The sequence below is a fragment of the Apium graveolens genome, chromosome 4, assembly GCF_009905375.1.
Source record: "Apium graveolens cultivar Ventura chromosome 4, ASM990537v1, whole genome shotgun sequence".
Classification (NCBI taxonomy): domain Eukaryota; kingdom Viridiplantae; phylum Streptophyta; class Magnoliopsida; order Apiales; family Apiaceae; genus Apium; species Apium graveolens.
The window spans coordinates 37,509,581-37,581,669 of record NC_133650.1 but is presented as its reverse complement, the minus strand read 5'-3'; the positions used below and the strand labels follow the sequence as shown (position 1 = coordinate 37,581,669).

The window sequence follows — 72,089 nt, the reverse complement described above, 5'->3', positions numbered from 1 at the left end:
TATCAAATTCGAACATAAGCATAATCCAATCAAAGTCATGCAACCAATTTCTTATTAGTAACTAAGATAATTAGCATATATTCTCACAAAAATCCACTTAATTATCTTTTAACCATATGACCCATTCGGGTTTTTCAATAAATCACACATGCAAGGTTCAATTTTGACATGTAAAGTTTTATATCACATTTCCAACTTGTTTTAAACCTTAACTTAGTCATTCAATTCATTTTCATCAAAATTTTCGAAGCACAAAACCAAACATCACCTAATGACTCAAACCTTAATCAAATTATTCAATCAACATGCATGCATTCACTTAATCATCAAATCAATCTCTTCTAAACTAATTTTTCATTAGGCTAAATCATGTTTTACAATCTCAAGGATCAAACAATGATATGCATTACTTGTTCTTCTTTAAAACTAACATGCAATCACTTTCTACACTAATTAAGCTTATTTTACACTAAGATCAAGCCATCAAATCTAATTCCCCTTTTTATTAGTACAATGCCGAACTATAAACCCAACATGCAACCTTCAATTTTGATTTCCTAAGCATCAAATGACTTACACACACATCAAACAATCAAAACAATCCATTTTCAATCACATACTCAAATTTCAAAGGAAATACCAAAAACCCTTTTTGAACTTTCAAGAACCTAAACATGCAAGGCTCAAAATCACATTAACGCATCACTTAAATTCCACCGGCTCTCCTTGGATCATGGCCGGTGGTGGTCGAACTTAAGAGTGCCCGTAACGGGTCTCCTCTTGAGTTTTAAACCACAAAATCTTCTTGAACCTACTCTTATGATCTTGTATCAAGCCATTGATTTCCTTGAACACAAGCATAGAGATGATTACCAAAAACACTTACACAAACACTTACATGCAAATGGAATTTGAGAAGTATACCAAAAATAGAGCCTATAGATGGTAATATCTTTGAGTTTGAGTAAATATTGGGTGTTGCATGCAAGAGAGAGAGTAGAGAGATGGAGAGAGCCGAGAGAGAGAGTGAGAGTGTTCGAGAGAGAGAGAGAGGAAAAGAAAGTGAGGGAGAGGGGAAAGAGTGATCACGGGAAAAGAAAGGAAGAAAGTGGGGGGAGAGAATTTATATTGTATTAGGGCCAAGGGCATTTTCGTAATCTACTAAATCCCTTTTTGAGTTTGATTAACCATTCTTTTTACTCAAATAAAATAAAAATCAAATATAAAATATATCTCTCTCGGAAAGTCGAAAATTATTGCAAATGACAATTTTAATACGTAGATCTCGAAATTAGTTTTCCAATCATTACTCATAATAAACTTTTGAGCGAACGGTTGATTTTATATAATTTTTGCAAGTTCGTGCTAGTAATAGCATTTTATCACATAAAAATCAATTTAAAATGCAACGACCAACAAATAAATCCGTCCCTCATTTTTAAAAAGTCTCTAGGACTATTATGACAATAACAGAACAAATCCCATGCTTTTATCTTACTCAGATAATTTTATAAAAATGCGCGAAGGTTAAATAAACCTTTATTTAAATCAAATAATTCCCTTAAATTCATAAAAATGTCACAGATCACGTAGTCATGCACACAGACAAGCAATCACACACATACGAACATATAATAACTCATGTCTGATCAGAAAATTTGTCCTTCTATAATCTTTATCATTTTCTACGCGTACCGGGTCACGTTCAGCCTGACAGCCCGACACTCAGCGTTTCGATTACGCTTCTTATTAATGACCAACACGTCACTAGGACGCAATACTTTACTTAAACATTTCATTTCACATAATAATACATAGTCCACATTTCATATACTTTAAAACCCCTATTAGGACGGGTTATGTTCTACCTGATGGTCCGACAACACAGCTTAACTCCTAAGCTGACTCTTTAAATTGGAACGCTTTTACTTACGCTCCTAGATTCTAATATACAGTAAAGACAATTAATTAACACTTAATCACATAATTATATTCACATCACATAAAGCATACTTTATTGACTTAATTACGTCGAAAAATTCTCAGTCGTCACAAGTCTATTTAATTTGCAAGCCTAAGAAGTAGCTCATCTCTCCCATCATACTCATTTAATATCCTGATTGCATCAACTTTGAAAACTTATCACACAGTGTTTGATTAGTTGATCCAAAAATGATATCATCCACATAAATTTGAACTAAAATCAAATATTTACCTTTATTTAGATAAAATAAGGTTTTATCTATTGTACCTCTTTTGAATCCACTTTCAAGTAGAAACTGAGCAAGGGTCTCATACCATGCTCTAGGTGCTTGCTTCAGTCCATAGAGTGCTTTGTCAAGTCTATAAATATAGTCAGGATGTTTAGGATCCACGAAACCTGGCGGCTGTTCAACATAGACTTCTTCTTCAAGTTCTCCATTGAGAAATGCACTCTTGACATCCATCTGGAAGACTTTGAATTTCTTGTGTGCAGCATATGCCAACAAGATTCTGATTACTTCCAGCCTAGCAACGGGAGCAAATATCTCATCATAGTCAATGCCTTCCTATTGAGAATAACCTTTAACCACTAACTGAGCCTTGTTTCTGACAATGGTTCCATCAGAATCAGTCTTATTTCTAAAGACCCACTATGTGCCTACAATTAACCGATTTTTAGGTCTAGGCACCAGCTTCCATACTTCATTTATTTCAAACTCGTTCAACTCTTCTTGCATAGCTATGACCTAGTCTGCATCCTTGAGTGCATCTTCTACTTTCTTTGGTTTTTCTTTTGAAAGTAAATTATGATATAGACTTTCATTTTGAGTTGCACTCCTTGTCTGTACACCTTCATAAGGATTTCCAATGATCGGATCAGGAGTGTGATCTTTGGTCCATTTTCTGGCATGAGGAAATATTCTTCTGGAGCTAGATGTTCCCCCTGAATTATGTGCCTCATCAAATGCATTTGAGGCTCCCCCTGAGTCAGTGTTGTTATCTCCTGATGAAGTATTAACACTTGACTCATGCTCTCCTGGTATCGTATCAGCATTGGATTCTGTTTGATCAGATTGAGAAGAACCTTGAGTTGATTCTTCTGTGTTGGTACCATCAGTTGAACCTTGCTGTTGCTCCCCCTCAACATGTGCAGGTTCATCAATAGATTGATCATCTTCAGGATCTGAAGGAGTATCAGGACTTAGATCATCAGTGATTGATGATTTATTGGAGTCTGATACAGAGTCCAGCAATGCATTTTCATTCTCAAAAATTAATCTTTCATGAGAGTCTTCTTCAAATCCAGGAATCTTTCTATCATCAAAAGACACATTGATGGATACGACTATAGTATTTGTTCTCATATTGAAAACTTTATATGCTCTTGATGGTGCATATCCAACAAAGATTCCTTCATCAGCTTTTGATTCAAATTTTCCCAGATGATCAGTGTGAGTCCTTAGAACAAAGCACTTACATCCAGATATGTGGAGATGTTTCAGACTTGGCTTCTTTTCTTTCAGCATCTGATAAGGAGTTACACCATGTCTGTTTATCAGAGTGATGTTCTGAGTGTAACAGGTTGTGTTTACTGCTTTAGCCCAGAAGTAAGTGGGTAATTTGGCTTCTTCTAGCAGAGTTCTGCCAGCTTCAATCAGGGTTTTGTTTTTCCTCTCAACAACACCATTTTGTTGAGGTGTACCAGGAGCTGAGAATTGCTGTTGTATACATTTGTACTTGCAGACTTCCTCTAAGTTTAAATTCTTGAACTCAGTGCCATTATCACTTCTTAGAATTTTCACTTTGAATTTTGTTCCATTTTCAATTTGCTTTACATGATCTAGAAGAATTTCTGGAGTTTCATCCTTCCTGTGTAGAAAATAAACCCAGGCATATCTAGTGAAATCATCAATAATTACAAGTGTGTACCTTTTCTTTTTGATTGACATTATATTCACTGGTCTAAAGAGATCCAACTCTAGCATGTGATATGGTTCGGTGATGGAGAATTATGTTTTGCTTTTAAAGGATACTCTTCTTTGTTTGGACTTTTACAGGTATCACAAAGACCATCAGATGAATATAGCATATTGGGTAGTCCTCTCACTTGCTCCTTCTTGGAAAGTTCATTTATAGAATTGAAGTTGAGATGTGAGAGCTTCTTGTGCCAATTCCAGCTTTCATCTACTGATGCCTTAGAGATAAGGCAAGTAGCTTCCTTCTCAAGACTTTCATGCAGCCTTGCTTCATATATATTGCCATGTCTATATCCTTTCAAGACAACTCTCTTTGTCTTGATGTGAACAACTTCATAGTGAGAGTCATAGAACATCACATGGTAACCTTTGTCAGTGATCTGACTGATGCTCAGTAGATTGTGTTTCAATCCTTCCACCAAAGCCATATTTTCTATTACCACCTTTCCAATTATCAAGTTGCCATATCTCAGAGTGTGTCCAATATTTCCATTCCCTTAAGATACATCCGAGCCAGCCTTCCTCTCAAATTTTGACAGCAGGGTTTTATTTCCAGTCACGTGTCTAGAACATCCACTGTCCAAGACAAGAATGTTCTTCCTGTTACCCTGCAATCAGAGAGATGATTAATTAGAAGAATTTTTAAGGACCCACACTTGTTGGGCCCTTGTGTTGAACAACTTAAGTTTTGTTGATTCGGAATCAATTCTGACAGGTTTTTCTTCGATAGAATTTGATTTATCAGAAGCAGATTTAGTAGAACTTGCAGAATTGAACACATAAGCAGTTTTATTAAATTTAGGCAAAGGTTCATAGAAATTGTGATACAGCTTATGATAAGAACTACAAGTGTAAATTGAATGCCAAATACTACCACAATGAAAACAAGGATTTTTGGTTTATAAAATGCTAATTTACCCCTAACATCAGACTCACGAATAGCTGATTTCTTTTTTATACTCCTCCTGCAATCAATAGCAAGATGATTAGTATTTCCACAGTTAAAACAAGTTTTTCTAGGAGCATTGGGAGCAACCTTGTAGTTAGAATATTTAGACACACCTTGCTTACCATTCCTGTTTCTTTTTGGACTTTTTATCTGAGGTTTATCAGTAACTTCAGATAATTTCTTTTTGAGTTGTCCTTTAGAGAAAAGCCCTATGTTCTTTTCTTTCTTGACAGTCTTAATGGTTTCTTTATTTTCCTCACTTTGATTTTTATCATTTACTTTCTTTTCCTGATATGTAAATGTTGAACCCTTTTCAAAGGTTGATTTGGGTTCATTGTTTTCTGAAGAGATAAACTTAACAGGAGTCATAAGGGTAATTTTATTTTCAGTGTCAACATCTTTATAGCCAAGGCATTCTTTTCAGTTTTTCTTTGAGATCATCTCATGAACCTTTTTGCCTAATCAGACCAAGCTTTAAGGGTTTTTTCTCTCATTTTCTAAATCTTTTTCCAACATATTGTATCTAGCCTCAAGGATCTTTACATTATGTTTAGCTCTTTCACATTCTTTCTTCAACTCAATCTGATTTTTAAGTCAGACTCTAAATGTTCATTCCTAGATTTTAAGATCTCAATTTCAGTTATAAGTCTATCATTTTCTAGAGTCTTATTCTTAAAATTACCATGCAGAGATTTAATAATAGATTTCAATTCAGATAAATCATCAATATCAAGAGAAAAGAAGGATGTTGATCCCTTAGAATCTGGAGAAGCAGGATTATCAAAACTAGCCATCAGTACATAGTTTGTTCCTTCAGCTTTAGAGTCAGTAGAGTCCATCTAGTCCTTGCTTGATGTGATCAAGGCTTTATTCTTCCCTTTGTCATTTCTTGACTTCCTGCATTCAGTAGCAAAGTGGCCAGGTTCATCATAGTTGTAGAACTTGATCTTTGACTTGTCTACTTTTCCAGCTTTCACATCTTTTCCTTCTCTTCTTCCAGAAGGCTTCCTTTCCCCTTCAGTAAACTTCTTCTTGAAGCTTCTATTCTTCTGAGACTTCCTGAATTGCATCCTCTTGAAACCCTTAAGAATCATAGCCGCCATCTGCATGACATCAGAATCTGTCATGTTCCCATCAGTTTCAGAATCAGTATCATCATCAGGATTTGATGATGAGTCATCAGTATCTGATTCTGGCAGGTAGTTCTTCTTCCTTGTAGATTCCATAATCTTATCTTTTGAAGCTTTAGCATTCACCTTTAAGGCAGTTGATTTTGCCTTGATGCTTTTCCTCTGTTTCCTTTGCTCAACTTCCAAGTCACGAGACTTCAACATGCCATAGATTTCATCTAGAGTGACTTTTTTCAGATCATTCTGGTGTCGTATGATTGAGGTCTGTGTCTCCTATTCCTCACCCAGAGCTCTCAGACACTTTGTGTTTGAATCTTTAAGATCATACACCTTTTCCATTAAAGATAGGTCATTGAGCAGAGTAAGAAACCTATCATAGATGTCTACGAGACTCTCATCAGTCTTTGCCTCGAAATATTCATATTCTTGAACTAAGACAGCCCTTATGTTCTTCTTGATGGATATGCTTCCTTGGCATTGAGTCTTAAGGGCGTCCCAGATTTCTTTGGCAGTCTTGTAGGCTATAACCCTGTTTGACATCATAAAATCAAGATTGTTATGCAAAATATTTCTTACCTTTGCATCTTTCCGTACAACGACTTTCTCTTCTAGTGTCCATTCACTCTTCTCCTTCAGCTGGAGATGTTCATCAACAGTAGGAGTTGCAGGTACCAATTTTTTTGGCTTATGAGGTCCATCATTGATTACATCGAGATAATCTGGATCTGTAGCTTCCAAGTGCATGAGCATCTTCATTTTCCATGTAGGATATTTAGCCTTCTTAAGAATGGGGATTTTGATACTTTCATACTTGTTCAGAGACATGTTTAGATCGATTCTGATAGTGAATTATCAGTCCGCTCTAATACCAATTGTTGCGCAGTAAAGATACAATTATTTAAGGGGGTTGGATACAATTGTATAAATATTCCAAACAAGTAAGAAAATATAACAACTGTTTATATTTCTGATAAAAACTGTTACAAAACTCTCTCAAGAAATACTGATGTTCTTGAGAGCTGCTAGGTCGTATATTGCTCAAGTTCAATCACTATGTGATGACCTAAACTGTGTTTATATAATACAGAGCTACAACTAAACAATCTATAATATGCACTATCAAAAGCTAACTGAAACTGATACATATCTTGAACTGAATAGATAAAGTCCTATAACTCAGATGTAAGAGATATTTATTCCAAAATACAAGGAACAGAACAAATCTTCTAAGCTGACTGTCTCCACATACTGATGACATCCAAATATTGATGATGTGTCAAATCCTGACGACACATCAAATACTGATGACACCCGAACAGCCAGATCTCGAGCTTCTTTTGATCATTAAGAATCAGCACGTAACAAGAAAAATGACTTTGAATGAAATATTTAATAAAGTTAGTGAAGGGTTTTTAGCACATAAACGCAACGAAAACGTAAATTTAAATCTTAAAAAAAACTGAAACCCTCCGCAGGATCCATGCGAAAAATAATATTTAATTCGTAGTTCAGTATGTTTACCTTAAGAAGTTTTACATTAATGGAAAGATGGAGGTCTTTAATAGCGATACAAGAACGATGAACGGAAAACCCTAGCAGCTGCTCCTCAAGTGTGAAGCACTCCACCGGTATCCACCAAGAGTACAATGTCATGGAGGAGGAAGAGATTGAGAGAATTAGTTGCCTCCCTCTTGTTCTACTTTAGAATTAGAGTTAATTATTTGGATTGAGGGAAATAGGGTTTATAATAGTATATTTATAGGCAAAATTTTCAGCTGAAATTTTTTCATAAAATATTATTATTATTAACCCTTTAATTGATTATTCTTATTAACCAATTAACTAATAATTAAAACACCTTTTAATCATTAATCCCTTTTCTAAACACTTTAGAAAAATAATTCTCTCACTTGATTTAATTTCCAAAATTAAATTCTTAATTAATAATATTAAGAATTAATTAAATCTCATTTAATCAATTATTAAATCTGCCAATTAATTATTTATTTCATAAATAAATAATTACCAGCCATTATTAATTAATTCATCCACCATTAAATCATTCTCTTTTTTGGTGTGACCCTGTAGGTCCAATATTAAGCCGGTAGTAGAAATAAATAATAATAAAACTATTTTATCATTATTAATATAAATTCTCTAATTCATTAAATATGATTAATTAATAAATTAATCATATTTATTCTATATCGTGAGGGATACTTCTCAGCATATCGCGACTATCCGGATAATATGAATTCACTACTTAGAATACCAAGAACCTATTCAGTGAGTAGTTACCGTACAATCAATTCCTTCTATCCTATAATATCACGATTAAATAAAAGGCATGGAACTTGTGTCAAGCCTATCTTATTTAATCATTTTCTTTCCTATTCACTTTGCTTAGTTCTATTTAATGTAAATTAGAAACTCCTTTATAATTTCATTCACTCTGGCCAGAGATTCCTGAACTAGCATAACTGGATCAGCATTGAACATTCTCTTCCTTCACTGGAAGGGGTAGACCCTTTATTGATCATACACTATCTTCGTGTACAAATTCCTATACCTAGTAGAGCCCTTATAATTGTCCCTAAAGACTAAGAACTAAACCAAAGCATAGTTCAGTGTACACAAGATGACTATGATGACCTGAAGTCTAAGGATACTTGTACAACTATCACTATGTGAACAACTGCTGACACGTGAGTGAACTCCATCAGTTGTTCAGCTGTGTGAGTCATGTTCAGTGAACTTATTCTATAATAAGCACCTAAATACTAGCTATAGTGTCACCACACAAATGTCTATGAGAACAGACATCCTTCTTAATGAAGCAAGCATAGTATGTACCGATCTTTGCGGATTACTAATTACCAGTTAGTAATCCTACGACCAGGAAATATTTAAGTTTAGAGTTATCATCTTTTAGGTCTCATTATTATGATCTCATCATAATCCATAAAAAGCTTTACTCTAAACTATGGTATATCTTATTTAAACACTTAAATAGATAAAGCCCGTAATAAAACCAAAACAAGTCTTTTATTAATATCAATGAAATCAAAATAGATTACATAAAAGTTATTCCTAAATCATCATACATGATTAGACTTAGGACACATCTCTTTCAATCTCCCACTTGTACTAAAGCCAATCACTCTGGTATCTAATACCCATCTTGTCTTTATGACGATCAAAGTGACTTTGAGAAAGTGGCTTTGTGAGTGGGTCTGCTACGTTGTTATGTGTGTCAACTATCTTGACGTCTCCTCTTTCAATACAATACAAGAAATGTTACCGCGCTCCCACTAACCTTTTTGTAGACACATGGTTCATCCATGTTTTTGATAAAACCAAACTCTTTGATTGTCTCATTAAAACGGATGTTCCATCTACGAGAAGCTTGCTTTAAACCATATATGGTTCGCAGCAGCTTACATACTAGGTGTTCATTTCCCTTGGAAAGAAAACCCTCTAGCTGTTCCATATACACTTCCTCTTCAAGTTTCCCATTGAGGAAGGTCGTTTTCACATCCATTTGCTAGATCTCATAGTCGTAGTAAGCAGCAATCGCAAGCAAAATCCAAATTGATTTTAACAGGGCTACAGGCAAAAAATTTCATCAAAGTCAATCCCTTGCCTTTGTCTGAATCCTTTTACCACGAGCCTGGCCTTATAGGTCTCCACCTGCCCATCTGCTCCAATCTTTCTTTTGTATACCCACTTGCACCCAATAGGCTTAAGACCTTCAGGCGCCTCAACCAGAGTCCATACTTGGTTGGTATACATAGATTCCATTTCGGATTTCATGGCACTATGCCATTTCTCTGAGTCAACACTACTTATAGCCTCATTATAGGTCACAGGGTAGTCATCATCAATGATTGACAACTCATTGTCATTCTCAATGACAAGGCCATAATACCTCTCAGGTTGGCAAGACACTCTCCCTGACCTACGAATGGGTTGTTCCATAGAAGGTTGTTCAGTCTGAACAGGTGTTTCCACTTGATCCGTAGTAGTTTGTGCTTCTTGAACTTCATCAAGTTCAATTTTTCTCCCACTGTTTCTTTCAAGGATAAACTGATTTTCCAAGAAGGTAGCATGTCTGGAGACAAACACCCGATGATCGGTGTAAAAGTAATACCCTAATGTCTCTTTAGGATATCCCACAAAATTACATTTTACAGATCGAGATTCCAGCTTATCTGGGTCAACTTTCTTGACATAAGCTAGACATCCCCAAATCTTAACGTGTTTAAGACTCGGTTTCCTTTCTTTCCATATCTCATATGGAGTTTGAGGAACAGATTTGGAAGGCACCTTATTCAGTAAATATGCTGAGGTTTCCAATGCATAACCCCACAGGAATACTGGAAGATTCGCATAGCTTATCATGGACCGAACCATGTCTAACAAAGTTCGATTTCTCCTTTCAAATACCCCATTCAACTGTGGAGTATATGGAGGAGTCCACTGGGATACTATACCATTTTCTTTTTGATAAGCTAGAAACTCTCCATTCAAGTATTCACCACCTCGATCTGATCGAAGAGTTATAATACTATGTTTGGTTTGTTTCTCCACTTCATACTTATATTCTTTGAACTTTTCAAAGGCTTCAGACTTGTGTTTCATCAAATACACATATCTGAATCTAGATCGATCATCTACGAAAGCAATGAAGTATGAAAATCCACCCATGGGTTGCGTAGACATTGGTCCACATACATCTGTGTGTACCAATCCTAGCGAATCTGCAGCCCTCTCTCCATGTCCATTAAATGGAGATTTGGTCATTTTACCCAATAGACAAGACTCGCATGTAGGATATGATTCAAAATCAAAGGGGTCAAGTAACCCTTCCTTATGCAATGTCCGTAGTCTATTTTCACTAATATGACCAAGTCCGCAGTGCCACAAGAAAGTGAGATTTTTATCATCCCTTTTTCTTTTATTAGTATGTTCAATTTATAGTAAATTATGCTCTACGTCACATACATACAGACCATTGTTTAAAATACCACTTCCATAAAGAACGTTATCTCTAAGAATTGAACATTTATTATTCGAAATAACAAACAAAAATCCAGCCAAGTCTAAAATGGAATAGAAATAATATTCCTCACAATCGAGGGAACAAAATAACAATTATTTAGAACAATAGTCTTGTCCGTAGGCATATGTAAATGAAATGATCCTACAGCTTCAGCAACAACTCTTGCTCCATTTCCCATCCGTAGAATCACCTCCTCTTCTTCAAGAGTCCTACTTATCCTTAGTCCCTGCAATGAATTGCAAATATGAGAACCACAGGCGGTATCTAATACCCAAGTATAAATTTGACTTAGTGACATATTAACTTCGATCATGAACATACCTGAATCAGAAGCGGTAGTCTCACTACCCTTCTTCTTCTTCAATTCTGCAAGGTAAACCTTGCAGTTCCTCTTCCAGTGCCCCACCTTGTTACAGTGAAAGCAAACAGCTTTGCTCTTGGGGTCTTCAGCTTTTGGTGGAACCGGCTTTTTATCACCTACTTTCTTCTTCTTGGAAGGGTTCTTCTTCCTTTTCTTAGGATTGGAACCTTCACCAATTAGAAGAACAGAACTCTTCTTAGGGGGAAAATTCGATTCCGCAGTCTTCAACATGTTGTGGAGTTCAGGCAGGCTGACATCCAGCTTATTCATGTGAAAGTTCACAACAAACTGCGAGAACGAACTCAGAAGTGATTGCAAGACCAAGTCTTGGCTCAGCTTCCCATCCATGGAAAAACCAAGTTGTCCAAGAAGTTAAATCAAATTGATCATCTTAAGTACATGGTCATTCACAGATGTTCCCTCAGACATCCTACAACCGAACAGTTCCTTCGATATCTCATATCGAGCTGTCCTCCCTGCCACGTCATACAACTCTTGTAGATGCATAAGAATAGTGTGAGCATCCATATGCTCATGTTGCTTCTGTAGCTCAATGTTCATGGAAGCTAGCATGATGCATTGAGCAACATTTGCATCATCTATCCACTTACGATACAAAACATGTTCATCATTATGTGCATCGCTAGCAGGTTCAGTAGGCTTAGGTGAGTCAAACACATATTCCAGCTTCTCAACCCTGAGAACAATTCTCAAGTTTCGAAGCCAGTCAGCAAAATTAGGACCAGTCAACTTGTGAGCATCTAGTATACTCCGGAGTGATAGTGCAGAAGACATAACAAATATAGTAAATCTGTAAATGATGAACACATAACAACACTTAGCAAATATTCAATTTTATTTTAAAACACTATATGAATCGGGTCTTTATTCATAAGTGGCTCCCACTAGTTTATCTAATTTATACAAGCCCTAAGTGAAAATTAAGCATTCATAATGCTAGTGGGAATAGGGATCCTACATTCCATTACACAACCTCGGCTGTAGCACGAAACGTCATGTGATGTTCAATAGGCAGACAACTCTTGTCAATTACATCTTATGTTATTCCCTAATAAAACTTTAGCCTCTTGAATAATTGAGTCACGACTGTAGCATGACAAACTCAATATTGTAAGTCAAGTCTAACCCAACATTTCATACAATTGAATCAGTCTCCAATGGCCCACGACTGTAGAACGTAACGACCTTTAGATTCTAATTCAATGTACACATCTTTATGTAATAGACAAATATTCTTATTTCAAAATCAAAGCCCTCGGATGTAGCACGAAACGACAATGATTTAAAAATAAGAACTACTTTCCACCATGTTGGAAGGCTTTGACCGACACAAACCCATTGTGTCATTGGCCAATTACTACTTGATATTATTTAATTTTAGAGGGATTATATTATGTTACAATCATAATCATATTATAAAGAGATTCTTCCTTTTAAATTAAATATTTCAAATCAATAATCGATAATCAGATGTTTCCCTGATCGGGGGGAGCATTGTCAAGAGGCGTCACTTAATACCCCTTTCTTACAGATAGAAATCTGCTTTTGACGAATCATCCTTTCTCTCAATATTGAAAATTCATATTTAATTACGTGTTTCATAAACACAAGAATCTCATGATTGTATTCATAATATTATTGTTAAGGAAAGAAACGATTCCTATTCTAGATTTTCTAGAGCACGCCTTATATTGATTTAAGTTCACCTAAATCTATCATCGCATGGTAAACATAGGCATATATCTCATATATATAATTAAATAAACAAGTATGTAATAACCCCAATTTTTGGAGATTTTGAAACCCTTATGAATAATGTTTTTGCTGAATGAGAAAACTTTTCATGCCACACTATGTAGGGGTTCTGTTATTGATCTTCTGGGATATTATTAGTACTCTATATGGTATATAAGTGTATGTAAAGATCGTCAGAATCCAATTCCGAACACTTTGATTTTTCCCGGAAATCCACTAGATACGGAAAGAATTGAGAAAAAGGTAACAGGATAAAAAGGATTTAAATTAAAGGATTATAGGAGAGGATCATAAAAGGAATATAATATATTGAGAAAGGTTAAGGGAACCTAAGTAATAAGATCCCGGGTATGATCCCTCAAACGATAAACGAGAACGAAAGATAAGTGAACCGTAAAACAAATAAGTGACCAAGAGACAAGCTTGTACAAGAAGCCAGGGATTGTGACATCATCAAACCACAAGGTGTGGACAAGTGGGAGCATTATGACATGTGCAAGGTGACATAGGCACGACAAAAAAGGATGGAGGTGCGGTGGCTTTGTAACCACACAAATTCAAGGGCAACAAGGTAATTAACTAAATCAAACACAAAAACAAGCCAACCAAGCCAAGCAAAATCATTTTTCATCAAAATCAAAAAGCAACCAAGGCATGGTTCATCTTTGCTCTCGGCTTTTTACTATTCAAAAGAGCAAGAAATTCAAAATCAAAGATCCAAGCTTCCTAAATTGGTGAGTTAATTCCCTAATCATCTTCATGCTTAGTTAGGGCTATATCATGAGTTTAAGCCATCAATTCCTTCTCCATCTTCTTCATTTAATCAAAGAAGAAGACTATGAATAGTGTTTTCAAGTTTTTAACTTGAAGTTTTTCTTGTTTTCCTTGAAGATCCAAGCATTCTTAAGACTTCTCAAAGCTTCTTAAGGCTTCCTAGCTCCTCCCACCACTTCAAGGAAGGTATACCATCTCCAAACCCTAGATTCCTATATATTATAAGATGATTTTGATTAGTAGGGTGCTATTATAGCTTGTTGTTGTGATTTAGAGTTTGGGATTTGAAATGGTAGTGAAATGGAATGGTGAATGTTGTGGTTTTGATTAAAAGGACTTAAGTATGATTAAAGTTAAGCTTAGGCATAAGTATGAATGGTTAAATTGAATTGGTTGGGGTTGTTATGATGTGATAAGGATGGATGTTGGTTGTATGTTGGATTTGAGGTTGATTTGGGATGGTTTTGAATGGTTTAAAATATTGGAAATCGCGTAAACATAGCCGTCGTAACGTCCGATTTTCTTTAGACTGTTTTTGTGCATAACATTAGGACCCGAGAACCCCCTTCTAAATTATGACAATCGCCATGTCTAGATATCTCATGTTACGAGCTTCGTTTTGATATCTAGTTCGTTCGATTCCGATGCATGGTTTAGGAGAAACGACCGTTTCAAGTAACGGCATTTCGCGAACGAAACTTTTCCCCTCGCCTTACTTTGAAACATAGGTTAAAGACCAAAAAGGGTTAATTAATGTATAAAACATTTATGGTAAGTGTGTTAGGCAGTTGGTAAGACACTCGCGAAGGAATCGCTTTAAAACTCGTAAAGGTTAAATTATTAAAAATGGTGGAGCCGAGGGTACCCGAGTGACTTAAGCGAATCAGTGAGCGCAAAACAAGCGTTAGAGTCTAAGTTAGTTAAAGTATAGATTTACAAGTGATTTTGGTTTAATTCCAACTTACTTTTTGTTTATAGGTTACCAGACTCGTCCCGAGCCTTTTATCACCCGAAGTCGCTCAAGCAAGTTTTCTACCCGTTATACTGTTGTTGTGATGAATATGTGTATATGCATGATCTTGCGATAAATGCATATTGGTTATTAGCAAATTCTTGCGTTATATTGTAGCATGTGATATGGTATATATGCATGCCTGTTTCGTATTCTTGCCATATATATCTATTGGTTCATTTGATAATACCTATGCTAGAGAATAGCAGTAATTTGCATATACCCTTAGTATAAGGACCCAAAGGTGAAAATATTTTCTAAAACCGGGAGTCGAGGATCCCGAGTAGATTTTGTATATATGGATATGGATATATATACATATATATTTATATATATATATGGTTATAGTTTTCCAAACTATTAATCGAATAAGGTTTATTCGATAACTTTAACTTTATTTTATTATTGAATATTATTTCGAATATTATTTGAAGGCGTATGACTCCTTTTATTTATTTATTTGAATATTATTTGAATATTCATTCGAGGGCTTATGACTCTTTTATATTATTTATTGAATATTATTTGAATATTCATTCGAGGGCTTATGACTCTTTTATATTATTTATTGAATATTATTTGAATATTCATTCGAGGGCTTATGACTCTTTTATATTATTTATTGAATATTATTTGAATATTCATTTGAGGGCTTATGACTCTTTTATATTATTTATTGAATATTATTTGAATATTCATTCGAGGCTTATGACCCAGTTTATATTATTTAATGAATATTATTTGAATATTCATTTGAGTATCTATGACTCCGATTATTTGCTGAGATATATTCTTTATTTTATTAAAGAATAAGGTGTCAATAATTAAACTTATTTTCGATTATTCAAATAAAGATAATAATTTCATATACGTATATCTTTGGTTATTTAATACTCGTTTCAAGTATAAGTTTTAATACTTCTACTTCAATTATTTTTATAAAGATAATTCTTTGTGGGAATATTATTTAAATAATAATATTCAGATATTTTCTAATATATCGGGACTGATTTATTTCATTAAATCAGTTTTACTCCAAACACTCTTTAAAGTGTTTACGAGTCTTCAAAATGATTTTTAAAAGTTAGAGCGGATCCCAAAACTCATTTTTATATTTAAGATCTTCCTTTTAAGGGGATTTAAATACTCGCTCAAAACCTGAGGGATCCGGCTCTATGGAGTATTTTATATTCGCAACAAGGTTGCTGTTTTGATAAATGAATTGATTACTTGCCCAATGTTCGGGAAGTAAGCCCATCTAATTGAGTCGGCATAAGCGACAGGCCGGGGTACGGTCTATCAAAGTGTAAGTGGCTGGGTGGCAGTCCATCAACGCGTAAGAGGCCGGGTGGCGGTCCAGCACAAGGTCCTTATGTGGCCAGGGTGATGACCGGTGGGGGATTCATCCATCTACTAGTAGAAAAGGTTACTTATTGGTATCTTTGCCTGATCAGCAAGATATCTGGTTTATGCCAAAATTCTTTTCCTTTCCAAAATTCATTGGATGTTTCAAACTCTGTTCATACTTTACATAACAGAGGTTCCAGGAAATGTTTAAGAGATATATATATGTGGATATATATATATATATATCGGGACTAAATAAAGTATCTCGTAACTTTATTTCATTCAATAATATTTCAAAGATTGAATCTATTCAAATCTTGTCTTGTAGTCTCATCTATGTGATGAACTTTTGAAACTGATTATAACTTGAACGGTGGTAGTTCAAGTAGTATTGGGAAAGATATAAGTATATTGGGGTATTTGGTAACCTCATCTTTTAAACTTATATCTAATTAATAATTATCTTATGAATGACAAAGATTTTCAGAAAAACGTTGAGACAAGGTTAGATATATGAGATCACCTTGCAACGATATTTTTTATACAGTTATACACTGGGACTTTGTGTATATTATGCATGGAAGAGGACTTCCCATATTTTGAAAAGTATATATGTATATATATATATACTGAATATTTTGCGACTTCATCGCATTAAGATATCAACTTGGTTCATTTCTTTTGACCAAGACTTTCATGAGTGCTATGAGAAGGCTCATATATTGTTAATCTTTATACATATTATTTTGGTGGGCTTGCTGCTCACCCTTGCTTTATTTCTTCATCACACAACAACAGTTAGGAAAGATGGCCAGACTCCAGCAGACCCAGCGCAAGCGCGTGGGAAGCGTCCCGCGTCTTCCCGTTGATGTTGTAGCTGCTATAGCTGCAGAGGTAGATCTATTGTAGATCAGACCATCTACTTTTGAGAATCAATTATGTATAATTATAACTTGTGGCAGATAATGGCAATTAACTGTAAATTTATCAAGAAATCATTTTGGGTTGTAATAACTTTTAAATTGTGGATTCAAAGACTTGTACTTATTTAAATTTCATCTCTGAGACTATAACGGGTTGTGGTGTGTGTTAGTGTGGGGTCACAGCATAAGGTTATTATTATTAATTAAGTGAAGTGATATTGTGGAAAGAAAGACCGTGACGACCCGGATCCCCGACCCCGGATCTGGGGGTGTTACAGAAATGGTATCAGAGCTAAGCGTTATAAACCTCAGAGATGATGGGACGTTAAGATAATAAGTTCACAAAGATAATAAGAACTCTTGCCAAGTTCATAGTCGGGCTACCTAACGTAGTACTGACAGTTAAAACCCTTATGGGAACCCTTATAAATATCATAATAGGAGCGTAGTTTGTTATCGTATATGGTAGCGGGACTCCGAACCCTGAGGTTAAGGAGCAACAGCGCGATGATATTTTATTACTAATTGGAGATCGGATTGTGGATCCGATAGAGTGTCCTAATGCAGGACCGGATGATGTTGATATTGAGGATGTAGCGGTTGAGGATGTTGTCCTAGAAGGGATAGTTATTGAGGAGGATCCTATGGAGGATCCTGACAAGATTGGATAAAGGACCACTGATGAATTGATGACCATGGTTAGGTCGACTACCAGAGGTAGGATTGGCCGGTCACTACAGGAGGTTCGTTCAAGTTGTAAAGATAGTAGCCCCTTTAACGCGGCTTACTCGTAAGACTGAGAAGTTCGAATGGACAGAGAAATGCGAGAACAGCTTTCAAGAACTGAAGCAGAGGTTGGTGATGGCCCCTATGCTGGCGTTGCCGGATGGAAAAGGAGATTTTGTGAAGTGTAGTAACGCTTCGCACAAGGGCTTAGGGTGCGTGCTTATGCAGCACGGTAAGGTAATCGCGTACATGTCAAGATAATTAAGGTAATATGAAATTCGATATCCCCGCTCATGAGCTTAGGCTCGTGGCAATAGTTTTACCCTAAGGATTGGAGGCACTACTTGTATGGAGAGAAGTGCGAGAATTACCTAAGCCATAAGTGCTCTAGTACATTTTCACGTAGAAAGAGCTCAACATATACCAGAGGAGGCAGTTAGAGCTAATCAAGAATAATGATTGGGAGATTCTTTATCATTCGGGGAAAGCCAATATGGTGGCTGATGCCCTTAGTAAAAAGGAGAGACTCAAGATGATAATGTCTTTTGGAGAGTTTATAAGAGATTTTGAGAAAATGGAAATAGAAGCGAAGGTAACCGGAGCCGGTACCGAAAAGCTGTTTGAGATTGCAATACAGCCCGAATTATTGGAAAAGATCATATTGTGCCAGAAAAAGTTATGAATGAAGGCAGGGAGCCAACAATTAGATAAAAGATTAATATCGAGAAAGATGATAAGGGAATAATGAGGTATTCCTATAGAATTTCGGTTCCGAAAGTTCAAGAGCGTAAGGATGAGAACTTAGATGAGAGCCATAGTTTGAGGAATAAGATTTAGAGTAAACCCTGAACGTGATAGTCAGGGAGGTCGCCATCAAGATAGAAGGAACCCATGACATAATGGAGTGGAAAATAAGGATTTTAAATTAAAAGATGACCCCAATTATGGGGAGTAGGATGAAACATTTCATACTAAAGAAACAGAAAGTCGAGTAAGGAAAGGAGACCCGAGACGGTACTCCTATACGGCAATTCATGGACCTGTCTAAAAAGAACTTAGACTATTATCCCCAACCACCACCCTGAGGAGACAGTGCGGTGAGAAATTCTTTCAGGACCTTTAAGTCGCTAAGCTCTCAGAGTTCCATGGAACAAGCTGACCCAGCCGAGGCAAGAGCCTGGCTAAAGGAAATATAGGAATTATTTGAGATTCTAAATGATTGACGAATCACAAAAGACTATTTTTGTCACTTACCCTCCTAAGAGAGAGACCACCCGCTGGTGAAAGACCAAGAAAGGCACGGAGCCAGAGGTTATGATAAACTGATTAAAGTTCAGCCAATTGTTTTCGGGAAAGTAATTCCCAAGGTTATGGAGAGAGTGTAAAAGCTTTAGAGCCAGAATAAAGGCAGACGAGTATGATGAATTGTGAATTTAAGTTGTAAAAGTGGTCAAGATTCGTTCTAAGGGAACGAATCCAGAATGACGGGATGTTGAAATCAATGCTTATGTTGTGTTGGTTCATGAAATAATGATAAGAGAAAGGAAAAAAAAAAAGAAATTGAAGTGGAAAGGAATATAACGGCAATAGAGTTTGAGGTATGATAAGGGAGTTGGGTATAAGGAAACCCTAACGACTCGTAGCAATAGAAATAGAAAAGTATGCATTCGTCAGGATGAGGGTGATTCACCATAAGTTAAAATTGATGGTTGAGGGCATAAGAGATACATATAGTTATCCCCTGTAAGTTGGGAGGATTCGAGGAAACCTTGAGATAATTCGAAGGATAAATAATGAGACGCGGATAGACTAAGGGGATAAGGAAGTAAGAAATTAGGAAAAATTGGATGAAGGAAGTGACCTTCAAGAAGGTGAAATGTAAGACCGGTGGCTTGATACCCAGAAAGGGAGACGCCAGGTATGAAAGATATCCCAACATTGAGGTGACTGTTGAGATAAACAACAAAAGTAAATAAGGAATTATTAAGAAGAAGTTCACGTTGAACACGACCAATATCTTCCAGAACATCCTTGTTATCGTTACCAAATTAGGCAAGACAAGCGGATAACCGTTGTTATCTTTTGGAGGCCATATGGATTGACCTCAATTTGAATAAGGATGCTATTATGAAGTTAGGTATAGACTATCAAGGTGGGAATGATGAATATGATAATTTATCAAGGATATATGACTTGATTTATTCGTGGAAGGATGCAGGTACCTTTTTAAGGTGGAATTAAGGATAGAACATTGGTAACTTAAAATGAATCCTAGGGGACTGCATAAAGGTTGGCATGTCACCCTTAATAGGGACAGTATGAGTTTTGACAGTATGATTGGGAAAGGGTTAAGGTAACAACAACCTTTAAGAATCAGTGGAGAAATTTTGCCGAAGTATATAGACAATGGTTCTACTATTAGTAAATGGTATTGTGATATGCCCTGTATCTAGGGAATACAGGAGGAACGATTGAAGGATAACCTTAGAGGTTTTATAAGAAAAAAGGTAATATTCAAAATTCTCAAGAATAGAAATGTGGATAAAGGAAATATGACGTAATTATAATGATGCCAAGTGGGGCACGTGTTAAACCACGAGAAAGTATGGATCGAACCAGTAATGGTCGAAATTGTTCAGGGCAATTAGGACTTAAGATAAAAAAAATGTTCTAAGTATGATTGAGAGTCAGTCTTGACAGTGATTAGCCTCTAAAGAATGAGGCAATAACTTATGGAAAAATGGTGATATTTTTTTCCCATCTGATTTTAAGGAAAACATCTTCACTCAAGCAGTGATCGGAAATAAGGTAGAAAATTTATTTGGAGGTGGTTAAAATGACATTGACTGTAAGGAAATTTTACTATCAGGAAAGGCCAAAGAGGTGGCCGACACTTTAATGGTAAGTGGATAATTATAGGCGCGTGTGCCAAAAGAATTCAGTGATGATGGTTAAAAATGTGAAAGTTGAATTATGGTTTGGAAGATTGACATTCCTTCTGATGATTGTGCAATACCCAACCGTAATAGTAGTTGGTAAAGGTTTAATTCGTGTAATCGCCATGAACGGGCTATCTATCTTAGAAGGTCCTATCTTGAGATAAGCCAGGACCATGTTTCAAAAAGGACTAGATGAACCCTTGAGTTAATTCTTCTATTTAGGGCGTATGATTAAGAATGGTATTAACCTACTATCGTTGCTTTGATTGAAACTCTTCTGCACTTTTATCTGCTTCATGTCATGTATGTATGTCAGGATCAGGAGTGTTCTTCATGAATCAGGAATGGTGATTATGTTACCTCCTTAGAAGGATTTGATACGAGATGTATGGACTCTATATGGTTAGCTATTAAGACTTCAGGGAAAATGAATGACGACAGTAGGTCAGTGGTGGACCATAGTAAGGCAGCAATGATTCTGCGAGTATTGAGCTGATTACAACCGTGAGAGTTGTATTGGAATAGGTGTTGAGATTGAGTACCACTAATCGGGTCGTGGTAGTGTATAAGTTATCATTGATAGACTAATTAAGTAGAGTATCTACCTAGTGAATAATTATTCTTTCTTATCAATAGAGAGTCGTATTATTATACGAGGAAGGTTGCGGTGCGAGCATAGAATTCTAGTAACGATGATGTATAGAATGAGATCCCAGATTCGATTTTCGATGTCGAGGGAGTTTCAAAGGTGATTGTGTATAAGCTCGAGGAAGAGTGTGGGTCCATAGAATGATGGACGGAATAGAAATATTTAGGCATGGGAAATGCGATGCTATAATACTTGATGTTGATATAAATACATATATGTTTTGTTCTTCTATGACAAACCTCTATAGTTCAGAGGTAGGTTCCAAGCCAGATATTTTGTGGCAGTATATTTTTTTCATATATACAATTCTCTTCAGTTCGTTCTTTTCTCTTCTTTTCATTTCATGTAAGCTGAGAAGAACAACCCTTCCAAAAGGGGAGGTATTGCCGAATGACTATCTATCTGTGTGATAGAAGCCGAGTAGGATACCAACTATTGTTTAATTGCTTGTCAAGTACTAAAGGCTGGCCACCTTCTGTACTAACTATGCGATATAACAAGTGTTCATGATCATAGTGATCTCTCAACAAATTCCTTTACTTCTATTTGATTGATCAAATTTTGGAAAATAGAAACAACTGAAAAAGGAGTAATAAAGTGGTGGTAGTATGCGGAATGGGAACACATTCGTGATACTAAGGTTGACGTGGTTATTAAAAGGTTATAGAACGCTAACGAGCAAAAGGATAACCAGTATAATATTAGGAACGGAAGGTAGTAGCGATTACGAACTGGAAAAGAATGGGTATTGAGAAGCAGAAGCTCTAATGCTAAAAGCAATAATGAGAGTCTGTGCAATAGACTTGAAAGAATTTGGAATGATCACTTAATTCGGATTGAGTTATCTTACGACAATAGATCATATGTCATTATCGAGATGTCGCCTTATGAGATCCTTGAGGGAAGACAATGTCGATCTCCCTTATGTTAGGATGAAGTTGTAGAGCGCAAGATGCTCGGACCCGCAGTAGTCCAAAGGACCAAGGATATAATAGATCTAATCAGAGGACGACTGGTAGTAGCCAGGAAGGACATAAGAAGTATGTCGATTTGACCCGAAAGGACAAAGAATAGGAAGGAGGCTTGTTAAAAGTATTCCCTTGAAAAGAATTAATGAGATTCGGAAAGAAAGGAAAGCTAAGTCCACCAATTGTTGGACCCTTTGATATATTAAGGAGTATTGGGAAGTTAGCATATGAGCTAGCCTTACCCCAGAACATGTAGCGAGTCATAACGCGTTTCACGTATCAATGTTAAGAAAGGGTAATTCGGATGCCAGATAAATAGGGGCATAGGAGCGCATAGACATGCAACCAGACGTAACCTATATGGAGCAACCAGGAAGGGTTATAGATTGAAAAAGGAATAAGTGCTTAGGTGAAGGATTATCAAACTAGGCAGAGTTGGTGGTAGGACCACAATATGGAAAATTGACTAGAGAGTTAGAAGGCACAATGCTAGAAAAGAATCCCCAGCTGTTTTCTATCTGATTCCGGGACGGAATCCTTTTAAGGAGGGGAGACTGTAATAACCCCAATTTTTGGAGATTTTGAAACCCTTATGAATAGTGTTTTTGCTGAATGAGAAAACTTTTCATGCCACACTATGTAGGGGTTCTGTTATTGATCTTCTGGGATATTATTAGTACTCTATATGGTATATAAGTGTATGTAAAGATCGTCAGAATCCAATTCCGAACACTTTGATTTTTCCCGGAAATCCACTAGATACAGAAAGAATTGAGAAAAAGGTAACAGGATAAAAAGGATTTAAATTAAAGGATTATAGGAGAGGATCATAAAAGGAATATAATATATTGAGAAAGGTTAAGGGAACCTAAGTAATAAGATCCCGGGTATGATCCCTCAAACGATAAACGAGAACGAAAGATAAGCGAACCGTAAAATAAATAAGTGACCAAGAGACAAGCTTGTACAAGAAGCCAGGGATTGTGACATCATCAAACCACAAGGTGTGGACAAGTGGGAGCATTATGACATGTGCAAGGTGACATAGGCATGACAAAAAAGGAAGGAGGTGTGGTGGCTTTGTAACCACACAAATTCAAGGGCAACAAGGTAATTAACTAAATCAAACACAAAAACAAGCCAACCAAGCCAAGCAAAATCATTTTTCATCAAAATCAAAAAGCAACCAAGGCATGGTTCATCTTTGCTCTCGGCTTTTTACTATTCCAAAGAGCAAGAAATTCAAAATCAAAGATCCAAGCTTCCTAAATTGGTGAGTTAATTCCCTAATCATCTTCATGCTTAGTTAGGGCTATATCATGAGTTTAAGCCATCAATTCCTTCTCCATCTTCTTCATTTAATCAAAGAAGAAGACTATGAATAGTGTTTTCAAGTTTTTAACTTGAAGTTTTTCTTGTTTTCCTTGAAGATCCAAGCATTCCTAAGACTTCTCAAAGCTTCTTAAGGCTTCCTAGCTCCTCCCACCACTTCAAGGAAGGTATACCATCTCCAAACCCTAGATTCCTATATATTATAAGATGATTTTGATTAGTAGGGTGCTATTGTAGCTTGTTGTTGTGATTTAGAGTTTGGGATTTGAAATGGTAGTGAAATGGAATGGTGAATGTTGTGGTTTTGATTAAAAGGACTTAAGTATGATTAAAGTTAAGCTTAGGCATAAGTATGAATGGTTAAATTGAATTGGTTGGGGTTGTTATGATGTGATAAGGATGGATGTTGGTTGTATGTTGGATTTGAGGTTGATTTGGGATGGTTTTGAATGGTTTAAAATATTGGAAATCGCGTAAACATAGCCGTCGTAACGTCCGATTTTCTTTAGACTGTTTTTGTGCATAACATTAGGACCCGAGAACCCCCTGCTAAATTATGACAATTGCTATGTCTAGATAGCTCATGTTACGAGCTTCGTTTTGATATGTAGTTCGTTCGATTCCGATGCACGGTTTAGGAGAAACGACCGTTTCAAGTAATGGCGTTTCGCGAACAAAACTTTTCCCCTCGCCTTACTTTGAAACATAGGTTAAAGACCAAAAAGGGTTAATTAATGTATGAAACATTTATGGTAAGTGTGTTAGGCAGTTGGTAAGACACTCGCGAAGGAATCGCTTTAAAACTCGTAAAGGTTAAATTATTAAAAATGGTGGAGCCGAGGGTACCCGAGTGACTTAAGCGAATCAGTGAGCGCAAAACAAGCGTTAGAGTCTAAGTTAGTTAAAGTATAGATTTACAAGTGATTTTGGTTTAATTCCAACTTACTTGTTGTTTATAGGTTACCAGACTCGTCTCGAGCCTTTTATCACCCCAAGTCGCTCAGGCAAGTTTTCTACCGTTATACTGTTGTTGTGATGAATATGTGTATATGCATGATCTTGCGATAAATGCATATTGGTTATTAGCAAATTCTTGCGTTATATTGTAGCATGTGATATGGTATATATGCATGCCTGTTTCGTATTCTTGCCATATATATCCGTTGGTTCATTTGATAATACCTATGCTAGAGAATAGCAGTAATTTGCATATACCCTTAGTATAAGGACCCAAAGGTGAAAATATTTTCTAAAACCGGGAGTCGAGGATCCCGAGTAGATTTTGTATATATGGATATGGATATATATACATATATATTTATATATATATATGGTTATAGTTTTCCAAACTATTAATCGAATAAGGTTTATTCGATAACTTTAACTTTATTTTATTATTGAATATTATTTCGAATATTATTCGAAGGCGTATGACTCCTTTTATTTATTTATTTGAATATTATTTGAATATTCATTCGAGGGCTTATGACTCTTTTATATTATTTATTGAATATTATTTGAATATTCATTCGAGGGCTTATAACTCTTTTATATTATTTATTGAATATTATTTGAATATTCATTCGAGGGCTTATGACTCTTTTATATTATTTATTGAATATTATTTGAATATTCATTCGAGGGCTTATGACTCTTTTATATTATTTATTGAATATTATTTGAATATTCATTCGAGGGCTTATGACTCTTTTATATTATTTATTGAATATTATTTGAATATTCATTCGAGGGCTTATGACTCTTTTATATTATTTATTGAATATTATTTGAATATTCATTCGAGGGCTTATGACTCAGTTTATATTATTTAATGAATATTATTTGAATATTCATTTGAGTATCTATGACTCCGATTATTTGCTGAGATATATTCTTTATTTTATTAAAGAATAAGGTGTCAATAATCAAACTTATTTTCGATTATTCAAATAAAGATAATACTTTCATATACGTATATCTTTGGTTATTTAATACTCGTTTCAAGTATAAGTTTTAATACTTCTACTTCAATTATTTTTATAAAGATAATTCTTTGTGTGAATATTATTTAAATAATAATATTCAGATATTTTCTAATATATCGGGACTGATTTATTTCATTAAATCAGTTTTACTCCAAACACTCTTTAAAGTGTTTACGAGTCTTCAAAATGATTTTTAAAAGTTAGAGCGGATCCCAAAACTCATTTTTATAGTTAAGATCTTCCTTTTAAGGGGATTTAAATACTCGCTCAAAACCTGAGGGATCCGGCTCTATGGAGTATTTTATATTCGCAACAAGGTTGCTGTTTTGATAAATGAATTGATTACTTGCCCAATGTTCGGGAAGTAAGCCCATCTAATTGAGTCGGCATAAGCGACAGGCCGGGGTACGGTCTATCAAAGTGTAAGTGGCTGGGTGGCAGTCCATCAACGCGTAAGAGGCCGGGTGGCGGTCCAGCACAAGGTCCTTATGTGGCCAGGGTGATGACCGGTGGGGGATTCATCCATCTACTAGTAGAAAAGGTTACTTATTGGTATCTTTGCCTGATCAGCAAGATATCTGGTTTATGCCAAAATTCTTTTCCTTTCCAAAATTCATTGGATGTTTCAAACTCTGTTCATACTTTACATAACAGAGGTTCCAGGAAATGTTTAAGAGATATATATATGTGGATATATATATATATATCGGGACTAAATAAAGTATCTCGTAACTTTATTTCATTCAATAATATTTCAAAGATTGAATCTATTCAAATCTTGTCTTGTAGTCTCATCTATGTGATGAACTTTTGAAACTGATTATAACTTGAACGGTGGTAGTTCAAGTAGTATTGGGAAAGATATAAGTATATTGGGGTATTTGGTAACCTCATCTTTTAAACTTATATCTAATTAATAATTATCTTATGAATGACAAAGATTTTCAGAAAAACGTTGAGACAAGGTTAGATATATGAGATCACCTTGCAACGATATTTTTTATACAGTTATACACTGGGACTTTGTGTATATTATGCATGGAAGAGGACTTCCCATATTTTGAAAAGTATATATGTATATATATATATACTGAATATTTTGCGACTTCATCGCATTAAGATATCAACTTGGTTCATTTCTTTTGACCAAGACTTTCATGAGTGCTGTGAGAAGGCTCATATATTGTTAATCTTTATACATATTATTTTGGTGGGCTTGCTGCTCACCCTTGCTTTATTTCTTCATCACACAACAACAGTTAGGAAAGATGGCCAGACTCCAGCAGACCCAGCGCAAGCGCGTGGGAAGCGTCCCGCGTCTTCCCGTTGATGTTGTAGCTGCTATAGCTGCAGAGGTAGATCTATTGTAGATCAGACCATCTACTTTTGAGAATCAATTATGTATAATTATAACTTGTGGCAGATAATGGCAATTAACTGTAAATTTATCAAGAAATCATTTTGGGTTGTAATAACTTTTAAATTGTGGATTCAAAGACTTGTACTTATTTAAATTTCATCTCTGAGACTATAACGGGTTGTGGTGTGTGTTAGTGTGGGGTCACAGCATAAGGTTATTATTATTAATTAAGTGAAGTGATATTGTGGAAAGAAAGACCGTGACGACCCGGATCCCCGACCCCGGATCTGGGGGTGTTACAGAAATGGTATCAGAGCTAAGCGTTATAAACCTCAGAGATGATGGGACGTTAAGATAATAAGTTCACAAAGATAATAAGAACTCTTGCCAAGTTCATAGTCGGGCTACCTAACGTAGTACTGACAGTTAAAACCCTTATGGGAACCCTTATAAATATCATAATAGGAGCGTAGTTTGTTATCGTATATGGTAGCGGGACTCCGAACCCTGAGGTTAAGGAGCAACAGCGCGATGATATTTTATTACTAATTGGAGATCGGATTGTGGATCCGATAGAGTGTCCTAATGCAGGACCGGATGATGTTGATATTGAGGATGTAGCGGTTGAGGATGTTGTCCTAGAAGGGATAGTTGTTGAGGAGGATCCTATGGAGGATCCTGACAAGATTGGATAAAGGACCACTGATGAATTGATGACCATGGTTAGGTCGACTACCAGAGGTAGGATTGGCCGGTCACTACAGGAGGTTCGTTCAAGTTGTAAAGATAGTAGCCCCTTTAACGCGGCTTACTCGTAAGACTGAGAAGTTCGAAAACCATTACACTAAGGTCGAAAGGCCATAACATTCCACCATGCTCATACATGACACATAAAGCATGTTAAAACACATAATCTGATCTTAACATATCATATTATCCATCATCTAATCAAAAAAAATATGAAAAAAATCAGAAAAATCAGAATCAAATCAGAAAAACAAGAATCACTATTTACGGGTAGTAAACGACGTCAAACGCCTTACAGACGAGTCGTTGATAGCTTTAACTATCAGTTTTGTTCAGACGCTCGTTTACCTATGGAATAGGGTATTCGTTTGCGTAAATCGGACACCAGACCCAGATTTCAGCAAATCTGCAGTAGCCAATTAAGAATCCGTATCTAATTTGATTCTCATAATTAGAACAAACATAAATCATGTATATATCAGTATATATACAGATTACATAATCATCTTATGATTATACAACTCACATGAATATCATATATATTCAAAAGCATACATATATAAGCATATTATTTTAACATCAAATCATGGCGAATCACGTACATGCTCATATATCGAAAACAGTTAAACACATAAGCGAATTAAAAACTTTTCACAAGTAGCTCTGATGCCATTGAAGGGTTTTTAGCACATAAACGCAACAAAAACGTAAATTTAAATCTTAAAAAAAAACTGAAACCCTCCGCAAGATCCATGGGAAAAATAATATTTAATTCGTAGTTCAGTATGTTTACCTTAAGAAACTTTACGTTAATGGAAAGATGGAGGTCTTTAATATCGATCCACGAATGATGAACGGAAATCCCTAGCAGCTGCTCCTTAAGTGTGAAGCACTCCACCGCTATCCACCAAGAGTACAATGTGATGGAGGAGGAAGAGGTTGAGAGAATTAGTTGCCTCCCTCTTGTTCTACTTTAGAATTAGGGTTAATTATTTGGGTTGAGGCAAATAGGGTTTATAATAGTATATTTATAGGCAAAATTTTCAGCTGAAAATGTTCCATAAAATATTGTTATTATTAACCCTTAATTGATTATTCTTATTAACCAATTAAATAATAATTAAAATACCTTTTAATCATTAATCCCTTTTCTAAACACTTTAGAAAAATAATTCTCTCACTTGATTTAATTTCCAAAATTAAATTCTTAATTAATAATATTAAAAATTAATTAAATCTCATTTAATCAATTATTAAATCTTCAAATTAATTATTTATTTCACAAATAAATAATTACCAGCCATTATTATTTAATTCATCCACCATTAAATCATTCTCTTTTATGGTGTGACCCTGTAGGTTCAATATTAAGCCGGTAGTAGAAATAAATAATAATAAAACTATTTTATCATTATTTATATAAATTCTCTAATTCATTAAATATGATTAATTGATAAATTAATCATATTTATTCTACATCGTGAGGGATACTTCTCAGCATATCGCGACTATCCGGATAATAAGAATTCACTGTTTAGAATACCAAGAACCTATTCAGTGAGTAGTTACCGTACAATCAATTCCTTCTATCCTGCAATGTCACGATTAAATACAAGGAATGAAACTTGTGTCAAGCCTATCTTATTTAATCATTTTCTTTCCCATTCACTATGCTTAGTTCTATTTAATGTAAATTAGAAACTCCTTTCTAATTTCATTCACTCTGGCCAGAGATTCCTGAACTAGCATAAGTGGATCAGCATTGAACATTCTCTTCCTTCACTGGAAGGGGTAGATCCTTTATTGATCATACACTATCTTCGTGTACAAATTCCTATACCCAGTAGAGCCCTTATAATTGTCCCTAGAGACTAAGAACTAAACCAAAGCATAGTTCAGTGTACACAAGATGACTATGATGACCTGAAGTCTAATGATACTTGTACAACTATCACTATGTGAACAACTGCTGACACGTGAGTGAACTCCATCAGTTGTTCAGCTGTGTGAGTCATGTTCAGTGAACTTATTCTATAATAAGCACCTACATACTAGCTATAGTGTCACCACACAAATGTCTATGAGAACAGACATCCTTCATAATGAAGCAAGCATAGTATGTACCTATCTTTGCAGATTACTAATTACCAGTTAGTAATCCTACGACCAGGAAATATTTAAGTTTAGAGTTATCATCTTTTAGGTGTCATTATTATGATCTCATCATAATCCATAAAAAGCTTTACTCTAAACTATGGTATATCTTATTTAAACACTTAAATAGATAAAGCCCGCAATAAAACCAAAACAAGTCATTTATTAATATCAATGAAATCAAAACAGATTACATAAAAGTTATTCCTAAATCATCATACATGATTGGACTTAGGAAACATCTCTTTTAGTTAGAATCCCATGTTTGTCTCAGATAGTTAATTCAATCACTTTTATTCGTAGTTAATTGCATGTTAGTTTAATCTTAGTTATAATCAATCTCAACTTGTTATTGTCTTAGCATTAAATGATAACCTAAACCACTTTTATTTCATAAGTGCATAAATCGAAGTTAACCTAAACCAGTCTCTGTGGGAACGAATCTGATTTATATCTTATACTACTTGCGAACGCGTATACTTGCGTGTAATTTTAGCGCTTGTTTTCGTCCTAACAACTGGTTATATAATGAATAAAAAGGTTGGAATGAAAAATAATTGGTATGATTATATTAATGGTTATATTGCTCCTGAACCTGTAGATGAGAAGGCATCAGAATTTGAAGAAAAGAAAAAGCTTTTGTGGAAAGACAAGACACACTCTCCTAATAGAGACACTAGTTTAATGAATAATATTTACAGTGGAGGAACCCAATCTAGAGAAGCTTGTCAAAAAGGTTATCTTGGTCATAAAAAAGCTGGAGTATACAAAGGAGATGCTTTGAAAATCAAAGACGAGATTTGTGAAGATGTGAAACTTCAGTACCTTTAGAAGATTATATATGTTCAAATTGTTCTTGATAAATTTGATGGTTGTAAGCCAAAGGAAAAGCTTTTATATTTTCGTGATTCGGAAAAGAGGCTGAGAATGTCAGAAGAATGGAATGGGTTGCCTTAATAATTTCAAACAATAACTCAACAGAAAGATGGACTAAAATTGACTAATAACAATGAGTTCAAAGAATTATTGATTAATGAATACAACCTCGAGCTTTTGAGTAACCGAGAAACTCTCAAATCACTCTCTAAGGTTTTCTTAACAAAACATACCATAAAGAAACCCGATCCCATCTCCTATTTTTTTTACTACCCCTCTTTTTTCTTTTCCACTGGTTAAAAGACTTAATTGCCCTTCTGGTGTAAAATGACGTCGTGTGTAAGTCAATGAGTCAAAAGGCTTTCCTTTATTTTTTTTGTTCGTTGCAATACCTCCCGCCAAAACAGCCACCTTGTCCTGAAGGTGGAATAATGGAAATTGTTCAGTAATAAACATCAGCTTGTTCCCAAGTTGCTTCGAACTCATTCAATCCAATCCATTTGATCAGAATCTCCACCTGTATAGCTTCTCCTTCATGGTTGTTACGCACAGCAAGCACCTTTTCTAGTTCCATTAACATCTCACCCTCTATATTGATCTGTGGTGGGATAGTAGGGGTCGGTGAGCTGCTCCTTATGGCTCACTAGGAGATATGAAAAAAAAGATGAATCTTGCTCGTATTTGGCAAGTTTAGCTTATACGCTACTTCCCCAATGCATTCTAAAACGGGTTAAATCTCAAAGTGGTCACTCAACTGAACATCATATATCAGTTTAATCATCAAAGTTAACGGGGTATCATTTGAATCACTAAAGTCATAATAAATATCATACATATACCTCAAAATATGTGCTCGAGAATTAAAATTTATTTTATGGAGTTCTATATATTTTTCTTGAATCCTATTACAACCAAATGAAAATGTTTGAATTCTAGTATTTTCTATAATATAATAAGATTTTTTTAAATTTATCTACTATTTATTTTTAATTTTGTTGTCATTTTCTTTATTTAAATAAAAATAATTAGTAGATAATTTTTTAAAAATCTCAAAATATCATCTAAAATACTATGTATTCATAACTTTTCATTTGGTTGTAATAAGATTTAAAAAAAATATTTAGAACTCCATAAAATAAATTTTAATTCTCGAGCACATATTTTGAGGTATCTGTTTGATATTTATTATTACTTTGGTGATCCACATGATACCCCGTTAAGTTTGATGAATAAATTGATATATGACATTCAGTTGAGTGATCACTTTGATATTTAACTCATTCTAAAACTGTGAAAGAACCATAGAAATGGGGAGCCAATTTTTCAAACGGCCTTCGAGCAATCAATTTTTATCGATATGGCTATACTTTAAGGTAAACATTTTCCCCACCTGAAAGTTACCTCTCGTCTCTTTTTATGAGTTAAATCTTTTATGAAATTATGGGCCCTAAGTTATTACAGTTTGAGTTCATCCAAAATGGCTTTGCGGGCCTTGAGTTCTTTTTCCAGGCTATCAACGGGAGTGTGTCATGTGCCCAAACGTAGCAAATGGGGTGGTTTCCTTCCATATAACACTTGGAACATCGTCATGTCAAAAGATATGTGAGGGGAAGTATTATACCAATACTCGCCCAATTAAGCCACTGAGCCCATATATGAGGGTGTCCTGAAGCAAAGCAACGGAAATAAGTTTCCAGACATTTGTTGACTACTTCAGATTGGCCATCCATTTGTGGGTGATAAGCCAAACTCCGTTTTAGAATTGTGCCTTGCAATTTGAACAACTCATTCCAAAAATTGCTAATAAATATCATGACCCTACCAGATACAATGGATATAGGGAAATCGTGATGACGCACAACTTCCATGATAAACTCTCTCGCTAAGGTCATAGCAGAAAATGGGTGCTTGAGCTTAAGAAAGTGACTATACTTTGCCATCCTATTGATGACAACCGAAATTGTATTAAATCCCTTTGATTCGGGTAAGCCCTCGATAAAGTTCATTGTAATGTGGTCCCAAACCTGGGTGGGCACAGGTAGAGGCCGGAGGAGTTCAGCTGGATGTTGGTTTGATACTTTGTTTGGCTGATATACGGCACATTCATGAACATATTTTTTTACATCTTTGTGCATACCTTGCCAAAACTAGTCAGATGTCATTCATAAATATGTCTTTAACTCCCCATAATGACCACCCACCACTGAAGCATGGCATTCCTCTAGAATTATGGGGATAAACACAGAGGGTTTGGGAATGACTAGCCTTTATTTGTATAACAGTCACCCTTCCACCACCTGAAATCCCGGGTAATCTTCCCGTTTTGTTGACACCTATATTTTAAGTCTGGAAATGAATACATTCCTAATAATTTCTTGAAAAAACCCGCCCCAATCAACTTTACTTGTAGAAATCATAGCACCCAATATAGACTTACCTTCCCCCTTTTGTGATAAGAAATCAGCCACCTTGTTTGCGGAACAAGGCTTATATTTTATCCCGAAATCAAAATCCAACAACTTACCAACCCATTTCTTGTAATTTACAAACTGACCTCACTTTGTTCCATTATGTACTTCAAACTTTGATGGTCCACATAGATAAAGAAATGGTGCCCTAACAGATAACTTTTCCACCTCAATACTGATAAACATATTGTTATTAGTTACTTTTCATAAATAGCTTTGTGTTGTGATATCAGCCCCAATAATTTATTAAAAAATGCCATTGGGCGTTTGTCTTGCATTAGCACCAGTCCCACCCCAAAACCGGAGGCGTCAGCTTCGATGATAAAGGGCAGTTTGAAGTTAGGTGATGCTAAGACGGGAGTAGTCACCATGGCTTGCTTTAAAGTCTCAAAGGCTTGTGTAGCATCCGGACTCCAGCCAAATTGATCCTTTTTTAGTTGGTTAGTAAGGGGCTGGGGAATTTGGGCGTAATTAGCCACAATTTTTTTGATAATATCCAGTGAGCCCAAGAACCCTGGTAATTTCTTCAAGTTTTTGGGTTCCTTCCAATCAATCATGGCTAGAATTTTACCTTGGTCAGCCACAACCCCTTCTGCTAAAATGATGTGCCCGAGATACTCAATCTTCTCAATCCCAAAGTCACACTTATTCTTATTTACCACAAGGCTGTGGTTTTGTAATGTCTTCAAAATAATGGTCAAGTGTACTGCATGATCTTCTTTAGTACCGCTATATACCAGTATGTCATCGAAAAACACTAGTACGAATTTCCTAAGGAAAGGCTTAAAAATAACGTTCATAAGAGATTGAAATGTCGAGGGTGCATCGGACAGCCCAAATGGTATCACACCAAACTCGTACTGTCCCTCGTGCGTCCTAAAAGTCATCTTAGGCACATCTTCCCATGTTACCCGAACTTGATAATACCTCGATTTGAGATCCAACTTGCTAAAAAATTTTGAACCGTGTAACTCTTCCAAAAGCTCTGTTAGGTCATACAACACTGTAGAAGGGGGTTGAATATAGTGTAAAATACAATCAAATTGATTTAGAACACAAGTAACATAAAACAGATGTATTCGATATAATAAATTATGTTACAATGGAACTGTCCTCTCTCAGTGATGAACAAATATCACGAGAGCTGCTAGGTTACAATGTATGATCTTCTCGATGATCGTAACACATATAGTGTAAACCTATGTCTGTGTTTAAATAGACACACAGTTACAAGATAACTTCCAATTGATATGGAATATAATTTTGTCTCCTAAAATATATCAATCAGATATCTTATATAATTCTTCTGGTCCTCTAACTCTTTCCATGCATATCTTCTTCTGTATTAGTCTCGATCTTCTTTCCTGTAAATCAACTTCCTTCCTTAACTTTTAGTCCTCCAGTACTTAAGTTCTGATATCCATCTTCTGATATTATCTTCTGATAATCCAAGTCCTGATATCCCTAAGTCCTGACTTCTAGTAAGTCTTGATTCCAGTAAGAACTGATATTTCCTGTTTGTTAAGATCTAAAAACTAAACATGAAACATATTAAACTTGACATCTCAAATATATCCACCAATCTCCCTCAACTTGTAAATTATGCAAGAATGTACAAGTTAATAGATTTGATGATGTCAAAAACATTTAAGTTTAAATGCAATAAGAGTTTAATAAGACTATTAATTACAACTTACAAAACATCCAGCTTTACCAACATCACTGAATCAATCTGAATCCATAATGATTCTTAACAAAATCATTTATCAGATTATCTTCAGCTTTCCTCAGAACTTCAGCTAACTGTGCTTTGACCTGCATCAGTTCTTCTTCTTTACTATCACCAATTTGATAAATGGTTGTTCTGAGAGTTAGAATGGATGTTCTTTCAAGTCTATCACCAAGTCTGATAACCTTAGGATGTGAAGAGTTTTCATTACAATATAAGCATCTTCCTTTCAGAATAACTTCCACCTTAGCAGAATTTTTCAGCATAGGAATTTCTCTTTCATCACCTTCAGTAATCATTGGACTATAATGAAAAGTCTTTGTACCAGAGATTCTGAATAGATCTCTTACAGCCTTCAAAATGTATTCTGACCATCTTCTTGTAACATTGGATTTTACTTACAGAAGATAGTGAATATGTTGAAGCTCTCTGGCATACTTCTTTAATACATCTGTATCAGCTAGTCTATAAGTTCTTCCATCATTGAGAAATAAGATCAATTTCTCTTTTAGATTTTCTTTGTCATGAGCATCTATCACAATTTGAGCAGACAACACCTTGTCAGGGTGCCTTTGTTTGATTTGTTCATATGGTTTGTCTGTCAACATGAAAGGATCTCTTAGAGTAACCTCTACTCCTATTTGAATCTTCTCTTTGTCGTAACCTAATCCAGCTCTATCTCTAGGTTGCTTGGCTCTCAACCCAAATGTAGCGAGTTGATTAATCATGAGATTGGATTTTGGTTCAATTGGAGTAGCTTTCTTCCATAACAGCTTCTTCTTATCTATAATTGTCATTTTCTTCAAATCAACTTGAGCATTGTCAGTAGTTGATGTCTTGATAGCTTGATCATAATTTTTTATTTCTTCTGTACCTTGTCGTCCTTTATTCTGAACAACAACTTGAGTAGTGTCAGAGGTTGTTTTAGATTCTTCAATTATCTTTCTTCTTTTCAGAATTTGAACAGTTTCATCTTCAACAAGATTATCATCAGTTACTTGAACCATTTTGCATACAGGTTTCATCAGACGTTGAGAAATTTTCATCTCCAGTGACTTAATTGATTCAGCAACTTTTCCTTTCCCTTTGTCTTTGGAATTACTCTCAGTTTGTGATCTAGTCTCGAATTTTGAACTTTCAGAATTTGACTTTTCCTTGATCACAATGCCTTTTTCCTTAGGCCTTGGAGGTTTCTTTGCATCAGAAGCTTTAGACTTAAGATTTGTCTTCTCAGCAAATTTAGCTTCTTCCTCCTTGAGAATTTCTAAATCCATTCCTGGATTGTGTTTCAGAAATAATCTTGTAGCTATCTCCTCATCAAGTGTCTGGATTTTAGGATTTTTGTAATAAACAGTAGTCTACTTCCCCTTTAACTTCAGAGTTTGCAAAAACTTCTTAGAGTCTTCAAATCCTGACTGAATCAGAATATCAGAACTTGACATCAGACTTTGTTTATCAGCACTTGACTTCAGTCTTTAAGCATTCATAGCATTAGAACTTGACTTGTTCTGAATTGAAGATTTTCCTTGAACATTTCTTTGACCTCTGCTCTTTTCAGACTTTCCCTGGTCATCACCTTTATCATCCTTTTTCTTCAGTTCATAAGTAGGTGAGCATTTGGACTTAACTACCTTCTCCCCCTTTTTGGCATCATCAGGAAGTAAGAGAGAAAGAAGAAGTTCAACTGAAGATTGGATTTCATCCGATTGAGCTTTCTGAGAAGCTTGATTAGCCAGGACCTCAGCAATTTGGGCATGTTGCTCCTCTTGAGTTTTCTCAATGGCTTCAACTTTTTTAGAAATAGCTCTAATATACCTGTTCTTATCAAGCTTGAGCTGTAGATCGAGCTTATCAACTTTTTCTCTGAGTGTATCAAACTTTTCATGAGTAGAAGTATGTAGACCTTGAAAATGTTTTGAAGACAGAGCTGTGATCTTGAGTTGTATCTTAAAATCAGCATTTGTGAGCAACTCATCAGCTTTTGCAATATGCTCTGTCAGAACTTTAGAACATGGAATAAAATCTGATTCATTCCACTTCTTGGTCCACTCAACACCTCTGTGAGTATCCTCCCAAGAAATAGGTGCTTCCTTTTTAACAAATTTCTTCACCAATTCTTCCTTGCCTGAATAGGAACTGGATGCTCAGCAGTAACACTGTCATCAGAATTTGAGGAAGACTCATGATGTTCTGATAGCTCAACAGTGTGTGAAGCAACTGGAGATTCAGGAATAACATCATCTAAATTCTGAGGATCAGAATTTATCTCCAGAGCTAGTGTCTTTTGATAAGTGGCATTTTATACCACTTAGAACGTCTTAAAATGGCTTAAATTGGTGTCTTGAAATCAAGTATTTTGTGTATTTGATGCGTTTTTCTAGTGTTTATGCATTTCAGGGTATTAGTTGCATTTCGGGGGAGGAATCATCAAGAATAAGCCTTGGCATGTGTTCACCATTGCGAGAGAAAAGGAATGGGCAGATTACGGCGAAGAAACGGAGCAAACCTGGATTTTTTCCAGTAGAGGCCTGCGCGCCCGCGCAGTAATGCTGAGCGGCCGCGCAGCAACCTGCGCGCCCGCACAGCTATGCTGAGCGGCCGCGCAGGGTCGGGGAAAAAGATAAATTATTTTAGACTTCTACTTCTGTTTGGCTTCCAACTTCTATGTAATCTGAGTTTTATGGGACTATTATATAGGTAGATTTGAGACATTTTCACAGAGAGTATTAAGGGGATTATGTTTTAGATTGTGTTTTACGCAAGAAGCGAAGGAGATAAGGAAGATTACCGATTTAGCACACCGCAACGAAGAGGAAGCATATTTTCTTGTGATTCTTGTTTCGTTGTAACGTTGGATGCTAGTTTTCTTGCTTTGACTTATTTACTCTTGTGACGTACTCTGTTTTAATATAATTAGTTTAGTTATTATTTTCTTGTGTTTGTTTATCATGATTTCATATGAACCCATGATGGCGATAAGTTCTATTATGGGCTAATCGTGATCATGGGGTTGCAACGGATTTATTATGGAATTCTTTAGTTAATTGTTTAATACTTTAGTGTGTGATGATTGCTTGATATCTAGTATTGGTTGTGCGTATTCGTCTTATGTGCGTCGCGAACATATAAGATAGGGTGTTAATCTCTTGTGAAGCGACGGTGGATCTTGAGATTTAGAACTTGCCATGCTAGCATAGGTTCATGTACGTTGTGCATGATTAGTGGGTAACTCTAACAGTTTTATTTGCCCTATGTAATCAAAAGGAATAACTTGAGCTTAAATCGTTGTGTTGTCAATTTCTGTAGACATATAGGAACTCAACATAATTGATGACTATTCAACTTCTATCTTAATTGTGGATGCTTGGTAGAATGGTATTAGTACAATGAAAGTTGGCTTTTATCAGTTTCGTGTTATTCGATTAATATCATCACTGTCACATGCTAAAGGTAATAACAATGGCTATAGAAGGAAGTAATAATGAAGTTGTGATCTCATGAGTGTTTTATTATTGATAAATTGAAGTGTTAGTTAAGTGGTTAATTAAGTAGTTAATTATAGTTAATATTTAATCAACAATTTTAAGTGTTATTATCTTAACATTGAGAAGTAATCATACATTGGTGAGTGAGTTTAATTAGACAATAATTTAGTCTGAGTCTCTGAGGGAACGAACTAGAAAATATTCTATATTACTTGCGAACGCGTATACTTGCGTGAATATTAGCGCGTGTTTTCGCCCTAACAAGTTTTTGGCGCCGGTGCCGGGGACTCGGCGTATTTGTTTAGTTTATGTACTTACCATCATTGGTCATTAGGACTCAGTGATTAGGACGTAGTAGTTACTTACTCTTTTCGGTTGTGTTTCAGGTACTTTAGCAAGCGTTTATGCAAACTCGTTCTCGTGCTCGCAAGAGGACTTTAGATGCAGCTGAGGAGACAGACGAAGTTCTTGATATTCCGGAGAAGTTAGATTTTGAGGATTCGGGAACTGAGCAGAAAGAACCAGTAAACATGGGAGATCGTATTGTTCAAGCTGATCCTGCTCTTATGGATTTTTCTCGGCCTAAAATTGATGACATTCAGTCAAGCATCCTTCATCCGACTATTCAAGCTAACACCTTTGAAATCAAGCCGGGCACTATTCAGATGGTGCATAATTCTGTTTCTTTTGGAGGAGCGTCAACTGAAGATCCCAACATGCACATAAGGAATTTTGTCGAGATCTGCAGCACTTTTAAGTATAATGGCGTGACTGATGAGGCTATCAAGTTGAGGTTTTTCCCATTCTCACTGAGGGATAAGGCTAAAGACTGGTTACATTCTGAACCAGCTGGGTCCATCACTACGTGGCAAGATCTTGCACAAAAGTTTCTGGTGAAGTTTTATCCAATGGCAAAGACTGCTGCTATGAGGAGTGCTCTTACTCAGTTTGCGCAGCAACCTACAGAATCTATGTGCGAGGCTTGGGAACGCTACAAGGAAATGTTGAGAAAATGTCCACATCATGGAATGCCGGATTGGATGGTGATCACTGGTTTCTATAATGGTTTGGGGGCCCAATCTCGGCCCATGCTCGATGCAGCAGCTGGAGGAGCCTTATGGGCTAAAAGCTATACTGAGGCGTATAATCTTATAGAGACGATGGCTGCAAATGAGCATCAAAACCCAACTCAGAGGATGACGTCAGGCAAGGTAGCAGGTATTCTGGAAGTTGATGCAGCCACCGCTATTGCAGCCCAGCTCCAAGCGCTATCAATGAAGGTTGATTCTCTGGCTACGTATGGAGTTAATCAAATAGCTATGGTTTGTGAGCTTTGTGCAGGTTCTCATGCTACGGATCAGTGTTCTCTTGTCAACGAATCTGTTCAGTATGTGAATAATTATCAGCGACAACAGCAGCCTGTGCCAGCGATCTATCATCCTAATAACAGAAATCATCCAAATTTCAGCTGGGGGAATAATCAGAATGCTATTCAGCCACCATATCAGCAAGGAGTGAGTAAACAGTTTAACCCACCTGGATTCCAGCAACCACAGCAGTATGCTACAAGGCAATCATATCCTCAACAGGGAAGTACAGCTGCACCCACTAGTGCTGATTTTGAGGAACTTAAGCTGTTGTGCAAAGAGTCAGGCGGTTTCTATCAAGACCTTGGAAAATCAAATCGGTCAATTAGCCAATGCAGTGCTCAATCGTCAACCTGGCACTCTTCCCAGTGACACGGAAGTACCAGGCAGGAAGGAAGCTAAAGAGCAAGTCAAGGCTATTACCTTAAGGTCTGGAAAAGTAGCTGATGCTGAAAAGGCAAAAGAAGTAGAAGCTGAAATTAGAGGTGAAGAATCTAAGCAAAAGGAGAAAGCGGCGGAACCAAGGAAGACTACTGTTGAACACACTCTGCCTGAGGCTAATACAGGGGAGAAACAGCTCTATCCTCCACCACCTTTTCCTAAGAGATTGCAGCAACAAAAGCTGGATAGACAGTTCGGGAAGTTTCTGGAGGTGTTCAAGAAACTTCACATCAATATACCTTTCGCTGAGGCTCTGGAACAAATGCCTAGTTATGCGAAGTTTATGAAGACTATTCTTGCAAGGAAGGTGAAACTGGATGACCTTGAAACCGTTGCTCTCACGGAAGAATGCAGCGCTGTTCTGCAGCAAAAGTTACCACCAAAACTGAAAGATCCAGGAAGCTTCACCATTCCTTGCACCATTGGCAATCTAACTTTTGACAAGTGCCTTTGTGATTTGGGAGCAAGCATTAATCTGATGCCGTTGTCGACCTTTAAAAAACTGGATCTGCCTGATCCAAAACCCACATACATGTCGCTACAATTGGCTGACCGTTCCATTACTTACCCAAGGGGCATAGTTGAGGATGTGCTCGTCAAGGTGGATAAGCTCTTTTTTCCAGCAGATTTTGTTATTCTGGATTTTGAGGAAGATAAGAAGATTCCCATAATCTTGGGAAGTCCTTTCTTGGCTACTGGTCGTACCTTGATAGATGTGCAAAAAGGTGAACTTACTATGCGGGTCCAAGATCAGGATGTGACCTTCAACGTATTCAAGGCAATGAAATTCTCTACAGAAGATGAGGAGTGCTTAAAAGTGGATGTGATTGATTCTGCGGTTACTTCGGAACTCGATCACATGCTAATGTCTGATGCATTGGAAAAGGCCTTAGTGGGGGATTTTGACAGCGATGATGAAGATAGCAATGAGCAATTACAATATCTGAACGCTTCTCCATGGAAGCGAAAGCGGGACGTACCATTTGAATCTCTTGGTACTTCTGACCTTAAGAATGCCGAAGGGAAGCTCAAACCATCAATAGAGGAAGCACCTACCTTGGAGCTCAAACCATTACCTGAACACTTGAGGTATGCTTTTTTAGGTGATTCATCTACGTTACCTGTTATTATTTCATCTGACCTTTCAGGTAGTGAGGAAGACAAGCTCTTAAGGATTTTGAGAGAATTCAAATCGGCTATAGGATGGACCATAGCAGACATCAAGGGGATAAGTCCTTCATATTGTATGCATAAAATTCTGCTAGAGGAAGGTAGTAAGCCAACTGTGGAACAACAGCGAAGACTGAATCCCATCATGAAGGAGGTGGTGAAGAAAGAAATTCTGAAATGGCTAGATGCAGGCATCATTTATCCTATTTCTGACAGCTTGTGGGTGAGCCCCGTACAATGTGTACCTAAGAAGGGAGGTATCACTGTGGTCGCAAATGAAAAGAATGAGCTCATCCCTACTCGAACAGTTACAGGATGGAGAGTATGCATGGATTATAGAAAATTGAACAAAGCCACAAGGAAGGATCACTTCCCCCTTCCATTTATTGATCAAATGCTTGACAGATTGGCGGGTCATGAGTATTTTTGTCTTCTGGATGGTTATTCCGGGTATAATCAGATTTGTATTGCACCAGAGGATCAGGAAAAGACTACCTTCACTTGTCCATTTGGCACATTTGCTTTTCGCAGAGTTTCGTTTGGGTTATGTGGCGCCCCGGCCACTTTTCAGAGATGTATGATGGCTATATTCTTTGACATGATTGGAAATAACGTCGAAGTGTTCATGGATGACTTCTCCGTATTTGGACACTCATATGATGAATGTTTGAATAATCTGCGCGCCGTACTCAAAAGATGCGTGGAAACTAATTTGGTGCTTAATTGGGAGAAATGTCATTTAATGGTGCGTGAAGGCATTATCCTTGGGCATAAGGTCTCTAGCAAGGGTCTGGAGGTGCACAAGGCCAAGGTGGGAGTCATTGAAAATCTTCCCCCACCTAATTCTGTGAAAGGAATCCGTAGTTTTCTTGGTCATGCGGGTTTTTATCGGCGATTCATCAAGGACTTTTCAAAGATATCTAAGCCGTTGTGCAATTTGCTTGAGAAAGATGTGCTGTTCAAATTTGATGATGAATGTTTGGCAGCATTCGAGACTCTCAAGAAGAGTTTGATCACTGTACCAGTTATTACAGCACCAGATTGGACAGAACCGTTTGAGATGATGTGTGATGCGAGTGATTATGCGGTAGGTGCAGTTCTGGGACAGCGCAAGAAAAATCTCTTCCATGTGGTCTACTATGCGAGTAAGACTTTAAATGGTGCCCAATTGAACTACACCACTACTGAGAAGGAGCTTTTGGCTATAGTCTTTGGCTTTGAGAAATTTCGATCTTATCTGCTTGGTACGAAAGTAACAGTATTCACTGATCATGCAGCTATTCGCTATCTGGTTTCTAAGAAGGATTCGAAGCCGAGACTCATTCGTTGGGTGCTTTTACTTCAGGAATTTGAGTTAGAGATCAAAGATAGAAAAGGTACTGAGAATCAAGTAGCTGACCATCTCTCTAGGTTGGAGAATCCCGATTCTACTTCACAAGATAGGACGTTAATCAATGAATCTTTTCCGGATGAGCAGTTGTTTGCAATTCAGGAGGAAGAACCATGGTTTGCAGATATTGTAAACTATCTCGTCAGCAATATAATGCCTCTTAATTTGACATCCGCTCAAAAGAAGAAGTTTCTGCATGAGGTGAAGTGGTATATGTGGGATGAACCATATTTGTTTAGACAGGGAGCTGACCAGATCATCAGGAGATGTATCCCGTTCTGTGAGACGGAGGGGATATTACGAGACTGCCATTCCACGATTTATGGTGGACACTATGGAGGTGAGAAGACGGCAGCTCGTATTCTGCAAGCAGGTTTTTTCTGGCCTACTTTGTTCAAGGATGCTCATCAGTTTGTTTTAAGGTGTGATCGTTTCCAAAGAGTGGGAAATTTGTCAAGGAAGGATGAGATGCCATTAAATGTGATGCTTGAAGTCGAGGTCTTTGATGTGTGGGGAATCGATTTCATGGGGCCTTTTATCGCGTCTTGCAATAATCAGTACATCTTGCTGGCAGTCGATTATGTCTCAAAATGGGTTGAAGTTAAAGCTTTACCGACAAATGATGCAAAGGCAGTGCTAAATTTTCTTCATAAGCAAATTTTCACAAGGTTTGGAACACCTCGGGTAATCATAAGTGATGAAGGATCGCATTTTTGCAACCGTAAGTTCACTTCTATGATGCAGCGTTATAATGTGAATCATCGAGTAGCTACTGCCTATCATCCGCAAATAAATGGTCAAGCGGAAGTGTCTAACAGAGAGATAAAGCGTATTCTAGAGAAGGTTGTTTGTCCGTCAAGGAAGGATTGGTCTTTAAAGCTCGATGAAGCTGTTTGGGCTTACAGAACAGCATACAAAACTCCACTTGGGATGTCACCGTTTCAGTTGGTGTATGGTAAGGGATGTCATCTACCGGCGGAGCTTGAGCATAAGGCCTACTGGGCATTGAAGAAATTGAACCTGGATTTAGATGCAGCTGGTAAGAAAAGAATGCTTCAGCTTAATGAACTTGATGAATTTCGACTTCAAGCGTACGAGAATAACAAAATGTATAAGGAAAAGGTGAAGAGGTGGCACGATAGGAAGCTACATCCTAAGTTATTTGTGCCAGGGCAACAAGTTCTTTTATTCAACTCTCGGCTCCGACTTTTTCCTGGGAAGTTTAAATCAAGGTGGTCTGGACCTTTTATTGTCAAAACTTTGTTTCCACATGGAGCGGTGGAAATTTTTGAGAATGATTCGGACCAAGCATTCAAGGTTAACGGTCAGCGGTTGAAACACTACTATGGGGACATGGCAAACCGAGAGGTGGTTAGTGCCATTTTGTTGACTACTTGAGAAAGGTACGGAACGTCAAGCTAATGACGAAAAAGAAGCGCTGCGTGGGAGGCAACCCATGAATTGTTGTTACAGGAACCCTTAGAAGTTAATAACCTATCCAAAAATACAAAAAATTAGAAAACAGGGGCTGAATTTTTTTTTTCCAGAGACCCTCTGCGCGCCCGCGCAGCTATGCTGATCGGCCGCGCAGGGGTCGAGTTCCAGAAATTTTTTTACAGTTCAGAAAAAAAAAACAAACAAACAAAAACACAAAAACAGTTTTAGCCCATAAACCCACGAATTGTTCCCACTACCCCATCATTTTATCCCTTAATTCCCAAACCCTAATCTAATACACACCCTATATATACATACACCTATCCTACATATCTCCCACAAAACTTCCTACACTTAAACCCTCTCACAAACATCAAAAATCAGTTCTTACACACTTTTATTCACGAATTAATGGCACCCAAGAGAGCACGCACTATTGACAGCAGCAGCACAGTTCCTACTGCTAATTCATCGAGGGGTACTGCTGCAAGGCCTCGGTTAACTGACAGAGCTGCGGAGGAGGAGTACACTAGGCTGTTGGGGAAGCCGATTCTGAAGGAGAGGGGGTTTTTACCATCAGGGAGGGATGGTGAGTTGTTGCCCATGATTGCAGAGAAGGGGTGGATAGCTTTTTGTGAGTCACCTGAAGCAGTGCCGATGATCGTTATTCGCGAGTTCTACGCGAACGCGAAGGCTGAAAAGAATGGGTTTTCTGTAGTCCGTGGGCTGACGGTTGATTATCATCCTGCGACGATTCGCCGTGTGATTGGACAGCGAGAGAGGAAGCCCGAGGAGGAGAACTGGAATAAAAAGACTGCTAAGGATTTTGACTTGGATTTGATTTGTGCGACTCTCTGTCGACCGGGCACAGTTTGGACCCGCAGTCCAGGCAATAATGAGTATCGTCACTTTCCGGCGATCGCCATGAACAGGTATGCCCGTGCATGGAATGCATTTATATGTGCTAATATTTTGCCTTCATCACATGCACACGAGGTCACAGTTGAGAGAGCATAGTTGTTGTGGGGAATTCTGCATGATGAGTACTATATGGACCTTGGTGAGTTTATCTACCAAGGAATTCTGAAGTTTTTGAGGGGAGCAAAGCATATGAACATCCCTTATGCATCCACGGTTACGAAGCTATGCCGAGCAGTGGGAGTGAACTGGCCGGCTCATGAGCAGTTGCAGTTGCCAACAGCTCCGATTGATTCTGGCACTCTGAATGGGATGCAGGAGTGGACCGGTGGTGAGCCTGAGGAGCATGGGCTGGGTTATCGTCTTCCAGGAGGGCGTCCAGCACGAGGTGCTACTATGGCTAGGCCAGGGCGTGGTGAGGCTGGTTCTTCGAGAGCTCAGGAGGGTGCTGGGATGGGTGATGCCCAGTATAGGAGGCTTTCACGGCGGATGGATGCCATGTATGAGACGCAGAGCAGGTTTGCTCAGGAGCTCACCCTTGCGTTAGGGACTGCTTTTCGAGGCCTTGGAGCTGATATCCAGTGGCCAGTTTTTGGTGAGGACTCTGCATACCCACCGCCTGATACTCCACCCACTGAGGGTGATGATGATGATGACTCCGAGTAGGTATACCCTGTGTTCCTTTCTACTACTTTCACTGAGGACAGTGAAGATTTTTAGTTTGGGGGTGGTAGTTAAGGAATATTGTGTGTGTGTCATTTAGTTACATATTCATGTTAGTTTAGTTCATATAATTGCATAATTTATGCCATTTAGTTTTTTTTATGAATGTCATGTAGCTCATGCATTTACCATGATCCCTTTTGCAATAAGTTATCGACTGAATTGTGATATTGATGCGAGTGTAGTGATAGCATTAAAGTGATATTAAGTTGTGTAGGTTGATATGCATGCTAAAAACAATTGTAAGTCCACTAAGTCTTAAAGAATGCGTAAGGGCTAGATTGTTGTTATGATTTGGTTGTTTTCAAGGTCAATCTACTTATTATGCTTAGAATTCGATTATAGGTTCTTAGTGATAAAGACATGAAAAAAGAAAAATTTTGGAGAAAAAAATATGGAAGTTGTTGCTAGTTGTGGCTAGGCGTCAAATGGCTAGTAGCCGGCTCGCGTATGTTGCGAGTAGTCTAGGGTTGAGCAAGATGGAGCGAAACGCACTTGCTCAGAAAAAAAAATAAAAAAAATTTGGCATAATTGATCAAGAGTGTGCTCTTTGGTATTCGAGTTATTAAGTTCTTAGGGGACTTTGTGCCTAGTGACCTAAGGCTTTTAGAGTCTGGGATCCGCTAACCTAACGCTCGTTACATGGATACCATTGTATAAGTCTTTTGTGGACCTCACTCATTGCACGGTCAAATAAGCGTTTGAGTTGTAAATAAAAAGCACGATTCCGTAATAAGCTCCAGAGTTCTTGTAGTGTTGTATATCACTTTGTGCCTAGAATTTTTATTCTTTGTATAATCGTAGGATTGCCTTGAGGATAGTCTAGTCATAGTAATTGGTCTAGTTCCGAAGCATATCTGTTAAGCATTTGCACACACCACGTTTCTGGCTGTATGTCCGTTTGCATGAGTTTATTGATCTTTAGTTGTCTAACTGCATTCGTTGAGATGTGACAATTTGGTTGGTTAATTGTAGTAAGGGGGATCGTTGCATTTTCATATAGATTGCATTCATGCATATTTTTATTTGTTTTTGAGTTTGTGACGCTTGAGGACAAGCATCGATTTAAGTTTGGGGGTGTGATAAGTGGCATTTTATACCACTTAGAACGTCTTAAAATGGCTTAAATTGGTGTCTTGAAATCAAGTATTTTGTGTATTTGATGCGTTTTTCTAGTGTTTATGCATTTCAGGGTATTAGTTGCATTTCGGGGGAGGAATCATCAAGAATAAGCCTTGGCATGTGTTCACCATTGCGAGAGGAAAGGAATGGGCAGATTACGGCGAAGAAACGGAGCAAACCTGGATTTTTTCCAGTAAAGGCCTGCGCGCCCGCGCAGCAATGCTGAGCGGCCGCGCAGCAACCTGCGCGCCCGCGCAGCTATGCTGAGCGGCCGCGCAGGGTCGGGGAAAAAGATAAATTATTTTAGACTTCTACTTCTGTTTGGCTTCCAACTTCTATGTAATCTGAGTTTTATGGGACTATTATATAGGTAGATTTGAGACGTTTTCACAGAGAGTATTAAGGGGATTATGTTTTAGATTGTGTTTTACGCAAGAAGCGAAGGAGATAAAGAAGAAGACCGATTTAGCACACCGCAACGAAGAGGAAGCATATTTTCTTGTGATTCTTGTTTCGTTGTAACGTTGGATGCTAGTTTTCTTGCTTTGACTTATTTACTCTTGTGACGTACTATGTTTTAATATAATTAGTTTAGTTATTATTTTCTTGTGTTTGTTTGTCATGATTTCATATGAACCCATGATGGCGATAAGTTCTATTATGGGCTAATCGTGATCATGGGGTTGCAACGGATTTATTATGGAATTCTTTAATTAATTGTTTAATACTTTAGTGTGTGATGATTGCTTGATATCTAGTATTGGTTGTGCGTATTCGTCTTATGTGCGTCGCGAACATATAAGATAGGGTGTTAATCTCTTGTGAAGCGACGGTGGATCTTGAGATTTAGAACTTGCCATGCTAGCATAGGTTCATGTACGTTGTGCATGATTAGTGGGTAACTCTAACAGTTTTATTTGCCCTATGTAATCAAAAGGAATAACTTGAGCTTAAATCGTTGTGTTGTCAATTTCTGTAGACATATAGGAACTCAACATAATTGATGACTATTCAACTTCTATCTTAATTGTGGATGCTTTGTAGAATGGTATTAGTACAATGAAAGTTGGCTTTTATCAGTTTCGTGTTATTCGATTAATATCATCACTGTCACATGCTAAAGGTAATAACAATGGCTATAGAAGGAAGTAATAATGAAGTTGTGATCTCATGAGTGTTTTATTATTGATAAATTGAAGTGTTAGTTAAGTGGTTAATTAAGTAGTTAATTATAGTTAATATTTAATCAACAATTTTAAGTGTTATTATCTTAACATTGAGAAGTAATCATACATTGGTGAGTGAGTTTAATTAGACAATAATTTAGTCTGAGTCTCTGAGGGAATGAACTAGAAAATATTCTGTATTACTTGCGAACGCGTATACTTGCGTGAATATTAGCGCGTGTTTTCGCCCTAACATCTTTGATGTAGATGGAGCTTCTAGATAAAGAACTTCAGGTATATTCAAATTATGAATATCTATTTCAGAATTTTTAGTTTGTTCTTTAGCATCATCTGTAGCTTTAATAGGAGAGACAGGAGGGGTAACAACTGTATCATTAACAGTGTCTTTGGCATGAGCTGGAAGGGCTTCAATGATAACTGGTTCTTGTGAGATCAGATATTCCTGATCCCCTTCCTCAGCTTCTTCAGTATCTTCTGATGGAGCCTTAGCCAAATACCTCCTAGCCTTTATTTTGTTCAATCTCCTTGCCAATGAAGGAGTTGCTTCAGCAACAACAGAACTTACATATTTCTTTCTTTTCAAAGTATCAGAACTTTGAGCTGCTGTTTCTTTCTGAGAAGTAACATTCTCAGCTACATCTATCACAGGTTCAGATGCATGAACCCGTGCTTCAATTGTTTCCTCAAATCATCAAAAATTGAATCAAAACATTCATCACAGGATAAAGTTAAAAATTGATGAAGTAAAGATTAACAAATTGCAATTAAAACATGGACAGTCATATAATTTGGAAACAAAGAACAAATGTTGTAATTAAAGAAAATTTCATTAATATATCAGATGAGTACATTTCATAAAATTTATCAATTACATGCAAAAATTACAAGATAGTCCTAAAAGAAAACACTTCAGAGAATATTAGAGAGAGAGAGAATAAGAGAGATGAAAAATAGAAAAGTAAGTAAAAGATTAGAAAATCTTTTAACTCCCATATATATACTGTCTCCACTCAACAGTTATATTTTTGAAGCATGGGATACACTTTACATCTGGCAACGTGTGAACAGTCAATAAACGGTTAGAGCAGGAGTTAATGGGCACGTAAAATAAGCAATAATTACCGTGCACATGCAGTTTTTCAGTACATACACGTTAACCACTAACTCAAAATGGTAATGACTATTTTTATCTCACCCAAATTTATTCTGATTTAAATATGACTGTTTCAGATTTTACCACAAATAAGTCAAGTAAAGAAAAATGCCACGTAAGCATCAAGGATTCCATCAGGATTTAATATAAGAACTTAACTTATATCATATTTTAACAGTCATCAGAACATGGCTTATGTACTCAAAAAGTGAATATCTTGTTTTGTAATTCTTCATATAAATACTGACTTGTTTTCTTCAGAGTTTAATCATCAGAACTTCCATCAGAACTTGGCCTCAGAATTTAATCAAATGACACTTAACTGTTTGTCAACAACAACTTAATCACCACAGTAATTTTCATCATTCATATAGAGTGAAAGTGTGTGTGCATTCAGCAAAATATCAAATAAAGATTAAAGTCTAATAAACTTCAGTACATCTTAGAAATAAGGCATAACTGAGAAAAATGCTTAAAATCTGTCATCAGTCATGATGTCTACTATAGAACAAATTTATGCAAGAGTCCACCTCAACTGTTTGTGCTCATTTTATGCATCTTTTGAAATTCCTTTTTACAGTGGCTTCTCAGTATAAGTGAGTCACGACTGCTTATCAAAATTTATGCTGTTATTAGAGTATTTCTCCAGTAATCATAGAGTGTGAAAAGTCACCAAGAATTTTTTTTTACTTTTCTAATGCATATTACTTAATACCAGCAATGCACTTGGGTCTTCCCTTCCACATATTTACTCTAGATCTCAAAGGAGTACCTGACTTTTATTCTTTTCTTTTCCTTTCTTTTGATAAGTGAGGCTTATCAGCACTTAGTTCATTCTTAAGATATACTGACATCAGAATTTGACAGATAAGAAACAAGAATCTAGTTTGTGACTTAGTAATAAGATACACAAAGTAAACTTGACTAAGCTCAATATCAGAATCTGCTTGTGTTAATGAGTTTCCACATAAACAACTAATTCAAACATGGGATTTCTAGTATATTAAAGACTACTAGGTCAGCATCTAGCACAGTTATCCTCATTGGATTGAATAGTCACAGAACATTCAAAACACTTATCAGAGTATATAGATCCACATCAGATAACAATCAACATTTAATGAATTTTTAAATTAAGCATAGATTACATATAGATAATACAATCTGTAAACACTGATCATAAAGTCTGATGCATGAGAACAAAAACTAAGCAGATTTAGAGAAAGAACCTGAAACCATTCCAAGTTCATTTACCAATCTTATAAAAGTAGCTTGACATAGGGGTTTTGTGAAGATATCTGCTAGCTATTTATCTGTTGGAACAAAATGCAATTCCACTGTACCTTCATCCACATGTTCCCTTATGAAATGGTACCTAATGCTGATGTGCTTTGTCATTGAGTATTGAACTGGATTACCTATCATAACAATTGCACTTTGATTATCACAGTAAATAGGGGTTTTAGAAAATTCTAACCCATAATCCAGTAACTGATTCTTCATCCAAAGAATCTGTACACAACAGCTTCCTGCAGCAATATATTCTGCTTCTGCAGTTGATGTGGAAATTGACTTCTGTTTCTTGCTAAACCAAGAAACCAATCTGCCTCCAAGAAACTGGCAGTTTCCACTAGTGCTTTTCGTGTCTATTTTGCATCCTGCAAAATCTGCATCTGAGTACCAATTAGCTTAAAATCTGATTCCCTAGGATACCACAATCCTAGATCAGCTGTACCCTTAAGGTACTTGAAAATTCTTTTTACAGCATTTAAGTGAGGTTCTCTTGGATCAGCCTGAAATCTTGCACAAAGACAGGTAGCATATCTCTCAGTTAGATAGACTAAGGAGTTAATCATACCTCTTTAGTTAGTAATATCTACTGATTTACCAGTATCCTTATCTAACTTGGTTGAAGTGGCCATGGGAGTGGATGCAGTTGAACAATCTTGCATTCCAAATTTCTTCAGTAAATTTCTGGTGTACTTGGATTGACAGATAAAAGTTCCTTCATCATTTTGCTTGACTTGAAGGCCCAGAAAATAGCTGAATTCTCCCATCATACTCATTTGATATCTTGACAGCATTAGCTTTGCAAAGTTCTCACAAAGTTTGGAATTTGTAGAACCAAATATGATATCATCAACATATATTTGTACCAAAAGTAAGTCTTTTCCATGGTTGAGGTAGAATAAATTCTTGTCAATTGTGCCTCTATGAAATCCACTTTCCAGAAGGAATTGAGCTAAAGTCTCATACCATGCTCTTGGAGCTTGCTTAAGGTCATAAAGTGCTTTGTCAAGCCTGTAGACATGATTGGGAAATTTAGGATCTACAAAGCCTAGAGGTTGTTCAACATATACCTCTTCTATAACGACTGGGAAATTTACGTTTATATTATATCAGAATCATAATAAATAAGGTGTGTTAATGTGTCATTTATGTGTGATTATCTGTTAAACCCTGTTTGTTATGTGTTACGTGCATTTCGTGTCATTTCTATATTTTTAAGGTATTTTTCAGATATTTAATTATGCATTCATCGTTTTCATTTCAAACGTTTTACGACCCAAATAATGATTTTAAAGCCAGTATTTCAAATGAAATAATGGGCCTTATTTTTCATCAAATGGCTTTTACAATCACATTATTCTGAACATCTAGATATTTTATAAACTTTCTCGTTTTACGAAAAATGACTTTTCCGGGCCCCATTGGGTGTCAAAAACACCACAAAAATCACATTTTTATTTTTATAAAATTATAGGACTTTCATTTATATTATTTCTTTGCATTTTTGCATTATTCACAATTTTTGGGAAATTTTGGCATATATATTGTATATATAAAATATTAATAAATTAAATTTTAATACTCAAAAATTATAAAATTAGGGGCCTAATAATTTTAAAAAGTGTAGAATTAGGGCCTTAATTTTAATTAGGAGTATTAATTTTACTACTATAAATAGCCAAATTTTTATTTAATTAATCATAATTATTAATTAAAAATCAAAAAAATATACAAAATTCTCTACAGCCGGGTCGGGTTGAACAAATTCGGGTTGAGGATTCAATCGTTGATTTTGATCTGATTTCTGTACCAAATCAAGCAGTTCAAGTATCCAAATTGAGGTTTTGATCTGTTCTTTCCATTTCTAGCATCAATTTCACGTTTTAATTCGTAGTTTTTGATTTTCAAATTCTAGGGTTTATGTTCGAATTAGGACTTTTTGATTCTGGGGTTATTATGATAATTTGATGATTGATATAGCTTTGTTAGATGATTTACAGTTGATTCATGGTGTTTAATTGAACAAACGATTCATGGATAGTGATTCACGATTTCTAGGGTTTATGTCGGATTTTCAAAACACAACTCGATGATTTCTATGAATATTTGGTTCTTGTAATGTTAGGGCTTTGATTATATATTCTTAGCTTTAATTTGCACTATAGAATGTTAAGTTTGGTGTACGGAATCAAAAGATAGGTTTTTGGCCGGAGTTGAATTCGATTTTGACAGGAGATGAAGATTCTGAGATGTTTTTGGTATGTTGTGGCCGGAATCAGATTGGTGAAGTGATTTGCAATTGATTCCAGCTTAAAAATGAACCAAACGGTTCCGTTTTTTACCTGAAAATGGCTCACCGGATTCTGCACCGGTGGCCGGATTCTGGGCAAAATCCGGCGTGTTCTTCACGACCCGGATTTTGACCCGTTTGACCCGTGTAAAATACCCGGGTTTGATCTGATTTTGTCAAGAATGGTTTTCTGACATATGTTTCTGTAATTTTGAATTTAATTTAATTTTTATTAATTTTAAAAATCAGATTTATTAATTTTAAAAATTGATTAATTAATTGTTTAATTAATTGATTTATATTATAAATAATTCTGAATTATTTTCTAAAAATCAGATTGAATTATTTTCTTAATTATTTATTATTTACTTATTATTTATTAATTATTTAAAAATGATTAATTACTTTGATAATTAATCAAATAATTTTCAATAAATCATAATAAATTCATTTTAATTCCAAAAATTATAAAAAAATCATTTTTAATTCTAATTTTTCATAAATAATGATTTAAAAATTATTTTTGAGTTTAAAAAATTAATAATAATTATTTATAGTGAATAATAAATGGAATTATCAGTGTTTAATTAATAATAATTCAACCGTTAGTCCTATTCGAGTGAAACGAAAGCCTGTTAACTCAGAAAAATGAATTCTTTTCATTAAAAATAATATCAAAGCTTAATTTCTTCTAAAAATTAGTTGATTTTGTTACTTGTTTGATTATCAATCGTAATACGTGTCGAGACGAGTCCGAAAAATTTCGGAAAAATGGGAAATGAGTCAGATAATGATTAGTTGAGCAATCAGCGAGTCGATTTTGGTTCTAAAAATTATTTTAACTATAAAAATAATTATGTGCTTATATTCTTATGTGTATTACGTGGTTAATTGAGTCTTAATTGTTGGTAAGTAATATATGAGTCAGTCATAAGCGCATGGGTAGATGTTAGGAACGGTGTGAAGTTGATTTAAGATACAAATGAAGTACGACGTGACTTAACTAGTCTGTTTTGCCAACAGAAGCTAAGCCATCCAGGCAAGTTGAGTCGGTATTAGTCCAAGGTGATAGACGAAAGTGATCTAATTGCAGTGAGTCGCGCAGAAGGCAAGTTTTTCCCCTATTCTACTTTCAGAATAGTGATATTGATTCAAATGTTTATCACATTTGCACTCTTTTGATTATTGTTCTTAATCACTGATATACACTTGTTATTCCTTTGTTCATATTTCATTTCGATTCTTGATTTCTCCATTTCTTTGGATACTTGGTTCAATTCCATTGATGATACATTGAGATTGATATATTCTGGTGATTAGAATATGTCAAAGCATACCGATTGTTCTGGTTGCTAAGCGATGGACTGGATAAGGATATTTTGGGATTGAGTGTGTCTTAATCCTGAGGACCGGGATGACTGGTGCCTCGACGTGGACCGTAGTGCCTGGGTACCCGACTGGATCTATATATTGAGATATGAATCTGCATTATATTCTGACTGATCAGCAGAATATTGATGCGAACTTGTGTCCAGTTTAGTTCATTTGTACTCGCCAGTAATGGCCTTCTTTCTATTCTCGTGGGGGTTATATCTTTGCAGATATACTCGGGATGACGGATTCATTTAAAATGCTTTAACACTTTTTATATTTTGTGGACTTGTTGAGCAATTTTTGGCTCACCCCTTTTGTTGTTATTCATCTTATTGTTTTCAGTTAAGAAGGAATATGAAACCCATCAGGACTCGAGTGGTAAAGAAGCGGGTCAAGCCTCGGGATCCTCTCATACCCAAGGTGTTGATCCCAATCCAGGAAGAAAGCTTTGAGTTGCCCGAGCAGGTGGAGTGTTGATAGATAGTGTGTGTGTGTTTGAATAAAAGTTGAACTTAGTTTAAAATGAATTAGACAATGGTTTGTAAAAAAAAAGTTTGTGAGATTTTGAATGTTGGTTTGTAATAAAAGTAGTTAGTAGTTCTTCTTTTCATACTTCAACCTAAAAAGATCCTGGTTAATGTTAAAGGGGTTTAATTTCATTTCTTTATTAATTGTTAATTAGATTGTACAGGGTTGGTGATTAGCTAGTAACCCCCAGACTTATACCCCGAGTCTGGAGGGCGTTACAGGTTTGGCATCAGAGCTGTAGGTTTGGTCCCTGAAAATAAGAACATTAGGATTAAGATAGGATAGGGAGATCACATTAGATAGGGATAGTCAAATTAGGAAGAATAGTGTTAGGATTTAGGTCAGATTAGAATAGGGAAGTGTAAATCTTAGGATTGTTAGTGACCTTTTCTTTTCTTTGGTACATTATCAGATGGCATCTTCTAGTTATTCTGCGTCTTCCGAGAGGACAGTCACTGGGCCAGCAACACCAGTTTTACCTCCAGTATCTGAGTATATGTTTCCTCCTCTACCACCTCCACCACCATTGCCACAGGAGCCGGTACCACCAGTACAGGGGATAGTTCGTGACCCCATAGAGATGTTTGATCCATTTGAGTTCCTTGAGCCGATGGTTCCTTTACCAGTTGAGCATCAGTTTATACCGGGTATGGAGCAGGAGTTACCACCACCACCATTATTACCTCCTATACCAGTGCATGCCCCAGAGCCGGATATAGTTCAGATGATTCCAGTCGAGGGGATGGGAGAGCATAATGTGGATCTACAGTTAGGTTTACCACAGCAGGGGGCAAGTATACCGAGGGTTCCTTCACAGGAATCAGTAGGTTAGGTTGCTCAGCCGTATATGGTACCATACCATGAGTATAGAGTTATGAGGGATGATGTGGAGTATTGGCGGGCACAGTGTCGAGAGATCATGCATCTGTTTGATCAGAGGGACAGAGGACCGTTAGCGGCCTTACAGCCGGATTACTATATGAGACAGTGATTACAGTCAGTGTTGATGAGTGCTACTTGGGAGCTTGATGATTTGAACCATGACGGACCACCTTCTTTCGCAGAGTTCTACAGGATATTCCGCTTGGCACAGACTTTGGTCCAGGCACTTAGAGAGGAGCTTAGGCATATTCCGCCTGGGTTTTGAGGCAGTGATAGTTGAGACAGTGACTCCAGAGTACATGTGTATATAGAGGCAGCATAGTATAACCTAGTGAGTAGTGTGTATGCGTGTATCAGTAGTTTAACTTGTAGTAGTAGTTTAACTTGTAGAGATAGTATGACTTGTAGCCGTAGTGATTACCAGTAGCCCGAGACTTTTTGTATCAAGCATTTACACCTGAAGCTGGTGTCACATATATATAAGATGAACTTTTTCAATTCTTTTTTTTTAAATTTCAGTCTTTACAGTTTTATAGCATTTACTTTCACTTTATTATTTTACAGCTTTTCATATTATAATTCCTGTTGAAAAAAAAAGAAAAAGAAAAAGAAAAAGAGAACAATCATTTTATTTAACTGTTTACATTTCCAGTTTTTACATTGAGCAACTGTTTGCTTTATATAAATCATGTTATTAATACAGGATAAATCGTTTTCCTTACATATTGCCAATTGTTTATTAAAATGTTAAAGAAATATCACCTGTTTTATTATCAGAAGAAGATGGCACCAAAGAGAAAGACTAGGGCTGAGACCTCTAACAGCAATTCCAAAGACCAGACTAATGATACCATTAACCAAATGTTCCATCTGATGCAACAACAGATGGTAATGATGCAACAGCAAATGCAGCATCAACAACAGCAGATACAACAACCAATGTTACAACAGCCACCTCGTCCTCAGCCTCAATTACCACAAGTATTATCTGTTGTTACTTTTAAGCAGTTTCAGTCAGTTAAACCTCGAGAATTTGAAGGTTCTACTGATCCTATTAAAGCTACCACCTGGTTAAAAGAGATAGAGAAAGCGTTTGCACTAGTGAAGATAGGTGAGGACCAGAAGACTGATTTTGCTAGTTACTTGTTGAAAGGAGAGGCAAATTATTGGTGGGAATCTAAAAAGGCTTTGGAGGGTGAATATGTTATTGCGTGGGATAGGTTTAAAGAGTTGTTTTTAGAAAAGCATTTTCCTCGCTATGTGAAGAACCAAATGCAGATTAAGTTTCTAGAACTGAAGCAGGGAAATATGTCCGTGGCAGAATATGAAGCCAAATTTACTGAGTTGGCTAGGTTTGTTACAGAACAGATTGACACTGAAGAGAAGCTAGTTCAAAGGTTTCAAGAAGGGTTACGACCATGGATTCGTGGCCAAGTTGTAATTTTCGAATTGACAACGTATACCGCCGTAGTTCAGAAAGCTCTGATTATAGAAGGGGAAAGTGAAAGATCTCAGCAAGACAAAGGACAGGGAAGTTTCCAAGATCGCTCCAGCAGAAAGCCGGGATTCCAAGCCCGGGCAAATTTGAATTTTAAAAGGATAGGACAAGGTCCACAGAAAGCAGGTAATCGTTTCCAAACCTCCAGTCAGCAGGGAATGGTCAGAGTTCCAGTGCCGTACTACAAGACATGTAATCGAAAGCATACTGGTGTATGTATAAAAAGGGATATAACGTGTTATCAGTGTAAGCAGAAAGGGCATTATTCTAACGAATGTCCAACAGGTAGAACAGCGGAAATGACTTATTTCCAGTGTCAAAAGAAAGGAGATATCGCCAGAAATTGCAAAAGACCAGCTATGGCATCCAGTATTCCAAGAGTGTTGGCATTACCTCCGCCGCTGCCTAATCAACCCAAAGCAAGAACTTTTAACATGATAATGAAAGAAGCAGTGCAGAGTCCAAGTGTGATTGCAGGTACGCTTTAGGTAAATTCTGTAAGTTCAAAAGTATTAATTGATTCTGGAGCTACTCGTTCATTTATTTCTGAAGAATTTCTTGATAAGTTACATTGTGGAATCGAATGGTTGGGCGAGACGTTAATTATAAATTTAGCGAATGACGACCAAGTTCCAGTGGATCGAGTATGTCCTGCTTGTGATATAGAAATAGCCGAACATCATTTTTCGGTAGATTTAATTCCTTTTAAGTTAGGAGAATTTGATGTCATTTTGGGAATGGATTGGTCTGCTTGTCATAATGCTCAGATAGATTGCGCGAATAAGAAAGTTAAATTACGAACTGCGGAAAATGCAACGGTAATATTCAAAGGCGAAAAACAGCGGAAGAAATTTCTCACTGTGATGTAGACTAAACGATTGGTTCGACAAAGATGTGAGGCGTACATAGCTTACGTGTTAGATACTGAAAAAGGAAGTCCTAGAATAGAAGACATTTCAGTGGTATGCGAGTTTCCAGACGTCTTTCCAGACGAGCTTCCAGGGTTACCGCCAGATCGAGAAATCGAGTTCACGAGTGATCTAGCACCAGGCACAGAACCAGTTTCGAAAGCTCCATATCGAATGGCTCCAGTCGAAATGAAGGAATTGTCAACGCAACTGCAAGATATTCTAGACCGAGGCATCATACGACCTAGTGTATCCCCATGGGGTGCACCGGTATTGTTCGTAAAGAAGAAGGATGGCAGCATGCGATTGTGCATCGACTATCGGGAATTGAATAAACTCACTATCAAGAACAAGTATCCTTTACCGAGAATCGACGATTTGTTCGATCAGCTAAAGGAAGCAGCATGGTTTCCACATAAGTAAACTTGACTAAGCTCAATATCAGAATCTGCTTGTGTTAATGAGTTTCCACATAAACAACTAATTCAAACATGGGATTTCTAGTATATTAAAGACTACTAGGTCAGCATCTAGCACAGTTATCCTCATTGGATTGAATAGTCACAGAACATTCAAAACACTTATCAGAGTATATAGATCCACATCAGATAACAATCAGCATTTAATGAATTTTTAAATTAAGCATAGATTACATATAGATAATACAATCTGTAAACACTGATCATAAAGTCTGATGCATGAGAACAAAAACTAAGCAGATTTAGAGAAAGAACCTGAAACCATTCCAAGTTCATTTACCAATCTTATAAAAGTAGCTTGACATAGGGGTTTTGTGAAGATATCTGCTAGCTATTTATCTGTTGGAACAAAATGCAATTCCACTGTACCTTCATCCACATGTTCCCTTATGAAATGGTACCTAATGCTGATGTGCTTTGTTATTGAGTATTGAACTGGATTACCTATCATAACAATTGCACTTTGATTATCACAGTAAATAGGGGTTTTAGAAAATTCTAACCCATAATCCAGTAACTGATTCTTCATCCAAAGAATCTGTACACAACAGCTTCCTGCAGCAATATATTCTGCTTCTGCAGTTGATGTGGAAATTGACTTCTGTTTCTTGCTAAACCAAGAAACCAATCTGCCTCCAAGAAACTGGCAGTTTCCACTAGTGCTTTTCGTGTCTATTTTGCATCCTGCAAAATCTGCATCTGAGTACCAATTAGCTTAAAATCTGATTCCCTAGGATACCACAATCCTAGATCAGCTGTACCCTTAAGGTACTTGAAAATTCTTTTTACAGCATTTAAGTGAGGTTCTCTTGGATCAGCCTGAAATCTTGCACAAAGACAGGTAGCATATCTCTCAGTTAGATAGACTAAGGAGTTAATCATACCTCTTTAGTTAGTAATATCTACTGATTTACCAGTATCCTTATCTAACTTGGTTGAAGTGGCCATGGGAGTGGATGCAGTTGAACAATCTTGCATTCCAAATTTCTTCAGTAAATTTCTGGTGTACTTGGATTGACAGATAAAAGTTCCTTCATCATTTTGCTTGACTTGAAGGCCCAGAAAATAGCTGAATTCTCCCATCATACTCATTTGATATCTTGACAGCATTAGCTTTGCAAAGTTCTCACAAAGTTTGGAATTTGTAGAACCAAATATGATATCATCAACATATATTTGTACCAAAAGTAAGTCTTTTCCATGGTTGAGGTAGAATAAATTCTTGTCAATTGTGCCTCTATGAAATCCACTTTCCAGAAGGAATTGAGCTAAAGTCTCATACCATGCTCTTGGAGCTTGCTTAAGGTCATAAAGTGCTTTGTCAAGCCTGTAGACATGATTGGGAAATTTAGGATCTACAAAGCCTAGAGGTTGTTCAACATATACCTCTTCTGTAACGACTGGGAAATTTACGTTTATATTATATCAGAATCATAATAAATAAGGTGTGTTAATGTGTCATTTATGTGTGATTATCTGTTAAACCCTGTTTGTTATGTGTTACGTGCATTTCGTGTCATTTCTATATTTTTAAGGTATTTTTCAGATATTTTATTATGCATTCATCGTTTTCATTTCAAACGTTTTACGACCCAAATAATGATTTTAAAGCCAGTATTTCAAATGAAATAATGGGCCTTATTTTTCATCAAATGGCTTTTACAATCACATTATTCTGAACATCTAGATATTTTATAAACTTTCTCGTTTTACGAAAAATGACTTTTCCGGGCCCCATTGGGTGTCAAAAACACCACAAAAATCACATTTTTATTTTTATAAAATTATAGGACTTTCATTTATATTATTTCTTTGCATTTTTGCATTATTCACAATTTTTGGGAAATTTTGGCATATATATTGTATATATAAAATATTAATAAATTAAATTTTAATACTCAAAAATTATAAAATTAGGGGCCTAATAATTTTAAAAAGTGTAGAATTAGGGCCTTAATTTTAATTAGGAGTATTAATTTTACTACTATAAATAGCCAAATTTTTATTTAATTAATCATAATTATTAATTAAAAATCAAAAAAATATACAAAATTCTCTACAGCCGGGTCGGGTTGAACAAATTCGGGTTGAGGATTCAATCGTTGATTTTGATCTGATTTCTGTACCAAATCAAGCAGTTCAAGTATCCAAATTGAGGTTTTGATCTGTTCTTTCCATTTCTAGCATCAATTTCACGTTTTAATTCGTAGTTTTTGATTTTCAAATTCTAGGGTTTATGTTCGAATTAGGACTTTTTGATTCTGGGGTTATTATGATAATTTGATGATTGATATAGCTTTGTTAGATGATTTACAGTTGATTCATGGTGTTTAATTGAACAAACGATTCATGGATAGTGATTCACGATTTCTAGGGTTTATGTCGGATTTTCAAAACACAACTCGATGATTTCTATGAATATTTGGTTCTTGTAATGTTAGGGCTTTGATTATATATTCTTAGCTTTAATTTGCACTATAGAATGTTAAGTTTGGTGTACGGAATCAAAAGATAGGTTTTTGGCCGGAGTTGAATTCGATTTTGACAGGAGATGAAGATTCTGAGATGTTTTTGGTATGTTGTGGCCGGAATCAGATTGGTGAAGTGATTTGGAATTGATTCCAGCTTAAAAATGAACCAAACGGTTCCGTTTTTTACCTGAAAATGGCTCACCGGATTCTGCACTGGTGGCCGGATTCTGGGCAAAATCCGGCGTGTTCTTCACGACCCGGATTTTGACCCGTTTGACCCGTGTAAAATACCCGGATTTGATCTGATTTTGTCAAGAATGGTTTTCTGACATATGTTTCTGTAATTTTGAATTTAATTTAATTTTTATTAATTTTAAAAATCAGATTTATTAATTTTAAAAATTGATTAATTAATTGTTTAATTAATTGATTTATATTATAAATAATTCTGAATTATTTTCTAAAAATCAGATTGAATTATTTTCTTAATTATTTATTATTTACTTATTATTTATTAATTATTTAAAAATGATTAATTACTTTGATAATTAATCAAATAATTTTCAATAAATCATAATAAATTCATTTTAATTCCAAAAATTATAGAAAAATCATTTTTAATTCTGATTTTTCATAAATAATGATTTAAAAATTATTTTTGAGTTTAAAAAATTAATAATAATTATTTATAGTGAATAATAAATGGAATTATCAGTGTTTAATTAATAATAATTCAACCGTTAGTCCTATTCGAGTGAAACGAAAGCCTGTTAACTCAGAAAAATGAATTCTTTTTATTAAAAATAATATCAAAGCTTAATTTCTTCTAAAAATTAGTTGATTTTGTTACTTGTTTGATTATCAATCGTAATGCGTGTCGAGACGAGTCCGAAAAATTTCGGAAAAATGGGAAATGAGTCAGATAATGATTAGTTGAGCAATCAGCGAGTCGATTTTGGTTCTAAAAATTATTTTAACTATAAAAATAATTATGTGCTTATGTTCTTATGTGTATTACGTGGTTAATTGAGTCTTAATTGTTGGTAAGTAATATATGAGTCAGTCATAAGCGCATGGGTAGATGTTAGGAACGATGTGAAGTTGATTTAAGATACAAATGAAGTACGACGTGACTTAACTAGTCTGTTTTGCCAACAGAAGCTAAGCCATCCAGGCAAGTTGAGTCGGTATTAGTCCAAGGTGATAGACGAAAGTGATCTAATTGCAGTGAGTCGCGCAGAAGGCAAGTTTTTCCCCTATTCTACTTTCAGAATAGTGATATTGATTCAAATGTTTATCACATTTGCACTCTTTTGATTATTATTCTTAATCACTGATACACACTTGTTATTCCTTTGTTCATATTTCATTTCGATTCTTGATTTCTCCGTTTCTTTGGATACTTGGTTCAATTCCATTGATGATACATTGAGATTGATATATTCTGGTGATTAGAATATGTCAAAGCATACCGATTGTTCTGGTTGCTAAGCGATGGACTGGATAAGGATATTTTGGGATTGAGTGTGTCTTAATCCTGAGGACCGGGATGACTGGTGCCTCGACGTGGACCGTAGTGCCTGGGTACCCGACTGGATCTATATATTGAGATATGAATCTGCATTATATTCTGACTGATCAGCAGAATATTGATGCGAACTTGTGTCCAGTTTAGTTCATTTGTACTCGCCAGTAATGGCCTTCTTTCTATTCTCGTGGGGGTTATATCTTTGCAGATATACTCGGGATGACGGATTCATTTAAAATGCTTTAACACTTTTTATATTTTGTGGACTTGTTGAGCAATTTTTGGCTCACCCCTTTTGTTGTTATTCATCTTATTGTTTTCAGTTAAGAAGGAATATGAAACCCATCAGGACTCGAGTGGTAAAGAAGCGGGTCAAGCCTCGGGATCCTCTCATACCCAAGGTGTTGATCCCAATCCAGGAAGAAAGCTTTGAGTTGCCCGAGCAGGTGGAGTGTTGATAGATAGTGTGTGTGTGTGTTTGAATAAAAGTTGAACTTAGTTTAAAATGAATTAGACAATGGTTTGTAAAAAAAAAGTTTGTGAGATTTTGAATGTTGGTTTGTAATAAAAGTAGTTAGTAGTTCTTCTTTTCATACTTCAACCTAAAAAGATCCTAGTTAATGTTAAAGGGGTTTAATTTCATTTCTTTATTAAAAGTTAATTAGATTGTACAGGGTTGGTGATTAGCTAGTAACCCCCAGACTTATACCCCGAGTCTGGAGGGCGTTACAGGTTTGGCATCAGAGCTGTAGGTTTGGTCCCTGAAAATAAGAACATTAGGATTAAGATAGGATAGGGAGATCACATTAGATAGGGATAGTCAAATTAGGAAGAATAGTGTTAGGATTTAGGTCAGATTAGAACAGGGAAGTGTAAATCTTAGGATTGTTAGTGACCTTTTCTTTTCTTTGGTACATTATCAGATGGCATCTTCTAGTTATTCTGCTCTTCCGAGAGGACAGTCACTGGGCCAGCAACACCAGTTTTACCTCCAGTATCTGAGTATATGTTTCCTCCTCTACCACCTCCACCACCATTGCCATAGGAGCCGGTACCACCAGTACAGGGGATAGTTCATGACCCCATAGAGATGTTTGATCCATTTGAGTTCCTTGAGCCGATGGTTCCTTTACCAGTTGAGCATCAGTTTATACCGGGTATGGAGCAGGAGTTACCACCACCACCATTATTACCTCCTATACCAGTGCATGCCCCAGAGCCGGATATAGTTCAGATGATTCCAGTCGAGGGGATGGGAGAGCATAATGTGGATCTACAGTTAGGTTTACCACAGCAGGGGGCAAGTATACCGAGGGTTCCTTCACAGGAATCAGTAGGTTAGGTTGCTCAGCCGTATATGGTACCATACCATGAGTATAGAGTTATGAGGGATGATGTGGAGTATTGGCGGGCACAGTGTCGAGAGATCATGCATCTGTTTGATCAGAGGGACAGAGGACCGTTAGCGGCCTTACAGCCGGATTACTATATGAGACAGTGATTACAGTCAGTGTTGATGAGTGCTACTTGGGAGCTTGATGATTTGAACCATGACGGACCACCTTCTTTCGCAGAGTTCTACAGGATATTCCGCTTGGCACAGACTTTGGTCCAGGCACTTAGAGAGGAGCTTAGGCATATTCCGCCTGGGTTTTGAGGCAGTGATAGTTGAGACAGTGACTCCAGAGTACATGTGTATATAGAGGCAGCATAGTATAACCTAGTGAGTAGTGTGTATGCGTGTATCAGTAGTTTAACTTGTAGTAGTAGTTTAACTTGTAGAGATAGTATGACTTGTAGCCGTAGTGATTACCAGTAGCCCGAGACTTTTTGTATCAAGCATTTACACCTGAAGCTGGTGTCACATATATATAAGATGAACTTTTTCAATTCTTTTTTTTTAAATTTCAGTCTTTACAGTTTTATAGCATTTACTTTCACTTTATTATTTTACAGCTTTTCATATTATAATTCCTGTTGAAAAAAAAAGAAAAAGAAAAAGAAAAAGAGAACAATCATTTTATTTAACTGTTTACATTTCCAGTTTTTACATTGAGCAACTGTTTGCTTTATATAAATCATGTTATTAATACAGGATAAATCGATTTCCTTACATATTGCCAATTGTTTATTAAACTGTTAAAGAAATATCACCTATTTTATTATCAGAAGAAGATGGCACCAAAGAGAAAGACTAGGGCGGAGACCTCTAACAGCAATTCCACAGACCAGACTAATGATACCATTAACCAAATGTTCCATCTGATGCAACAACAGATGGTAATGATGCAACAGCAAATGCAGCATCAACAACAGCAGATACAACAACCAATGTTACAACAGCCACCTCGTCCTGAGCCTCAATTACCACAAGTATTACCTGTTGTTACTTTTAAGCAGTTTCAGTCAGTTAAACCTCGAGAATTTGAAGGTTCTACTGATCCTATTAAAGCTACCACCTGGTTAAAAGAGATAGAGAAAGCGTTTGCACTAGTGAAGATAGGTGAGGACCAGAAGACTGATTTTGCTAGTTACTTGTTGAAAGGAGAGGCAAATTATTGGTGGGAATCTAAAAAGGCTTTGGAGGGTGAATATGTTATTGCGTGGGATAGGTTTAAAGAGTTGTTTTTAGAAAAGCATTTTCCTCGCTATGTGAAGAACCAAATGCAGATTAAGTTTCTAGAACTGAAGCAGGGAAATATGTCCGTGGCAGAATATGAAGCCAAATTTACTGAGTTGGCTAGGTTTGTTACAGAACAGATTGACACTGAAGAGAAGCTAGTTCAAAGGTTTCAAGAAGGGTTACGACCATGGATTCGTGGCCAAGTTGTAATTTTCGAATTGACAACGTATACCGCCGTAGTTCAGAAAGCTCTGATTATAGAAGGGGAAAGTGAAAGATCTCAGCAAGACAAAGGACAGGGAAGTTTCCAAGATCGCTCCAGCAGAAAGCCGGGATTCCAAGCCCGGGCAAATTTGAATTTTAAAAGGATAGGACAAGGTCCACAGAAAGCAGGTAATCGTTTCCAAACCTCCAGTCAGCAGGGAATGGTCAGAGTTCCAGTGCCGTACTACAAGACATGTAATCGAAAGCATACTGGTGTATGTATAAAAAGGGATATAACGTGTTATCAGTGTAAGCAGAAAGGGCATTATTCTAACGAATGTCCAACAGGTAGAACAGCGGAAATGACTTATTTCCAGTGTGAAAAGAAAGGAGATATCGCCAGAAATTGCAAAAGACCAGCTATGGCATCCAGTATTCCAAGAGTGTTGGCATTACCTCCGCCGCTGCCTAATCAACCCAAAGCAAGAACTTTTAACATGATAATGAAAGAAGCAGTGCAGAGTCCAAGTGTGATTGCAGGTACGCTTTAGGTAAATTCCGTAAGTTCAAAAGTATTAATTGATTCTGGAGCTACTCGTTCATTTATTTCTGAAGAATTTCTTGATAAGTTACATTGTGGAATCGAATGGTTGGGCGAGACGTTAATTATAAATTTAGCGAATGACGACCAAGTTCCAGTGGATCGAGTATGTCCTGCTTGTGATATAGAAATAGCCGAACATCATTTTTCGGTAGATTTAATTCCTTTTAAGTTAGGAGAATTTGATGTCATTTTGGGAATGGATTGGTCTGCTTGTCATAATGCTCAGATAGATTGCGCGAATAAGAAAGTTAAATTACGAACTGCGGAAAATGCAACGGTAATATTCAAAGGCGAAAAACAGCGGAAGAAATTTCTCACTGTGATGTAGACTAAACGATTGGTTCGACAAAGATGTGAGGCGTACATAGCTTACGTGTTAGATACTGAAAAAGGAAGTCCTAGAATAGAAGACATTTCAGTGGTATGCGAGTTTCCAGACGTCTTTCCAGACGAGCTTCCAGGGTTACCGCCAGATCGAGAAATCGAGTTCACGAGTGATCTAGCACCAGGCACAGAACCAGTTTCGAAAGCTCCATATCGAATGGCTCCAGTCGAAATGAAGGAATTGTCAACGCAACTGCAAGATATTCTAGACTGAGGCATCATACGACCTAGTGTATCCCCATGGGGTGCACCGGTATTGTTCGTAAAGAAGAAGGATGGCAGCATGCGATTGTGCATCGACTATCGGGAATTAAATAAACTCACTATCAAGAACAAGTATCTTTTACCGAGAATCGACGATTTGTTCGATCAGCTAAAGGAAGCAGCATGGTTTTCTAAGATAGATTTGCGATCAGGCTATCATCAATTGAAGATTAAAGCTGAAGATATTCCCAAGACTGCGTTTCGCACGAGATATGGACATTACGAGTTTTTGGTAATGGCATTCGGTTTGACAAATGCGCCAGCAACATTCATGGATCTAATGAACAGAGTATTCAAGAGATACTTGGACAAATTCGTGATTGTATTCATTGATGACATCTTGATTTACTCGAGGACAGAAGAAGAGCATACAGAACACTTGAGGATATCTTTAGAAATTCAAAGGAAAGAACAACTATACGTGAAATTTTCGAAATGTGAATTCTGGTTAAGAGAAGTACAATTTCTAGGGCATATCATCAGTAGAGAAGGCATCCAAGTTGATCCCGTAAAGATTGAAGTTGTGTTAAATTGGGAAAGACCAAAGACGCCGACAAAAGTTCAAAGTTTCTTGGGATTGGCAGGATACTATCGAAGGTTTGTCAAAGATTTTGCGAAATTAGCGACGTCGCTGACCAAGTTAACTCGAAAAAGTAAAAAGTTTGAATGAAATGATAAATGTGAGGAAAGTTTTCAAGAGCTGAAGAATCGGTTAGTAACCGCACCGGTACTTGTATTACCAGACGAATATGGAAATTTCATCATTTACAGCGACGCTTCGTATCGTGGGCTAGGATGTGTATTGATGCAACACGGTAACATCATCGCATATGCTTCGAGACAACTTAAACCTCATGAACAGAAATATCCTATTCATGACCTGGAATTGGAAGCGATCATATTTGCGTTGAAGCTTTGGAGACATTATCTCTACGGTGAAAAATGTGAAATCTACACAGATCATAAAAGTCTGAAGTATATCTTTACGCAAAAGGAGCTGAACATGCGACAATGTCGATGTCTGGAATTGATAAACGATTACGATGTCACGATCAGTTATCATCCATGGAAAGCAAATGTTGTAGCAGATTCGCTAAGCAGGAAAGAAAGATTGAATCGGTTAACTTTATGTGAAGAATTAACCAAGGAATTCGACAAATTGGAAATCGAGATTCGTATTCCCAATGAATCTGCAGAAGCTATCTACGCTATGACTTTCTAACCAGAGTTGCTCGAGAAGATTCGCCGCTGTCAGGAAGAAGTAATGGGTCAAGATGATGACCTAACGGGAGAAGAGATCACCACTCAGAAAGATAATGAAGGAATTTTACGCTTTGCGTCGAGAATCAGGATCCCTAATGTGGCAGAATTAAAAGAAGAAATAATGCGAGATGCGCACAGTTCAAAGTATTCCATTCATCCAGGAAGCACAAAAATGTATCGCGATCTAAAGGAAAATTTCTGGTGGCCGAACATGAAGAAGGAAATAGCAGAATGGGTGAGTAAATGCTACACATGCCAACGAGTTAAAGTGGAACATCAACGTCCGAGCGGATTATTACAACCGTTAGACATTCCAGAATGGAAATGGGAACATCTAGCAATGGATTTTGTAGTAGGACTACCGAGGACTAGGGCAAATCATGATGCGATATGGGTAATCATTGACAGACTCACAAAGTTAGCACATTTTCTATCAATTAACGAAAGATTTTCACTCGACAAGCTAGTGCACATATATCTCAAGGAAATTGTGATGCGACATGGAGTTCCAATATCTATCGTGTCTGATCGAGATCCTCGTTTCAACTCAAGATTTTGGAGACAATTTCAAGAATGTCTTGGAACTAAATTGAACATGAGTACCGCTTATCATCCGCAAACCGATGGGCAAAGTGAAAGAACTATCCAAACGATTGAAGACATGCTACGAGTTTGTGCGATCGATTTTGAAGGCAGTTGGGACAAACATCTACCTCTAGTGGAATTTTCTTATAATAACAGTTATCACTCCAGTATTGGAATGCCACCGTATGAAACACTATACGGGAGAAAATGCAGATCACCAGTACATTGGGATGAAGTTGGAGAACGCAAAATTTTGGGTCCAGAATTAATTCAACAGATGAAAGAAAAGATTGAACTCATTCGGAAATGACTCAATGCAGCACAAGACAGGCAGTGCAAATATGCAGATCAAGCCAGGAAAGATATGGACTATCAGGAAGGAGAAAATGTACTACTCAAAATATTACCAAGGAAAGGATTGACCAGATTTGGCAATAAGGGTAAATTAAAACCACGATATGTCGGACCATTTGAAATTTTGAAGAAAGTGGGAAAAGTTGCGTACGAATTAGCTTTACCGCCTCATATGCAACATATTCATAATGTGTTTCACGTGTCAATGCTTAAGCGATATAATCCTGATTCTAGACATGTAATAGAGTATGAGCCGATAGAAATCCAACCTGATTTGTCTTTTGTAGAGCAGCCGGTAAGAATTTTAGATCGGCGAGAGAAAGTGTTGAGAAATAAGTCTGTATATTTAGTGCGAGTATTGTGGAGAAATCCTATGGTTGAAGAATCAACCTGGGAACTTGAGAGCGAGATATTAGAAAAATACCCTCATTTGTTTTCATAGAAGATTCTGAGGACAAAATCCTATTAAGGGGGGAAGGATGTAACGACTGGGAAATTTACGTTTATATTATATTAGAATCATAATAAGTAAGGTGTGTTAATGTGTCATTTATGTGTGATTATCTGTTAAACCCTGTTTGTTATGTGTTACGTGCATTTTATGTCATTTCTGTATTTTTAAGGTATTTTTCAGATATTTTATTATGCATTCATCATTTTCATTTCAAACGTTTTACGACCCAAATAATGATTTTAAAGCCAGTATTTCAAATAAAATAATGGGCCTTATTTTTTATCAAATGGCTTTTACAATCGCATTATTCTTAACATCTAGATATTTTATAAATATTCTCGTTTTACGAAAAATGACTTTTCTGGGCCCCATTGAGTGTCAAAAACCCCACAAAAATCACATTTTTATTTTTATAAAATTATTTTTCTTTCATTTATATTATTTCTTTGCATTTTTGCATTATTCACAATTTTTGGTAAATTTTGGCATATATATTGTATATATAAAATATTTATAAATTATATTTTAATACTCAAAAATTATAAAATTAGGGGCCTATTAATTTTAAAAAGTGTAGAATTAGGGCCTTAATTTTAATTAGGAGTATTAATTTTACTATTATAAGTAGCCTAATTTTTATTTAATTAATCATAATTATTAATTAAAAATCAAGTATACAAAATTCTCTTCAGCCGGGTCGGGTTGAACAAATTCGGGTTGAGGATTCAATCGTTGATTTTGATCTGATTTCTGTACCAAATCAAGCAGTTCGAGTATCTAAATCGAAGGTTTTGATATGTTCTTTCCATTTCTAGCATCAATTTCACGTTTTAATTCGTAGTTTTTGATTTTCAAATTCTAGGGTTTATGTTCGAATTAGGAAATTTTGATTCTGGGGTTATTATGATGTTTTGATGATTGATATAGCTTTATTAGATGATTTACAGTTGATTCATGATGTTTAATTGAACAAACGATTCCTGGATAGTGATTCACGATTTCTAGGGTTTATGTCGGATTTTCAAAACACAACTCGATGATTTCTGTGAATATTGGTTCTTGTAATGTTAGGGCTTTGGTTGTATATGTTCTTAGCTTTAATTTGCACTATAGAACGTTAGTTTGGTGTACAGAATCAAAAGATAGGTTTTTGGCCGGAGTTGAATTCGAATTTGACCGGAGATGAAGATTCTGAGATGTTTTTGTTATGTTGTGGCCGGAATCAGATTGGTGATGTGATTTGGAATTGATTCCAGCTTAAAAACGAACCAAACGGTTCCGTTTTTGGCCTGAAAATGGCTCACCGGATTCTGCACCGGTGGCTGGATTCTGGGCAAAATCCGGCGTGTTCTTCACGACCCGGATTTTGACCCGTTTGACCCGTGTAAAATACCCGGGTTTGATCTGATTTTGTCAGGAATGGTTTTCTAACATATGTTTCAGGAATTTTGAATTTAATTTAATTTTTATTAATTTTAAAAATCAAGATTTATTTATTTTATAAATTGATTAATTAATTGTTTAATTAATTGATTTATATTATAAATAATTCTAAATTATTTTCTAAAAATCAGATTGAATTATTTTCTTATTTATTTATTATTTATTTATTATTTAATAATTATTTAATAATTATTTAAAAATGATTAATTACTTTTATAATTAATCAAATAATTTTCAATAAATCATAATAAATTCATTTTAATTCCAAAAATTATAGAAAAATCATTTTTAATTCTGATTTTTCTTAAATAATGATTTAAAAGTTATTTTGAGTTGTAAAAATTAATAATAATTATTTATAGTGAATAATAAATGGAATTATCAGTGTTTAATTAAAAATAATTCAACCGTAGTCCGATTCGAGTGAAACGAAAGCCTGTTAACTCAGAAAAATAAATTCTTTTCATTAAAAATAATATCAAAGCTTAATTTCTTCTAAAAATTAGTTGATTTTGTTACTTGTTTGATTATCGGTCGTAATGCGTGCCGAGAGGAGTCCGAAAAATTCCGGAAAAATGGGAAATGAGTCAGATAACGATCAGTTGAGCAATCAGCAAGTCGATTTTGGTTCTAAAAATTATTTAACTATAAAAATGATTAGGTGCCTATGTGCTTATGTGTATTACGTGGTTAATTGAGTCTTAATTACTGATAAGTAATATATGAGTTAGTCATAAGCGCATGGGTAGATGTTAGGAACGGTGTGAAGTCGATTCAAGATACAAATGAAGTACGACGTAACTTAACTAGTCTGTTTGCCAACCAGCCACCCATGCAAGTTGAGTCGGTATTAGTCCAAGGTGACAGACGAAAGTGATCTAATTGCAGTGAATCGCGCAGAAGGCAAGTTTTTCCCCTATTCTACTTTCAGAATAATGATATTGATTCAAATATTTATCACATTTGCACTCTTTTGATTATTGTTCTTAATCACTGATACACACTTGTTATTCTTTTATTCATATTTCATTTTGATTCTTGATT

At 36.3% G+C, this 72,089-nt stretch overlaps 1 non-coding gene across 1 annotated transcript; it reads right to left on the bottom strand.

The window, feature by feature from the left end:
- Positions 1-39,634: 39,634 nt before the first annotated feature.
- On the bottom strand, positions 39,635-39,741 carry LOC141722270 (small nucleolar RNA R71). The gene has a single exon (XR_012575289.1). It is a non-coding gene; the product is annotated as a small nucleolar RNA R71 (small nucleolar RNA).
- Between the last annotated feature and the right edge of the window lie 32,348 nt (positions 39,742-72,089).